The 60,948-nt window shown below is 26.7% G+C and overlaps 2 protein-coding genes across 2 annotated transcripts in view; both read right to left on the minus strand.

Annotated features, from left to right (window-relative positions):
- Positions 1–1,060, minus strand: part of LOC136975504 (hematopoietically-expressed homeobox protein hhex-like) — a 4,867-nt gene extending 3,807 nt beyond the window's left edge. The window contains exons 1-2 of the mRNA XM_067270566.1: positions 939–1,060; positions 85–511 (exon numbers count right to left, since the gene is read on the minus strand). Coding sequence (XP_067126667.1) covers positions 85–499 — 415 coding nt within the window. The 5' untranslated portion in view covers positions 500–511; positions 939–1,060. The remainder of the gene's footprint in view (positions 1–84; positions 512–938) is intronic.
- A 26,687-nt stretch (positions 1,061–27,747) lies between these two features.
- Positions 27,748–58,445, minus strand: LOC136975505 (homeobox protein MSH-D-like). The gene is made up of 3 exons (XM_067270567.1): positions 57,977–58,445; positions 30,576–31,054; positions 27,748–27,811 (listed from the first exon to the last, which is right to left on the minus strand). The coding sequence occupies exons 1-2, from the start codon at positions 58,263–58,265 to the stop codon at positions 30,606–30,608; spliced, it is 738 nt and encodes a 245-aa protein (XP_067126668.1). The 5' UTR covers positions 58,266–58,445; the 3' UTR covers positions 27,748–27,811; positions 30,576–30,605.
- Between the last annotated feature and the right edge of the window lie 2,503 nt (positions 58,446–60,948).

Below are 60,948 nucleotides of genomic sequence, written 5' to 3' on the forward strand. Positions count from 1 at the left end.
AGATCTAAGAGTAAAAATTCATTTTTAACTAATAATTTAATATTTAAATTAGTAAATATTCGTAAGTTTAGTGGAAATACTCACGCCTTAGCTTTTCTTCACTAACTTGAACGGAGAGCTCGCAATCACGTGATTTTATGGGAAACACAAATGCGGATGTCCCAGTTGGAGTATTGCTTGGACTCATCATACACAAATGATTTGAATCTAAAGAATAAGGCGATCTTACAGGAGAATATGGGAAAGCTGTCTCCGAAGAAGTAAAGTTAAATTTGGCAAAACTGGAACAAAGTGGAGATAAGAGAATAGGCATTGGCCTATGTAAGGATTTGACGGGTGAATGCTGATCCACAGATACGCTCTTTTTCGTTGTTACGTCATCCGGTTTCAGTATATCGTCGATCATAAATGACGTTTGGCCCACGGGTTTCATTGGTTTCGATAAATCTTTAGCTTTACAGTATATCCTGCAAGGTTCAACCATAATGATGTCTTTCATAGATAATCAAATCTGCAATTAAAAGTACATTATATACACATTTTAAATAAAATAATAGCTATAAATTATACATAAAATGGTATTATTTATAATTTCATGAAATAATTTTAATTATTAAGATAAGAAATCCATTCGTTTAGATTAGTTGGATTAGCGCACGGATTTCTTTCCTTGTAAAATAAAAAATAACCTTTAAAATATTAATTTTTTTGTTTAAATTTTAATTTTAAACATAGACAGAACCTAATTCGGATTTGGCTTTCTATTATCCACATTATAATAAATATAAAGGCGTGAGGCATTGAGCTAGACTCATAAACCTGAGGACTTCAGCTTTAGCTCGTGTAAATTAAGCCTTGAGCCAATACAAAATTATATACTTAAACTTAAATAATACAGAATATTTGAAAATAGTAAGAAAAAAATATTTTAAACTTACTTTTCCATAACACGAATACAACAAGGGAAAAAAAAACAAAAAAGTCAAATTTTATGAGAAACGAATTATGATGATGTTTTACACAGTTAATATCTCGTCTGAATGTTATCTTTTCAGTTATTTCCTTTTACTAAGGGTTTTGAGGGTGGATAAAACGGAAGTTAGCACACTTCGTACGTAACGGGACTTCTCCGAATCACGTGCTCGATTACATCCAATAGCGTGTTCCTAATTTAAAACTAGAAAAACTTTTAAAAATCTGGCGCACTTTTTACAACTTTTTAGTATTTAAATAATTTATTTTTATAATCTTTAAATCAATAGTAATTCATTGAGTGTATTTCATATTTTTAATAAAAAGTTGAAAGAAATTACTTGGCGCCATCTCTTATCAATTTTAACAAAAAAATAAATAAATAAATTTTCATTATGAACTATTAGAATTTATCTTATACTTTAATTAATAATATAATTTTATATTATATTATATTTATTTTTATGATTAAAAACATATATTTTTGTTAATCCTAATGGGAAATTTTTATTTAATTTAGTTAAATTTTCTAAATTGGTTTTAAAAGCAGCTGTTATTGCCTTTATTCTTTAAGAATAAATTATTTTTTAAAGTACTTTTATTCTAAATTAACACGCAACTTTGTTATATATCATCAGGTGTTCTTTGTGTCAATTTTGCAATGAAACAAGTTCCGTGACTTTTTTTTATTATTTATTTTCATCAATTTTAAAAACATTAACCTAGGACACTTTCTGAATATACAGTATTTTATTATTTTATTCGTTCACTTTCTTACATAAATTTAAATATTCTAGTAACAAATCTCATAAGTTTGCTGTACTTGAAATTACACAAATTTATTTTAAGATTTTATTATATGGATTATAAAGGGCCTATATAGAATCTTTCTCCCTCTCTATGAACTGTATACGGGTCCTAGGCCCGTTATACAGGTACCGCCGCGATTTTCTCTCCCTATTGTCGATCCTGTTCATAAATATACAAAACAAAATACGATTAAATGAATTTTGGGCCTCCCTTAAAGCTTAAAACGGTTAAAGTATCGATTTTCGAATATATTTTTTTTTTTACATAATAAACTTAAATAAGATATTAAAATTGTTTTCGATTACATATTCAAATGAGAGATTTATCGGCGAATAATTTTATTTCCGTTTATTAGGGTTTGAAATCAATTATGAATGTCAACAGGATGAAGTCGTTGAATGACAAACAGGACGAATTGGTGGCGATTTTTGATAATGTTCAGTATATTATGCGATAGGAGAATTCTAACAATCGTTGTCATCGATTTTTAATAATATAATTATGAATATAATTAATTTCAGCTTTGTAATTACAATATTATTTTCGTTATAAATAAATATAGAGAAACTATATTTTATAATACAATTTTATATCCTAAATTAAGTAATAAAATAATTGTAGCCTTGTTCGGAATATCGTTTTATGTTAAATGCATAGATGTTAAAAAAACAATACGCAGATCTGTTTAGCTTATTTTGTAAACAACTTTAATTTGGTTATAAAGTAAAATATTTATTAAATAAATAAAATAGATAATGGAAAGTTTTTTCAGTTATAATATTTATCGAACTTATCTGATGGCGAGCTCCAAAGGAGAATTTAAGAATTACATAAGCATTTTATAGGAAGATGCTACAAGGTACAGTACTTTTAGCACCAATCCGAAGATTGGTTCTACAAACAAATCTGAAAATTGGTTTTTGTAGCACCAATCCAGCTTTTAGAACCAATTGGTACTTTTGATAACGTATACAACTCCTGGACAAAAAATTAGAATATTCACCTAACTAAAAGTTTAGTGTACATTTTCTCATGAACAACACAGAGTACAAAACTTTTTCGACACTACATAAACAATGGGAATATGTATATTAATTTGTCTGATTAACGGGTATAATAAACTCAAAAGTGGAAATGAAACGATCAAAAAATAGAATAACACTTTTACCGTGACAAAAAATTAGAATATTAGCAAAAACAGCCAGACAAACAGCCATAGAAAACTAGATTGTAATGCAAATTTGCATATTGCTGAGCAGAGCAGTATAACAGTACAACGTGGGGTGTAAGTGCAACATCAGTGACAAAATTAAAGATACTATCATAGCCTTGCACAAAGCAGGAAGAAAACAAAAAAAAATTGTGGATTGTGTAAAGTGCTCGAAGCAAACAGTCTCTAGAATACTGAAACACCAAAACTGTGTTTAAGTTTTAACTAACAAACGGCAGAAATGTAAACGTAAATGAGCAACAACTGCGAGGGATGAGATAAACTTTAGAAGGATTGTCGTGCGAAACCGCTTTAAGAGCGTTAAACACTTGCATGCACAATGGAGAGCAACTGGAGTGAACGTTAGTAGCCGAACCACATGCCGAAGGTTGCACGACTTGCACTTCAACTTCCTTGTTCCCGAGACGAAGCCATCTAACGAAAAAGCAACGATAAACGAGTGTCAAATGTTGAAGAGAGGCTCATGTGGGGACAAGACGACTGGAATAACGTTCTCTTCAGTTACGAATCCCTGTTTTGTCTCTTCTGTGGTGACTAAGGCCCACGTGTATGGATAACAACCAAAGAGGCCTCTGAAAAGGACTGTATGAAGAGATCCGTAAAGTTTCATCGTCTGTCATGATCTGGGGATGCATGAGTGCGAACGGCGTAGGTCAACTGTGCATTCTTCGGGAACGTGTCAATGCACAGACAATTATGATACCATCGGCAAAGGATTTAATTGAGAAAACATTTCTATTTCAACGAGATGGAGCATCCTCTCATACTGCGAAGTCAACGATACGTTGGATACAAGAACGACAGATTGCAATCCTGCCTTGGCCAAACAGTTCCCCAGACTTAAACCCCATTGAAAATTTGTGGGGCCATGAAACGACGACGACTTAATGAACGGTGCCCAACTTCTTCAGAGGAACTAGTGACGTTCATTCGACACATTTGGAATTGCATCACCAGAAACGAGTGTGAAGCATTAATCCGCACCATACCCGACAGATTGCGAGCAGTAATTATGGCAAACGGCGGTGCCACAAAATATTAAGTTTATTTTATTGTATTTCCTATATTTAACCCACATTTAGCTAATAATCTAATTTTTTGTCACAGTCAAAGTGTTAGTCTATTTTTTTGTCATTTCATTTCCACTCATAAAAAAAAAACTTTTGAGTTAATTTGTCCGATTAATGGGTATAATAAATATACATATACATTGTTTGTTTATGTAGTGTCGAAAAAGTTTTGTACTCTGTGTTGTTCATGAGAAAATGAACACTAAACTTTCAGCTAGGTGAATATTCTAATTTTTTGTCTAGGAGTTGTAGAATAGTACAAGTGTCACGTTTCCAGTTAAAAATAAGTGTGAAATAAGTTTCTATATTATTTATTACAGTCGTCTCGCCTTAAAGCGAACATCGATAAAGCGAATTTTGCCGTTGCCCTGGCAAAACGCCGTTGTCGCAACATTCATTTTCACGCGAGAAAGTGAATTTTACCAAGAATTCGTTAAACCCGAACTGTAAATTAACTCCAGAACCCTTAAGAAATAACTCTACTTTCAGTTATGGTTGCTTTTTACAGTTTTTTTTTTTTTTTGTTTAATGTGAACAATAAAAATAATACTGTAATAAATGTTCTATTTTAAGTAGAATAGATTTTTTCCTTGTGGTAAACAAATATGGATTCGACCTCCGATTGTAAAACAATTTAAATATCTGGTTTTAGTGACCATTCTACTGTACTCAGAAAATAGTGTTAAAGTTTGAGAATGTCTACCCCTTTAAATGGATGCGGTTCCATACAAAAACATGCTAGTTTGAATATCAGGGATTGCATACAATGATGCCAGGTTTGGCTGCTTTTTTTATTGCTTCGTGGTTCTCTGCTTAATAGTCACATAGATTTCTTAAATCATACAGTATTAATCATAAGGAACTTGATAAAAAGACCCTCTTAGTGACCATAGGATGGAAAGAATAATATATAATACTGTACAGTACACACACACAATTAAGATAAAATATACCGTAGTGTCTTTTTCATAATTAATTTTTAAACAGGGTAATTAATTTTTTAGATACCATTAATGAAATGAAAAATATGGATAGTATTTTTGAGTATCTGCTGTACTAAATTTATAACAAAATTTGAATGTGTGCAAAAGAAGTTCAAAAGAATCTTATGTAAATATTGAATCCACCATTCTCTCTCCAATGTAAGCAGTTGTACGGCTTTCTTCCCTTCTCTAACGCTTATCTAATGCTTAAATGTCCTCGTTCAGTACGTTCGAGAAGGTTACTTAGACATTTAGTATTCCCAGTTAAAGTCTGATTATAATAGATAGAAGCTGCTTCTGTATACTTCGGACGCAAGGAGCCAAATAATCAGTGTTTATGTAAAAAAAACAATGCTAAAGTTTCTTTTGAGAAGTGGTAAAAAGTCTACTCTTATTTATGCAATGTTATGGCTTTCAGGGATGTGGTACTCATATTTGTGACTAGCTCAAACCCATATCATCTCTCATTTATACAGATACAAAAGTTTCCAGTTTTTATTTTACGTTTATGCTTATAATATGTTACCTTCTAACAAAATCAAGTACAATAGAGCAATTAGGTTAATAAATTGTACTTTTTTCCTGTTGTACCTGTTTTAATGTCAATTTGAATTGTCTATTATTGATTAACAATTAAAATTGAAATCCTATAAAAGTTAATTTATTACAACAAAATGATAAACATGTTCCTCTACAACTTTTTACAATTCTCTAATGGAAATATTATTTATTAAATACATTTAATTTAAGAGTCTAATTAATTAAATGAAAAATATGTTAGTGAAGAGTTTATGATACAGCAATCATTTTAAATATACGTCAGCGTCGTTATTACAGGCTTCTAGCGTGTTGTAAGATACCTTGATAGTCAATAATTTATTTAACATTTGGGTAGCCTATTAGGTAGGTATCACACACAGAGTAAGTAGGGTGCTCAAGGTTGAAAACCAAGAGAGATACATGTCATAATGCTTAAATAAAAAAAAGAAATCAAATTAAGATAGAGGGCTCCATTATGGCCCAACAAGTTTGGGCTATTACATTATTTTCACCAATTCAATTTTTTTCTCCAAGAAATGAGTAAGCTATTACTTAGTCTGGTCAAAGTAATAGTCAAAACTTGATGGGCTATAATAGGCTTCCTCAACTTAATATATAAACAATGCTTAGAATAAGATAGAAAATAAGAAAAAATAAATTACTGGTGCACGGCCTATTACCGTATAATAATAAATTTTAAGATTCTTACCCTGTTAAGGCATTTATATTGGTTAAAACAATTTAATTCACTTGGAAAGTTCTTTCATTTCGTGCATAAAAAGTCAACAATGCGCTGATCAAAACAGAATATCGCATTCCTACACATATTGTTCAGAAAGCGAGGCCGTTTCCTTCTCTTTCACACGTTATTTTCCTTCTCATTTTATTTATTCAGTCTTCCCAATGAAACTTATTTCCAATAGAAAAATAAAACACGTCAGGTTTTAGCAATCGTGTGCGATTGCTAAAACCTGACGTGTTTTCTTTTAAAAAATTAAAACGCACGTGGATTTCTATTATTCAAACTAAATCCATTTAAAACGAATAAGTTAACGATTCCAATTTTGCTATTTTTTATTTGATTTTGTCTATGTTGGAAGATAAAAAGTAACTTTCAATTTTATATAAAATTTATAAAGTATAGCGTCGAGTTTTGTTTATTTTTTTCACATTTTCATACTTTCTATACACTTAAATTGAATTTCTGTAACCTGTATGTAAAATCTGCTTTATCACCGCTGTACTTCTCATACATCCATTTCTCATATTATATCAGCCATTGTTTGAGCATCTCTAAACCATATCTGGATACTTCTAAATCAGTGATTACGTGACATCGATTTTTAGTGTCAGTCATATTAAATGCTTCATATTTCGTTTGATACCAAACAGGTGTGTAGTTAGTAATAAAATAGATAAAAATTGGATAATGCACGAAACGATTTTTTAGTAATGATTACAATTTGTTTTTTTTTAGACTTTAAGTTTGGATGAATTTGAAGCATTTCTTTCTTCTGTTATAACAAAGGCTGCACTTCCTCATAACTATTTCAACCACGAGTCGTCTTATTTAACCTGTCATTTTTTTTAAAATTTCGTTTGATAAAATCGTTTTTTTTTCGATATCACATCATCTTACATAGTTTTTATTAGAATTATAAATCTTATTGAAAAGTGCCCCCTAGTGACCGAGTGGATAAAATCACTGAACACAAATCATGGATTTGCGCCTCACCAACAAGCTGACATCGTGAAATTTTCCGGGTTTTCTTCACGTGTATAACACCTAAACAGTAATCAAGTTTCCCATAGAAACTCCTCGTGGAGACATAATCCTTGGCCAGTCTCATCGAACCACACCAAATATAGTACAGTACTCAACGAAAGCCGTCAAAACACATCAATAAAACAGATTTTCCATATCTTATCAAGAGAAAATGTAATTTTTTTATCGTTGTTTTTGTATATAAGATTGAATTTTGGAAAGGTTTCGTGATCGGAGCTTGGCCAAGTGATTCTGTTGGTTCCCCTCTATCCTGAATGTGTATCGTATATTATATGTAATTACCAAAACTCAATTTATGCATTTATATTATTTCATTTTATTTTTAAATATATAAATTAAAATTACTTCAAAAAGGACTTTTTATTTAATATTTTTTCTAGTTTATTTTATATATAACATCACGATACGTTTATAAATCATTAATTACAATTTAAAAGTTACGTTTCATATTTAATCTAATTTTAATCGAATTATATAAAGGCCAAATGTATTTACTTTTGACAACAGATGGCGCTATTAGGTAAACTTTTCAAGTGTGGATATAATAATTTTGAGTAATTAATTAAAATTTTGTTGTAAGAGAAAAAATTTAAATAATTTAGAATTAAGATGTTAATTTTTAAACAAATTTAAATATATATATTTATAAAGTTAATTTAATTAATAAAATTTAATAGACTTTTTATAGTATTTTGCTGAAATGTGTCTTAATAAATAAACACGGTCAAACCTCTGATGGGAATATAAAAAAGTTGCCGTTATTTCGAAATTTCCCTTGTTTAAAAGTTATTAATTAACACTAATTAATTAATTAATATTAGAAATTTATATAATTAATAAGGATGTTTCTTGCAGAATGGAGGATAGAAAAGGTAACAGTAATTTTATTAATTAATATTGTTTTTATCTTGATTTAAAGCATGAAGAATTAAAACTGCTATTAATTTAATCCATTTATTTTTTTCCCAGTTCCTATGTAGTACTTACTTTAGTAAAGGTCCATGTAGAAATCATTTTTTTATTTAAAATAATAGAATGAAAACATAAACATTTTGCTAAAATTATAAAATTATAGTAGATTAAAAACAGAATAAAATAGTTTTCTCACCTAAATCATTTAAAAAGAAAATTAAAATCTATTCATTTCTTTATTTTTACAGTCTTAAGGCAATGCCAATAGGCATGTATAGCCTACCTCAATTGAAATCTAAGGAAAACAGAATTTTATTCGTTGTAGTTACTAAAATAAGTAAATAGTTTATTTTCTTAATTATAATAATGCTCATAAAGAAGATAATACTGTATTTTTATAATTTATCGCCTTTTGATTAAATATACATCAATCACAGAATTGTTTGTATATCATTTCTTCTGAGAATTTCTATAAATTTTATAAATATTTTGGTTCTTTGGATGTTTTAGTAGCTAATAAAAACCGGAATAAGCTTCTATAATAGGATTGAAATTAAAAGTGATGCAAATGATGCACGAAAACTTTGTTATTACATCTAGGAATATTGCACTTAATTTATAAATCGGTTAAATTTAATATAGAAGAAAGTTTGATTTTAGACGTTAAGATCAAAGTCGGAGCAAAAGCAATGAAACTTTTCAGGGACCATCCTCTCGTTTAGAGGGAGGTCAACGACTATTTTTGTTCGATTTAAGTTCAACCCCCCGCCCGCAACAGGCCCCCTTTCTATCTGACCAGCGGGATGGTGACATTCGAACAAGAAAGTTGATTGATACGAGTGAGCACAAAATATGTTTTTTTTACGGTTTTCGAGAGTTTTGTGTTTAATTATTCGGTTCATTTTTTGAGAAATTTGATTGATAAGATGATTACTATTTCATTTTCGGCTATGAATGGTACTGTATGTATTAGAATTAACATTAGAAAATAAATGGAAGTCGAATTATCTTCTCGTGAAGATAGAAGTCAATGACTATATTCCGTTTAAAAACTTCGATTCCTATCCTGTCTACCACGATCTCGAAATTTGAAAAACGTCAATTCCTAGCAATTTCATTGATCATACACCAATGAAATTGCACCATTTCCTACCATCCGAGTATCGTATTCTTAACAAGCACAAAACATGTAGGCTACTCGGGGGTGCCAAGCGTGAATCTTTGGTCCGTTTGTCTCGAAATCTAATCGTTCATTTGTTGTTGTCGTCATTATATGAATTTAAATAAGATCGATTCGTATTTTCCTTCATCAAAGTAGGTTTTTGTCGTTTTTATTTTTTGCATTTTCCTTTTTTTTCTTATAATTTAACAGTTGATAAGCATGACAATGATAGGCTAAAATAACTAAAATCTTAATATGGTTTCATTTTAATGTTTGTTGTTTTACTTTTGCTCGGGCAGCCGGGCCTACCTGCTAGTAGACTAATAAAATATGAAAATAAAGGATTGTTATTGGTTATTTTTAACTGATTTCGACTCTTGATATAAAACTGGACAGTCTTAAATCAAGGGCCGAAATGATATGATACACTGCTGTATCATATGATTCAAACCGTAATACCGTAAATTTTATTTATTTATATTTTTAATTAAATAAATTTTAAAAATTAAAAGAAAAAAGGATGATCGTATTGAAAATTTTACTATGTCTCGATTTGATAACAATTTAATAATATATTTTTATAATTTTAAGATAAAAGTGCCTTCTCTCTCACTCTCACTCTCACTCTCACTCTAAAATTCTTCTGTGCCCTATTGTTTGTTTTTAAATAATGGCGTATAAAGCATATATTTTTAAATTTTCGTAATTTATAATATAAATTTAACAATTTTAAATATTTTTATTTATAAGAAAATAATATATTATTATAAATAAAATTAAATTATTTGTTTATCTCATGCTCATTACTACTATTGTTCTATATTTGCATCTGTAATACTTCTAAAGAAATTAGGCCAGGGCCTAAAACATGCTTAAAATGGTCCTGTATATACCCCTTTTTAATGCTTAATTATTTTAATTTATGACGATAATGAAGTTAAGAATTCAATGACAATATAAAAATCTAAAATAAACTAATTTTATGATGTTTGTGCTAAACTTGTTTATTTTAAATTCTCTTGAAATTCTGAAATTAAAAGTAGAACGATTTTTCGTTTTCTATTTTTATTATGTTTATTCTTAATATTTTTTATAAAAATAAACAATAATTAATTTATATGTTCTCTTCTTCTGTATTTAACACATCGTGTTTAGCATCAGTTTAGATGACCTCCAGAGTTTTATGTACTACAGTCAAACCTCTGAATAATGGCCACTGAAAGGAACATAAAAATTGACTATTCGGAAGTGACCATTGTTGGAAGGTCGACTGTATAACGCAGTGGTTCCCAACCTTTTCTAGGATGCGGAACACTTTTGTGAGCAATTTTCTTTAGCTGAACACTTACTTAAGTTAATATGAAATATATAAGCTTGTCATTAGTTATTTTATTAGAATTGAGCAGTTATAATTCAAAATCTCTACTCATATTATTAACGCCAATTCTAAGACAGGAAAAAATATATCTAAATAACTTTAATGGGAAACTTGTGCCTGATGTTTTTTACATATTTCATTCAGTTTTTATCGTTGCCTTTATCTTATTTGAAACAGTAGTACACTCCATAAGTACGAGTCGTACATATATATTTAAGTTTATGAAAATTTTATGATTTTAATTTTTTGATATTCGGTGGCTCGAATACGATTGTACACTTTCCGATTTGCGACTAAATCTGCGGAACACTTGGGAGATGCTTACGGAACACCAGTGTTCCGCGGAACACCGGTTGGGAACCACTGGTATAACGTATACAGAACTGCATTCATTATTGAATGAATTTAGTAATATGTGAACATAAAGGAATTTCTGGTAAAATCAAGTTTTTATAAGAATACTTTAATCTTTTTACAAAAAATTGATTATTTATACTCTACAAAAATACTATATAATATAGACTATATATATTTTAATGTTTTAAATTCCCTTCTGTGACCTATATTGTTTGTTCTTAAATTCCGCTAAATGGTCTATTCATTTTTACGAACAAACAGAACACGCAAAATAAAAGGTAAAATTTATTAAAAAATTTGGGGTATGCTAGTGTTGACAACAATTTGATTTTATTTGCATGCAAGCCTCTGTTGTATTTTCTACTATTTTATTAAACTGCTCGTAACAATTGTTGTTATCTATATCAGCTTTCACTCGCGTACCACCCGAGCATTCTGTGTATGGAGTTTGTAGCATTAACCAAGATCCTTCTTGAGAATCCTTGGGTATGTGTACCATTTGGTGAAAACTGCTAAAATGTATATTGTTCAGTATGTTTTTCAAATTGCTTCTACCCTTTTCTTACTCGATTAGGATTTTTAAAACAATAAAATTCATGTAAGCAAAATTACTAGATATTTAATAGGGTTTCTCAAACGGGATTCCGGGATCCCGGTCGTTTTTTTTAACCCGGGAAATATCCCGGGAAATTTTTCTTATCCCGGGAAATTCCGCAAATTTTTTAAAAATTCACTTTTTTCTTATTTTATGTTAAGTTTGAAGAAATTTTGCAAATAAAAAGTATCATTAACTCATAAACTGTCAGAATACATTTGTATTTATTAATTTTAAACCTACTTATTAGTTTTTTTTAACTTTTGTTCGTTATGGTAGGTCACAAATGGTCAATAATCAATACGTAGCTTATTTGTGGCAGAACTCTCAAAATTCTTTACCAGTAATATCTGGAATAAGTGTGCTTATGCTGTCTTAATTTTTAACCATGCTTAGTAGCTTCAATAACTGCGTAACGCCAAGTTGTGCAAATTGGGCAAGGATACAAACGAGTACGAAGTCTTCAAGTATGAAGTTTTTCTTCATAACCTAAGACAAACGAACTGCCGAATTATTGGGCTATGATCTTTCTATTAATGCAGCCGAGGTAGACAAATGAAGAATACTAGAGAACAAAAGTACTACAATCTCGAAAACGAACTAGAAATCTTTCAGGATACAGATGAAAACAAATAATATTTGTCTTCTCTTAAATGCATTAGACACGATTTCAATCACATTAATTGAATCGGTAAAGGCATTCTCGGTAGCAAGACTTTTCATTACTAAAATAAGAATCAGATTGAGTGATCGGAGTATTGACCATCTTTGCTTTTTAAAATCTTATAAAAATTTACAATATTTTGTATATATTTTATTTAAAAAACAAAAATTACCTTCTAAGTTAGAAGTTTGATCTAAGTTCATTTTTTTTTAAATTTTCAACTCAATTCAAAGGCATTTTTGTCGTTGCTGTATGCAGTTTCCAGCAAACTTTAATAAATTTTTTCTATTTGTGAACATTTCTACGTAATTCAAAGGTAATTTTTAATACATATCTTATACAGCATTATTAATATGATTTTGAAGGATGCAGAACGTATTAAATTACTTTAAAAAGCGAAAAATAATTAAATCATTTGATTTCATGACATTTTGTATATCTTAAAAATAATTAATTTTGTCTCGGGATTTCCCGAATTGAAAGTAATATAAATTAAAATTACTTTTGTTGAGTGGTAGAAAAAAAACTCTGTTTTTATTTGTTTTACTGATTCGTTAATATATTTTTAAAGTTTTTGGAAAGGGATAGAGTCCATATTTATGCCTTTTCTGGCCCAATCTCACTGTGGCCGCTCCCGATCACCACTTAATAATTCAACAATTTAAATTTAGTTTTAAAAATTATTTTTAAAAATATATTTTAATTTAATCATAATAATTCAAATATAATATTAATTGTATTAAACTTATCATTCCAAAACATCAAATTTAGAAAATGAGCGAGAACATGCTGGAGTTTTTACATTACATATTTCCAAGCATTTGACCTCGTGTAACCAATAGCTTAATTAATTCATTTTAGCCTACGAATCTATTATGTTCTAAATTTTAAAAAAAGGCTTAATAAAGATAAAAACGCTTTCATTACGCTAATTATTTCGTCTCATTGACTAATGGAAGAAGCACTGTCTAAATTGATAAATGAACGGCGCTTCTCTCAATTTGCATATGATTTATACAGGAGAAGAATTTTAACGAGATTACCATTGTGTCGGTCAATCTGTTGAAAAGTGCTCTAATTATCTTCGAAATCAATCTGTGTTTCATACTTTCACTCGTAATGATGATAATAGGTGATTATCATTAAATCTGTGCACGTTTTTCCTTATGTTAAACGAATCGCTACCGTTACTTACTCGAGTGGAAAAAGAGAGAGAGAATGGCATCATGCCCAGCATTTAGTGAGGTTAAATGCTTTGCTTCTATAATTGTCACGATTATAGAATTACTCGATGGCTTATTTAAGTTTTATTTTATTATTATTATGAGAAATTACTTTATCGCCAATTACTCGGTTCATAACGCTTAACTCTGAGCATCCTTATCTATTTTTATTGTAATGTTTAATATAAATTGATAATTTGTAGTGATTCGTTAAAATTGTTAAAATTAATTCAGATGATGATGATAAGCAAACTTTCCAATTTATAAACTGAGTTATTACAAATACTTTGTTTCAAGCAGTGGTCCAAAAGTAAGTTAAAACGTTGTAAAAACTAAATTGTTGTCTTATTCAAACAGCGTATAGAAACAAGAAAAAATTTATGCAGTGTCTTGAATAAAATATTTGTATCTATCGTCCTTAAATAACATGAGCTTAATAAATATTTTCTAAAAACACATCAAATAACGTGTAAATAAATATATAAATAATTATATAGCAATTATCCATATTTCTAAGCTTAGTGTTCAAAATTACAATGTTTTATGAATTATTTTGTATTATTATTTTATACAATATATCTATTATTTTGCTTAAAGGATATTAAATACTACAGGCCTAAACAGATGATTATTCATCTTTTTATTACGATTTTTATCTAAAATATTTTAAATTTAATCTATTAAAACCTTGCCCAATATAAAAAAAATTAATTAAAAATCAATTAAACACCTCCCATTTAATTATTTCTTAATGAATTATGTAAAAGATTTATTTATTTACATTATATTATATATTTATTTGTTTACATAAGTGTCATCCATATATAATAATTTTTCTTAACTTAAATTAGTTTTTAAATTCTTTTTTAACGATGTTTATTTTTTCTCTTACATTAACGATAGGAATATTTTTTCATATTAATTTACACGTCTTACATAAACATTCCTTTGAAAAAGTGTTGATTTTGGATTTTAGCCAGGATTTACCATTCTTACAACTCATTAGAAGAATTAAATAAGTTATCTATTTGTTTCCTCTTGATAATTCATTAAAATATATATATATATATTTGCTGCCTCATCACTCTTAATTAAGCAACACATATAGAAGTAAACATACTTCCTTAAACATTACAGATATTTTCAAATATATCTATTCAATATTCAATTAAATATATTTTAAATAATTAAATGAATATATATATTCTTTTTTGGTGGTCCGAGTTTCAAGTTTAAAATGGCCCGAAGATAATCGGAAGAACAGAATCGTGAGAAATTATTTCTAAGTACCGATTGAAAATATACCTGAGAGCGATTAATTAAATAGTTTAAATAGGAAATAAAATACTTAGTTGAGATAATAAATCTCTTAATAATTCAAGCTGTAATCCGGTATTTAAGCATTGGCATAGCTTCTAGAATAGCCGACTCAATTAAGAGATTACAAAGAGCGGGAGGAAAAAAAAGTAGAGGGGCGGCTGGCCTTTATCTGCCATAGATAACCCCATTTAACTCTCTCTTATATCTCTTACCACCGTCGTCGGCAGTATAAATTGCTATAATGTTTCCCAAACGAACTTGCATTTAACCCATAATATTTTTTGTTCTTTTATCTCTTTCTAACCTAACGGCGTGATCCGACTAATAAATAAATCGCTGGCCGACTTTAAGACGTCGACGAGGCGCCACCAATCGCCGATTTGTGGAAACCAATTACAGAGTTGTCCGCCATTTGCCTGGACATGGACCAAACAACTTTTTTTTTTCTTTTTTTTAAATTTTTTGATTGATCGATAAAAACATTTTTTTCTTTTCTCTGTAATTGTTAACAACGGATATTTTATTTAATTATAAGCATTATTTTTGTAATTAATAAAACTGTTATAATTATTTTATTTCGTAATTCTCAGTTCAATGACTCTGTATGCAAATGGCTATTAGTTGTTATGCAAATGAACGTATTTTGTTTCCATCCAGTGTTTCGTCACGAAAGATCGTAAAAAAACACACACACAGAAAAACAATTAAGTCTCAAGTTTAGCTACCGCACTTGGGGTTATTTATGTTAAAACTATCGATAACTTATTTCCTTATTTTAATTGCTTATAAATAAAAACATGCACTCAAATTTTAATTAATTAGTATGTAAAATTATTATTTAATTTTAAAATTCTAAAATAATCGTTGTGTTGTTTTATAATTAATCCATAAAACTTGACGGAAATATTATTTATAATCCCTAAAAGGTATAGAAAAGCGAAGGATTATCCTCTTTTGGGAAGCTACCCACTCCTAACTACGCTAGAGCCATCAAAATATCTTTTCTGTTTAAAATAATATAAAATATAGTCTATATAGTTGTTCAGAACCATATATAGGCTTATATAAATATTCCTATCTTAATATAATTTATCTATTTTTAAAGCTGTTCTATGTTTAAATCATCATAATAGTATGAAATGAGATGATGTGTTATGCATAGTAAACTGTAATTCAAAATGAATGCATGAAAGACTTTTCAAATAGTCTTTCAAAGTATCATTTTGAATATCTTTAGATTTAAGTTCGACAATAAACTCTTTGAAAAGGTTTCTAAAGATATTAAAACCATTCTGAATTTCAAATTCCTTCTAGAATTCTATTTATGACAACAATTTTTTAATATCGTACAATATCTAATTACTTTTTTCATCGAAACAACTATTTAATAGAAAACTATTTTATTTATTCTTCTTATTATTGAAAGCTTGAAATATTACCGCTAACCGGAGACACCTTTCATATGCTTTGTTTACAATTACATTATTTTATTTTAAATGCCATACAAAGTCCACAGGTCTGGCGAGTAATTGGAAATTCGGAGTTATTTATGTCTGTACGAGTTTTCTACTTTGGGTAACTGAATAGCCTTTTTCTCTCTCTCTCTCTCTTTTTTCCATCATCTTTTCTCCAATCTTCTAAATTACATCCTGGCAATTGTACCTTTCTTGGGCGGGGTTTCTTTCCGTGACATCATCTGTAGTGGGCGTGACTGAAAACAGCCGTTCCCCATTGGCAGAAAATATTTGGTATTTATGTCGAAAAGATATCGACTTTCAACGATATTGTATCATAATAAATTTTAAGGGGCCGCCCGATTTTTATTTTTCTTTTGAGAGAGATTGAATATACGGAATTACGCCGATGAGAGAAAAGTAAAAATTTCTTTAAATTATCAAAATATCCTTTATGTAGGATGTGATAATTAATGATGTGACTATTTTCGATTCAAATTCTTCTAATTATCTGCTTCTTAAAATATGACGACTTAGAAATGATTAATTAAAAAGTAAATAAATATTTAGTTTAACGTGGCTTTTAACTTATGATCGAAAAATATTTTAAAGGTTAAATAGCACTTTTTAAATAAAATTAAGAAGTAAGAATAACTTCTTAATACTTTTTTTTAATTAATAAAGAGCAATTGATAGCATCGACTTAGTTTTGTCGCATCGATGCGTGAATTAAGGTATATGCCTTGAACATAAAATAATAGATCCTTTCTTACATCACTCAATAGCCTGTGTTATTGATCTTACATCTTGTTTTGACGATATTATTAAAATTATTAAATTATTTTTTTATTAATAGGGAAGCTAGGCTATTTCTAAGTTTTAGTTGGGGTGAAGATTGTCGACAAGTTCAAATGCTACAGGCTAATGGCCTTCTAGTTTTATTTTCTTCTTTAACTTGGCAATAAATCGGTTACTTCAATTCATCTAAATATCATTAAGTTACTGAATTATCTTTACAGAATAAAATTTTATATAACATTTTAATTTTTCTACTTGTTTTTGTTTGTGAATAGAATAGTAAATAAAATACAGCTTTAAATATGGAGTTAGTCAAAATAACATCGACAACTTTAACATTTTATTTGAAATTAATTACATAGTTTTTGTGACAAAATGTTATCAAAGCATAAATATCAGTTTTTAACGGGTTTCGCGTGTAATCGTGCATAGATAGACGAAAATATTCTGGAGAAAGTATGGCATGAATTCACATTGGCGTGTGTAGGGTTACAATGGAATCCCGTATTAAAGGATTGTAATATACTGTTAAATTCTTTGATATTTATACTTTGATAACATTTTCTGTCACGAAAACTATGTAGTTAATTTTAAATAAAATGTCAAATTTGTCGACATCATTTTGGCTAACTTTGAGCTCAGAAGTTCATTCATAACGGTGAATTTTTGTTCATTCTACTGATAAACTTATGATTACAATATATTTATGAATAAAAAATAAAACAAAATATCTTAAAATCTAAAATATTTTAATTTACTACATTAAAATTAAAATTTTACTTGAAGTTTTTCATAAAATTTAATTAAAATGTCTGTTTTAACATTGAAAAATGTGTTCACACGAATAGTACGTTTAAATGTATAAGAGAAGAGAATTTATTTCTAAAGAGTGACTGTTTGCGTTGCATCTGGTAGCAATACAATCAGTCAGTGAAGGAGGATGACAAGTTGACACCCTGTTAGATTCTGTCACGCTAAACCCTCTGAGCTATTAGCACGATCATTAGGCTTAACACAGTGCATCCGTTTTTGCTTTCGTAACAAGGTTATTTTATCACTTCCCCTCTAACCTGCAAATAGATAACGAAGATCAACTACTCTGACTTTTATCTAAACAAACACGAAAATGCAATAATAATCTAAATAGGTATATCTGTTTTTACTTGGCTTTAGAATCTAAACTTGGTATTGAACGTCTGCATATCCCTCGCTCAAAAATACATAAATATTTCTTTTATGAGTGCAGTGTTTTAAGTATTTAAATTTAAATAAAATATTAAGATCGAGTTGTATATCATTGAAAGAATTCTATATTTATTTTAGATATTTTCACATAATTATATTGATTTAGATATTTAAAATACTTCTAATATTCTATATGAAAAAAAATTCTAACTGATATGTTATAAAACCTATAGTAATGTTGAATTTAATAATAATTCGACATTAAAATAAATTAATTTAAAAATAATTGATTAGTTAATTCACTGTTTGTAAATCGTTGTATTTTTTGCTAAGACTAGAAAGCTTCTACCCACAAGCAATTAATGTAATTTGTTCTACACTTTGTATAAAAAAATTACAATAAAATATTATTATTATTATATGTATTTTTGGCATTTAACTTCAATAATTTTTAAATTTATTAAATTAAAAAATTAATAAAATTAAATACAAAATAAATTTCAAATTCTTCAAATTATACAGACTTACTTTGCATTTAATTACTGAAATTAATTTCTTAGTAAAGATTTAATAAATATTTTTAAAAATTTATGAAGATAATTTTGAAATTTAAAATAAAATAGTCTTTAGAACGAATTAAAATGGAAGAGTTTTTAGAATGGATTGAATGTTCAGATAATTGTTGATAGAATATTCTATTAACAATGATGTAATCTCTATAAAGTGTATATTGTCGGACCTGTCCTTTAATTTATAGATCCTGTTTTCTATTAAATGTTTTCCAATTAGTCGTTATTGGACAACTTTTTTTTCTTTTTAAATTATATCTTTTATTATAATAAGAGACATGTCACTTTTTATTAATTATTTTAAAAAACACTCATTGTAAATGAAGATATTTACAGTTTCTCAATTAAAAAATTGCAGAAAAAACATTAAAAATAGTTTTAAAAATGTAAAGACTTAATTAAAAATGGTAAATTTAAAAAAATAATTAAAAATAAAAAATTCAATAGGTTGATAGAAATAATAATTTCTATATTTTACGAATGAACAGCCTAATATTAGGCTAAATTAATGGTCAGTTAGGAAATATTAAGCTGAATTAGTTTAATATTACATTTTAAAATTATTATTTAATGGAAATATGAGATAATTTAACAAAGTTCTGAAATTATCCGTTATTTAGATAAGATAAGATCAATTTAGAACAATATAGATACTGTATATATTTGGCATACATAGAAATAGGCTATATTAGGTGCGAGTTTGTGTATCATATTTAAGTCTGTGTAGAGATTACTGATTGGTTTGTTCATAGATGACATGTCGAGTTATTTGAGAAGGTCTGCCGAGTGACTGCGGTATTTTCCCGCTCATTACTGTGATTAATCAGCGGAAACTCAGTTGACACAAATGTCACCAAATAGCGTCTCGCCTGTCAGACTCCCACACTCCCCAGTTAGGAGGTTAGATAAGAGAAAGGTCGATGTGATTGTTCGATATTTACGACTGATCTTGTTTTCAAAAACATATCTGATATAATATTACCTGATTAATTAATTAATTATTACTTTTTTCTGAAATCGCGATCGATAAGAGCCTTTGGATACAGGTCTAGACTTAATATAAGTTCTTATACTTATCTGGCTGCGTAAACGAGAACTAATTTAATCTGTTGCTTAATAAAAGCACCAAATTAGAAAATAAAATTTTTTATTGATGCTGATGAAATATAAACAAACAACTCGACATTAATTTAAATTGGTTCGTAACCCGAATGACCGTATCAATGATTAGCAAAATTTAAAGTGTAACATGTAAATAAATAAACAAGACTTTAGAGTTTTTTTTAAATATAAGCACTAGATTAAATAATATATTTATTTACAAGATTAGGCAATATTTTGATAAAGCTTCTTAAATAAATTTTAATTATAAATTATATATGAAGGATAAGAATGATAATATTGGCGTATAAAAAATATCTATTAATATCATAGAATTTAATAAAATAAATTTAGTATTTTTAAATAATTCTTTGCGTAAATATCTTACCTTTTAACAAATTAAAAAAATATCAATAAAGATTAAAAGTTAATACACATTGCATCAACCTACTGACCTATGTCTTCATCCATAACTCTGCTTAAACTGATGAAGTAATCCTCTTCATTCACGAAATATTTTGAAAATATAAAGTTAACTTCTTGCAAATATTCTTTAAATGTTAAAATGAATAATTAAATTAAATAAGCCAGTTTTAGAGTCACAGCAATCTACTGGAGTATGCAATCCAGTAATAGGAACAATCATTTTAAATATATTTCCAGACTCGTATAATTTCGAGATAATTATATTAATTTTAATAATTTAGATAAGAATATTTCTTGAATAATAGAAACATATTTAAGTTTTTATTCACAATTCTTTTTAATAACGACATTGATTAAATTATCATTTTAATGTTTATAAATGGGTATTATGCACATTATAAGAAATTAAAGATATCAAGCATAATTTTATTCAAATTAATTTAAAGCTTGTACTTTGCAATTCTGCTTCAGGCTCATTCAGAAAGCTTCTAATAAGTTCGAAGAAGTTTTATTTATATTCACTTAAATAAGAACTTTACCCGTAATTCTATATATGTAGGATATATTTAATAAAAATGAAACTCGGTAAATTATTTATTACATTGTTCATAAATTCTTCAAGTAAAGCTTTTAAAATATATTAATTAACATTTAAAATTGCATCCGTCCATTAATTATCATAAATACTAAATTATAATATTAAATACAATTTATTATTCACTAGCTTATGTAAGGAAGTACAAATCTGTACAAATTTTAAAAGTTCTCATTCTAATTTAATTTAGATAAAGATTCGTATAATAATAATAAAAGGTCGAGTTAAATTTTAATTTAAAAGAATATAAATCATAATATTCAAATTCTTTATTTTTATAAAGAAAACTATTAAAGTATCAAGCCAATTAAAAAGACAGAAGCGAATCTTTTTTCTTGATTAGCTTCTTTCGGCTACTGTTAAATGCCCCGGGCATTAGAAGGTCCTCCTAAGTTACAGGATTTTAGTAAAGAGATAATTCACTCTTTAATGTCTCTGTTCTCTACTACCAATTATGACCTGGTGGTGGGCCTAATAGCTACATTAAAATAAACCAGATTTTTGCTTGAATTAAAGTTGAAACGATATCTTTTGAACGGTAATAAAATTTTATTCTAACTGCTTTTGTTGAAAATTTATGACCTTAACATCTTTACTTATATAAAATAATTTCTTTCCTTGTATTAATAAAGCCGTAAAGGAACTAACGAATAAAAATCAATCAAGGTAATGAAATTATCTAAAAGTGCCTTTTATTTAAGAGCGTGTTCAACTTTAATGAATGTCAGTATTGTTCTTTGAAGTTCATAGCGATCCTGATATTAAGTAATTCTATGTTAAAACTTCCTTAAATCACGATGCATATAACAAATTTAAAGATGTAATAAGACAAAAAAAAACTTTGACGTAAAATTTCAGACCCGGAATGATAGATTTATTTAGCTTCAGGTAAGGCCATTATTAGAACCGTCTAAGTAAGAGATAAAGTGACGATTTGTAGATCCTGCCCCCAACATTGGCCTGTTAATGTATACCCCTTCGGGTCAGACCAGTTGCGTGTGTGGTCCGAGCTCGATACCTATCGCTTCCAATGGAAGTTTCCGCCGATACCTCATCTGGACCATTCCACTCTTGGGTTGGGCTAATGATGCTTCTTATTACATCCTAATGGAGTTCAAATGGCTTTACTGCCATATATGCCAGCATATTAAACACTCTTCTAACTTGCCTATAGACAAGTTTATCTCTTCAGGTTTTATTTCTTAGCCAACTAACTTTAATTTTATATTTTTAAAATGCAGTCTAAGCTCTCAAATGATAAATTTATATGAAAATATCATTTATATTATTTTATTTCTGTTAATTCTTCAGCTATATATTTTAGAAATCTTGTAAAAAATTCGATTTAATTTAATAATAGTGTTTAATTAAACTCATAAATACATTTTTTAATTAAAAAATGGAGATGTTTAATGTCACTTTTTTGTTCGTAAATACTTTATCACGTTTGATGATACACTGGTTCTTTGGAATGCTATCAAAAATTGTGTTTCATTAGCTCAAAAACCTTGAAAACCATTGAGTATTATTTTCAATTAACTGAATAAAAGAATATTCTATAAATCACTTTTAAAAACATAAAATGAATATTTGAAAACCGAAATTATTTGTAGGCTCTGTTCTACAGTAGGAAATCTTTCAATTTTTTAATAATAAGTTCTAAAGAATGACGACAAATTTACTCAATTAAACGAAAAACCGTTAAATAATACGAAATTAATTAACTAAATTCACATTTTTTTAAAAGTTAAGTCTCAGTAATAATTTACATAATACACTTTAAATATTTATCATTTCTTCCCGAAAATAAACTAGACCATACTCAGAAACTTTCAATAAACCTAAATACTTCATAATTATTGAAATTCCAACATATTTCGTGTTATAAAATATCGTTTTCACTTTAGCAAAACGTCAGCATTGAGTATACCGATTCACTCGATGCGTTAAGTGTAATTAGGCTTGACATGTTCCCTCACAAGAAAGCCGACCTTTGTAAGTTCCCTCATCTGGTTTGATGCTTCATTGTTTGCGAATAAGGAAAAGAAAAAAGAAAGAAAAAAAAAAAAAAGAGGAACTTTTCCGACTTCGTGAGTGGCCACAATTATTTTAGATCCGGTAGTCCAGAAACAAAAGTAGAATGAATCTTAATTACTTCGTTTGTTTAAAAAAACGATCAACAATTGAATAGTTTAGTCGCGTGTCCTTCTACTCAATATAAATAGTGGCAATTTGACGAAAATCTAACGTTTTGAAAAAGGTGTGCTTCGTGTTTGCGTGTTCTTTCGAACTTGTTAAGCCACTTTGTCAAAATTTGACACTAGAAATAGAGAGGTTGGCTTTTTAATAATAAATATAGAAACAATTACATTATAAAAATTAGTTTGCTTATTTCGAAATTAACGATCATTTAATTCGAAATTTAACTTGAGTTACGTAACAAAATTTAGTGCTTTAAGATGCTATTCATAAACTCTCCAAAAATAAGTTCTAAAAGTGTACATTTGGAGTGTAGACTTTAAATTTTTATTATGTAACTTTGTCAATATAATAATCAGAATCATAATTGACAATTGCATTACAATTTACAGAAATCGATACTGAATATTCAAATCTTTTGTGGAGCGGAATAAAACCAATTTTTTTTAAATAAGAGTTGATCATGTAATTATTCGATTAGTTAAATAATCATATTATTATTTAAAATTAATGAATTAATATAATTTTAATTTATAGCGATTTAATTTTATGAGATATTCATTAAAATTTTATTGTGTTATTAACAAAGAAATGTAAAAAATATTTGTTTCTAATGTATTTATTTGAATTTTTCTACCACCAATTTATTTATTTTTTTACTTAAAATACTTATTTTCTTCTCAAGAATTATTCTTCATTATGTACAATTTATTGAGAAATTTAAATAACTTTCTATACAATCACGTTTATATATAGGTTTACTATCAGAGGTTGAAATTATATTTAATTATATACATTATTGTTTCTATGATATCACGATTTAAACAACATTGACCAATATAATTTTTTAGTATAAAAAATTACAATATTTCAAATAAATTCCTGGAAGTTGATTTTAAAAAAATGATGAGAAAAAAAATGTTGGGGGATTGAGTTGTAAAGACAAAAGAAAAGCGTCCGGACAAATTAGTTTCGACACAATGTAGTGCCAAATAGACACACGCTATAGCCTTAAGCCCGAAGGCGCAACTTGTTAAAATGCAACGAGATTAAACATTGCGTGATAAAACCCTAAAACAATGACCAATAACTCTAAATAGATTTAACTAGGCACTGAGACTTAAAAAAGCTCGTTTCTTCGGGTCAAGGCTCGTATACGTTCAGTTCCATCTTCCTCACTTTACGTGTAAAGTTTAATTTAAATTAAATTGTTACTCATTCCTGTATTCAAATAAATAAACATATATATATGTGTATGTATATATATTTAAATCGAACCATTGGCAATTTATCTTTACTTCCAGTAGTAGAAGTTCTATTAAGTAGGTAGGCCTATATAAAATAATGGCCATATTAGAATATTATACACTGTTGTTTTCTGTTATTATATTTCTCAGAATCATTTTTTAAAGTAATTTAACCGTTAGATTTTTCTAGGAATTAAATTATACCTGAAACACGCTATTTATTAAGAAAAAAATTTTAATTTCCTAAAAACTTAAAAATGTTTCTCGTATCTTACAATTTTCTAATAAAATACATTTAAATATTTCAGTAAATATAAGCACATTTTTTACTTATAATAAATTTTGATATTTGATCTTAAATTTAAAAAAAACAAATTATAAATATAAAAAAATTATCCCTTAGATAATAGCTTGATATATCAAGGCATAATTTAAAATTGAACCAAGCTTATTTTAGGTAGATTTGTTTTATATATAAATTTTTTAAAAAATCATTATTTTAAATGTTAAATATAATGGTTTATATGACGTGAATAACTTCAAATACTTTTTAAAAATTAAACTATATTATAATATTTAAATTTATCAATCCTGGAGTTTTCTCATTGAAGCATGTCTTTATTTCATGCCAATAACTCTATTCGAATAACGTTCGTCAACGTAAAATAGAGGCATTTTAGAAGGTGAAACCACGTTACAAAAATTCCAAATTTGACTCCAGTCGAAGGACCCACACGTCGCTTTTTTGGCACTTTGATTTATGCTATCGCCTATAGGCTGTCAGTAAGAGGTCTCGACAGTTAGTAGCGAGTGATTTTATCTGTAAAACGTTTGGGGTGCGATATCGTCAATAATGTTATATCTAGAACAATCCACTTCTAAGTCCATCGTAAATCAGTTTGCATTTGTCGACCCATGGGCTGGAAATCACGCCAACCTCTAGTCGCTCAGGGCATCCGTTTTCTAATAAGCGGTAGAGAGAAAGAACTGGACTAAAAAGACGCATTCCATCTGCTTTGCGTGCTTCACGGTGATAAATCATAGGCAAAGTAAGAGTAGGGGTTCCTTTGTGTCACCGCTGCAATGCCTGCAACTGCTCGTTGTGGTCATTATCAACAATTCTACAACAGCTTGAATATTTTATAAGCCCTGAAAAATCCAATCTTAAATATTATTCTTTTGGAATCGTCGAATATTAAGATCTTATATATAGGCATATAAAATATTATATTAGAAGTAGTAAATATGCAATCCTAGATCTTATAATTTGGTTATTTAATATTTCGCTTTGGTTCGTAAAGAGTTTGTCTTAAAATGAATAAATTTGGCTATACATCATTACATTTAACGTATTTTCGGCTATTTTCCACTGTAAAATAGTATCTTGATATAGTGACAACCCGATATAGTGAATAATCACTATAATACGTATTTTATTTGTATTGTTTTTATAACCAACAATGTCATTTAAGTACAAGTTATATTAAGAAGTAAAAATAAAATTTAAAATTAAGATATAACTAAAGAAATGAATTCAGAAAAGTGAAAATTGTTTAATTTATTTACATAATCTTGTATATTTATCTACATAGAGAATATATATATATATACAAAAGAAATGAGCCACAGCTATACATTTAAAAGGCACTTTGTAAGGAGTAGTCTACATAAAAGACTAATTATTATTATTAAAATGTAAGTCTTTTGACAGGAGACTCCACAATATTTTCAGACTAGATTCTCTTTACAACGTATAGAAAATCGATCATTCTCTTTCCAATAATAAAGATAGAATGATATTTTTCCAGGCAGTTTGATTTTCAAGATAAGCGAATAAATTTAAATCATTAAATTGACTCAAAAATGGCCTCAGAAAAATCAATATTTTGTCTTCAAATTTAACGAAAATTGCATTAAGCAACGAAAATTCTCGTAGACATAAATTATTTTCATTAAATCAGCTTGTTTATTTAATAAAATTAGAAAAATTAGAGTAAAATCAAATACTTAAAAACAATCAAAATATTTTTTATTTAACCTAATTAAATTTTATTTTATATAATTTAATATCGATTTATGAAATCTGTTATAAAAAAATTAAGATTGGACTTAATTTTTTCGCAAGATTTTCGAAACGTTACGGGCGAAAAACCTTTTTGTAAGTTAATTTTCGCCCTCGTTTTGCTCGTTAAAGAATGACTGACGTAAGATGAGGGGTGGACAATGCAATACTGCCTCAAATTATGAAAAATTACGAGGATCCGAACAGATTCTAACTTAGATTGGCGAGCGATAAGGGATCAATCTATCGACGTAAGATCCTGGTGATTTTACCGCTAATTTTACAGGGTACAGCACACAAGATAATCGTTTCTGTCGCTTATTTGTGTTATCAGGCTCCATTTAGATCGATTGTATTAACCTACTGTTTACTAATTTCTCTAGTCAAATCAATCGGTCCTTTTCTCGCTATCAGACACGTTAGAATAAATTTAAAGTTTTATATCCTTAGAATAAAAGATTTTCTGAAAAAAATTAAATGTAATTTATATTAATGTATTTTTAAGTGAGCATAATGTTGGTTAAACACTTAAAGTAAAAACAAAAGGTAAGAATGTAAGGGAGTGTAAATTGCATGAATCATAAAGAAGTTTAAATAAATTAATCACGGATTTATATTAATATTTCAGAAGAAAAGCAACTAAATTGAGGAGTCCCTTGTCATTTAGACTTTAAATTCCCAATAATATCATCATCATCATCATTTTCATATCATATTCAATAGTAACACTTGCCATATTAGAAACTGATCGAATTAATACATTAAACTATATTATTATATCATAAATATTAAACGTTAACATTTCTAAACAGTATTTGCGGTCTCGTCAATAGATTATGCTTCAAACAAATTAATGCATATTTTAAATTGGAATAATTACAAATATTTACAATCGAGGACTTTGCACGTTTGTATAGTTACAGTTATACAAAACAAAAGGTAACTAATTTCGTTTCAACTAGACCGAATTAACGTTCAGGATTTCCACAAATTTGCATGAGATTCTTAACTTCCAAAGCTACCTTAGGCTTGTACCTCGGATATATTGAAGAAAAATTCCATTTTCGCTCGAGATAATTCGTTTCCTGGAAACAGCAATCGTAGAAAAAAATCTTCTATCACTCAGACATTACTCATCTCTCCACTCAGCAGACGTCACATATATTTCATTTCTAGAGAAAAAAAATCTACACTTATAAATATTAGAAAGTCTGTATAATAATACTTTATGCATAATTCATTAATTATACAAGCGCACATAGATTAAATGTATTTTAAATCTTAGTTTTAATGTTTGGATTTGCTTCTGGCGTGGGAAATTCAGGAAATTTAATATAATTCTATTAAACTAATTGAGATCTGGCCAGATACAAGTTGAAATCTTCTATTCAGAGCATTTTTAATTGCCTTTTGTCGAAGTAATTCAAGAGTCTTTAGTTACAAAGTTCGAGATTTCTTTGTACAATTTGTTGGTATAGAGTGAATAATTTGTAAGGTTTGCTTCTTACCGAAAGAATTCGATTCGAAAGTGAATATCTCATTTAAAAAATATTAATATGCATTAAATATTATTTTTAAAATGTTAATTATCTATATTCAATTTTATTTTTCATCATAAAAAGCTAAAATATTTTTTAAAAAACATATTTTTCCTTATTTAAACTTATTTTCCATTATCAGAAATAATGTAATTTAAAATTATTATTATTTTTTTTTTCTTGTTTTTGTATAATATTTAATTATGCTTATATTATTTTAAACTCTTATTTTGCTGTTATATAAGCTTCGTTTAATATACATTTTACACTTAATCTTATCACATTTTATACACAGTTTCTTTTGTTTCATGAACTTAAATTGTATGAACCAAAGCAAATTTTTTTTTTAGAAATTTTTATTAAAATCGCAAGATACTTTATGTAATTTAGAACGTAATTCTAAATTTAAATTATTTTAACTCACAATAATTAATTCATTGTTATAAGCGTGACAAAAAGAACAAAAGCGTACACTGTCTCGACAAAAGAATACGTTTTGTCAAGATAATATACATTTTCACGTCAATTTGATGTCATTATTACACTTTCTCGTTGTAAATATGACATCAAATTGACGTTAAAAGTGTAAACTATCCCCACGAAAATGTTATAAGATATGAAACTTTACAAGTCCCACATTCTATAGACAAAAGGAGAAAAGAGGTCTTCGCGTGATGACTTAACATCCAAACGGAATACTTCGTAATTTTATATATTAAATAGTTTCCCTACAGGCATTTTGAATTATTCATAAATTGCAGAAATTAATGTAAAATCTGACTTTATAACAGGACTATTTTTCTACGAGTGAGGGTGCAAATGATTAAGCGGAAACATTTGAGTGTCACTTCTCAAAGACTCGTTGATTTTAGGTCTATTTGTGGTACTTTTTTACTAGAAGACTAATGAGACTTTGCATTGTTTTTGTGTGTCCTTTTGTTAGTCCCGCTTCGGTCTTTAGAATAATGACCCACCTCGGGGCTACTACATTGCGTGAGGCTCTTCTTAATTAACAATCACTTGTTCTTTGCTTGATGTCGAATCTTTTCCGTGTTAGCAAAAGTTCCTACTTGTTATCGATATTTAAATTTAAATTTTTATTCTTTTTTTTCATCTCAAATATAAAGAAAAGAATTCTAAAGAATGTATGTTTTTTTTACTTATTCTAAATTCTAAAAATTAATGAAAAAATGTCTTTTTGTATCTATAAAACTCAAACTTCTATAGAAAAAACTAACTTAATTCATAAATATTTTAATATAAACTAATTTATAATTGAGATTGAATTGCAATTCATATTTAATGTGCTTTATGTAGATACTTAAAGACTGTAGAAACTCAATTACATCGAATTAAAATCTCTGTATATGTATTAAATTTATATAACTTCAAATTTTCAATGTAAAGTTTCACTAAAATCCAAATGAGAATAATAAATTAATCAAAATGTTATTTACGATCTCAGTCACGAAATTTGGTAATTAACTTTAATGTCAATACAATTAACAATTGAAATTAATAATATAATTTTTTTTGTTTTTTGCTTAGAATAAGAATTTCCTCACAATAATTTTTTTCCTCATTCATTCTTTACGCTGAATTTTTTAAGAGAAAATTTAATTGACTTTTTTTTTCTCAATGAATAATGCTTGTGTATCGATTTAAATGATTCTGGAAGGTATACGAAACATTTAAATTTGTATTTTAACGTTTAGGGTGAGCCAAAAGTCACTGTAAATACTAAATTTGCCATTTGATTTGATTTTTAAACCACCAATTTGTGAAGAAGAAACACATGTTATTCTAAATTCAGGTTACTTACGTCAAGCTATCTAGAGTGGTCCAAAACAGTGTTTTACAAAAGCAAAACACCGTTAACTAAGCTTGATTATGGAATTTGAAGATTTGAAGAGTAATTTTAATCCTCAAACTGATTCACTAAGAAGATTTAAATTACTTCTAAAATCTTCAAATTCCATAATACTTGAAACATTAAGAGAGTTCATTTTATTCAATTTCAGCACTAAATTTATAAGAATGAATTATATAATGTACTAAAATCAATTAAAAAAAAAAAATAATTAAGTTAGCTTATAAGGCCAACAAGAATATAAAATTTATAAAAATAAAAATTTTGTTTCTGGTTTAATAAAAGATATGTTTTAATCTTTTAAAGAAAATATAGACTTAATTTAAATTACAATAATTTTAAAAGTATATAATTCTTAACGAGAATTGGGCGGGCCTTCAGACCTTAAATGATTCCGATATTCGATTTTTATTTTGGGTGTGATCTTTTAAGAAATTAATAACTTTCTGACCAATCAGAACGCTCTATCAGTTAAACAATAGAATATATATTGACGGTAATTGCTTGAAGATATTTTCAACATCTTACCTGGAAAGAAATTGATTAAAGAGAAGGCCGTCACCTCGGACAGACTGTTAGACCCGAAGGCAGGCAATAGGGAGGCAATAGAGGACCAACTAAGGGTGGTAGAGTTGCGTAAGGTCCAAAAGGCACTCCTTGATGTGATGGTAAGTAGACGGCTGGACGTCCGGCAGCTAAGTTAAAACTGACGGGAGTGTGTAAATATTGCCTAGCACCCATTTGTAATTTTTCTAGTTCGGCTTCTTTAAGTCGTTTCTCTTTGGCTCTTCGATTTTGGAACCAAATTTTTACTTGAGTTTCGGTCAAACTCAGAGAACTGGAAAATTCTGCTCTTTCTGCTATCGATAAATATTGCTTATTACGAAATTTTCTTTCCAAAGCCAACAGTTGCTGAGTGGTGAAAGGAGTTCTGGGTTTCCTATTGCTCTTGTGTCGTCGGAGGTGGCATGTCAGAGGTGCTGGTTTAGGCGAAGAACTGTCTGATCCTAAGCAAAAATGTTAATTCGTATTAATATATAATTTCTCACTTAAAATTTTGATTCTGTAAATCTCTATTTACTTTGTTTTCAATTTTATTATAATCTAAGACATTAAAGAGTATTTTCTGTATTTATCTCTTGAACTATATCCACTTAAAAAGAATTGATTCCAGTGATTAAATATGGAAGAGATTTTATTAAATCATCAACTATTTTAATCAAATAACATAAAAACGCATTAGTTTTTGCACACATTTTTAATATAAATGAATGAATACAAATAAAATCCTCTGTTAAAATTGATGCTTCTAAATTTTTTGGCTCAATAAATGTTGATATCAGTCCTTAATATATATTATTTCATTACATCTACTTCTAATTAAACCCTTATTTAAATTTTATATTTTACGTAAAACAATAAAAAATCTACATATTTTCGATAATTTAAACGAATTAACAAGACGGTAATTAAGTCCCGTTAATTCGTTTTAATGATTTAATTGTGTTAATTGTTCTGCTTGTTTTACATGTCTTAATGCTTTAGAATATGTAAAATATTTAATGCGTCAGCTGTGATCAATTTAATGTTTTATATTGAATTTTAACATGTAAAACACTAAAAAATTATAGGCCTTATATAATATTTATAAGTTTAAAATGATAAAAAATAAAGTATTGTTTAAACAAATTTTAAAATCTTCTACTTGTCTGAATTCCTGAAATCTTTAGAAGAATAAAAATTCAAATATATTTTAATTAAAAAATACAATGAATGGTTAAGGAATATTGAAAAAACGCTTGATCATGCATATACTTTTTAAACTTGAGGACAATATCATTATCCTTTATATTTTATGAATAAGAAAATGATAAAATCGATTTAATATCAACACGCTATATAGAGTTGTTTAAACTTTGTAAAATAGGTTATCCAATTAAAATCCCGATTAAACGCGAGAATAATAATGCTATATAAAATGTTAACGTTTAAAAACGAAATTGCAAGACATTCGAGAAGTGGAAACCACAGCAGCAACAATTCATTGTTGAGAACCCATTGGATTCGAACTATTTGATACGATAATGGATTCGTGCATCCGCATCCTAATAGTTTATATTACGGCTGGATGGAAGGATTACATGTTTAGAACTAAAACTAAATGGATAAACGAAGCTTTTTTAAATCACTCGGAATATTTATTCACAAATAATTGTTATACAATAGGATTCCGTGGTAAATTCAACTAGTATTCATACTTCTTCCTGTTCTCCTTGACTTAAATTACATTGTTTCTACCAGTTTTAAGCCTGTTATCTACTGAAGTGGTTAGATATTGTGATGTAAAAATATAATTGAAATAAAGAAAACGCTTCTAATTTTTTTACAATTCCGAAATTTTAAACCTTTAACAGGTTTTAAAAATAGGAAATGAACTCGAATCGACCAATTCAATTAGAAATTTTAGATTTTCTTTGTTTTTAAATTGATGTTATTTTTGGTTCATTAATAGTAAATAATGAATATTTATCCAATAACGATCAATTCAATTGTAATTTATTTTGAATAATAAGAAAAAAACTTTACAAGACCATCAACTGAAATCATTTATTTAATGAGCTTTACATTTCACGTCTAAGAATTGATAATGATTAGCAATTATTTTAACGATAAGTAGAGCGGTGAATTCTATAGAAAATTTTATAAATTATAAGAAGTAATAAAAATCAATAATCTTATATTTTATTATTAAACGCTTTTGTTTAACTTTGTATTATGCCCTTAAATCTTGCAACTCACATTTCATCCACTTCTAATTAAGATAGAAGGTTGAAATTTTGAGGACACTTAACTCCGGTAACAAAGCATTTTTAATAATGTTTCAGATGATCCACTTCCATCTCCCTCACTCCGATACCAAATAAACATCTATGCCTCTATGTCCTTATTTTCTGTTTGTTACATATTTTGTCTACGAGTACTTAGCCTATTAATAGGACGTATTGTATTAATAGGCTAAGTCTTCGTAGACAAAATATATAACAAATGTAGGATTTAATCATGGTGTATATGTATAAATGCACTATAATGATGATAGTGATTATTCATTTAAGAACTTAATATATTTTATTTATTATAATTTATAATTATATCTGTAATTTACATTAAGCTCGATGATATTGCTGAAGATCTGGGTTCGAATCTGATCAGGGATCAAAATTAATCATGAGTAATTTGATCGGGCGTCGTTCTCTATCCTTCATTTTATGTGCTAGTCGACCTCATTACCATTCTAGCCCACCCAGAATGGGTTATAATCGGTTCCAGTTATATTTTCCCTAATGAGCGCTGGATACTGCCCGTCTAACAATAACGGTAACAGCAAAATTCGGATGATCAAACGTATATTGAAATAAACTTTTAAAATATTTTCTTTGCTGATAGAATTTTATTTATTTATTTACATTTTGAAAAATTTAATGGGAAATTTGAAACAGAAAAAAAGGCAAAAGAAAAATAAAATTTCATTTGGTTTTCAAGAAAATTATAGGCTATAGCCAATGTTCTCTGTATTAAATAGCTTATAATTATATAGCAGAATATTTTATGAGGTGATTAAACCTCTCAAAAATGAGTTTTATTATATATTCATTTTACTATTAAACTTTAGATTTATTATGCTAGAATTACGGTATATTTTTTCCGATTGTGCTGTTATAAATTGAATCATGACGTAAAGTGAAAAAAAATCCATTTAGTGAGTTCTCTTTTAACTAAATTAGTAATATAATCTAAGATTATGTAAAAATAATGCTTCAAAAATGACAAAAAGATTAACTTTGCTTAGTTTTTTTTTTACATTCTTTTACGTATTATTCGCTCTAAAAGCGTATAAATTACGAATCAACTGCTCAAATCACTTCAATGGAACCTCACTTCATTACTCACCCACAGATTTCAACGCCCAACGATGAGTAATATTCGCGACAAGCCCTTGAGAATTGTTGTGTAGGCATAGGCGTGTAGAAGTTTTAAGAACCAAATTGATCTCAAAATTAGGGCCAGCTTTGGACCTTACCCTACGAAAAAAAACAGTTTAAGGCCTTACGTTTTAAAATTTTTATTACGCGACGAAAGGGCCCTTCCCTTACACTCTAAACCCAGTCCTGCTTAGAACATATTACAGTCTCATATTAAAATTTAAAAAGTATTTTTAATATATAATTAAAATTTATAAGTTTAAACTAATTTAAATTTAAATGAAAGTGTGATTAAAATAAATGATGTAAGCTTATTGTGATTTCAGATCTTCAATCTACAATTAATTAAAAGTATTGAATAGGCAATAAAAAGAAATATTATCCTGTCAAATTAGATTTAACTGATGTATTTAAATTTATAAAATTTATATACTTTCAATGATGTGAGAGATTCGTGAAAGCTGTGCATCATTCGTTTCCTGTTGGCAGTACCTTATCTAAAACACCATCAAGTCGGTGATGCATAGAAATTAATTGCTATGCCTTTGGCGCTATTTTCTTGCAATATGTTGTCTTATAATAATCTTTTACTTAACCTATTCATTTATTTAATTTCTCTTTAAAATAAATAGATAATTAATAAGATTTTAAGCTCTATTCTTTCTGCTTAGTAATATGAAATGGGAGAGAAGCGCTTTCTAATTTTTTAATTATGTTTTTAAAACTTTAATTTATTATTTAACAATTTTTGAAAAGAAATTATTATTATTTAATTATAAAATTCACTACTCGAATTAGCTCAGAAAGTGGGGAGTAGTAAGTCATTTGGTTTACGCTCCAAACACAAAGACCCCCAAAATTATATTTTTTATATAAAAATCATGATGCCAAAGTAATATAAATGAAAGTTTATTTCAATAGTTGGTATTTTTATTCGTTTTATTCATTTTATTTACATACTTTTACAGCTTTCAAAGAGAGATATTGCCTTATCTCACCCTTTCAATCCTTAAATCGAATTGTAAAATTATCATAATTTTCCTTTAAAAATTAAATAATAATAATAATTCTAAAAGCTTTAACATCTCTTATGTTGTTTTTTATATAATAAAATAAATGGTTTTTATATATCAGCGATTTAATTAATTATTTAAATCTCATATTTACATGCGGCTAATTTAAAACTTCGATAAGCACGAAAACCATTACAAAAGAACTTGTTCCTTATCTTTATAAACAATAAAAACGTATAAAAAGAACAGTTTCATCAGTATAAAAATATTCTAATACAACTTTATGGACTGTAAAATTATTTTATCTTTAGTTATTCCGCTTAAGTACATATCTATGTCGGAAACTGCCATTTATTAAATGGATTTTTATTACAATTATAAAAGACTAATTAGATCAAAGCATCAAAAAATTATGATAAATAAATTAGAACATTAAGCTTTTTTTAAAATAAAATTAGCATATTTTTACTTCTTTTGTTTGTTAGAATATTACTTTAATACTATGATTGTATTTTAATTAAAATTAAAAAATATATACATATTTTAATTTATGTATTCGGTATATTATCTTAGGTCTTCAAGCTGTAATTTAAGATTTAATTATATTAATTAAATCTTAGGATTAGATCAAAGGAATTAAACTAAAGTAATTACTTAGAGCGCATTTATGTAAAGGAAACTAATTTCAAATTTTTAAATTTTCAATTAGTTTTATTTTTTCTGCATTTAAATCATTTAATTCCGATAAAATGTATATTTTAATGATTAAAATAACTATGTATGATAAGTATTGTAGAATAATTAGTAAAATAATACATCGATCAATCTACTTTTCACCAATTAGGGCCTACTCTAAATTTAAGGAATCCTGCTAAAACCATGACAGATCCGAGTTCGTATTCTAATTTTCTCGATTTTTCGTGGTTATTTCTAGTCTGATTTCTCTATTCATTTATAAAATATGATAATTACTCTCATACCTATATAAGTAAGCAAAAGTAAACAAATTTTCTCGAATCCGGAGGCACTGAAAACGCCAAAATTTAGCTTTTTATGCATCGGAAAAACTTTATAAATAAAAAAGTCAATATGTATATATATATAAAGTCAAAAGTCTTTTATCTGTATAATTTATATAATTTTATGGCTCCCGGAGAGAGTCAGGATCATATTTGTAACCGATCCGGGCTTATTTCATCTCCTTCAAGCTATATTTGATTTACTCTAGGTAAAAGTATGGCCATGTAGTCTATAATATAGACAATGATAAAAAAAATTAAAATTTTTTGTAGATTATAATTTTTTATACATATATTTTATTAATCAATTGATCATCCAATGTTAGTCTATAGCCAAACCTCCAATAACAATCACTCTAAACTGCAACCACTTTTAAAAAAGAAAAGAAAAAAATGTTTAAAACAGTAATGCATATAAAGTAACCTCCAAACAATAGTCATTTTTATGTTCTTGTCAGTGGCTTTTATTCAGAGGTTTGACTGTATTATATAAAATTATTTTGAGGATTTCAGTATCTGGATTAACACCATTAGAAATACATAAAACTCAAGTTATAAAATCATTTGGATGTGTCAAGTAAAAAAAAAAAATACTAAATGTATATACAGTAGTGTACATTGTACGTTTAAAATAAATATTTATTTATTTTTCTTGAGTTTTTACTCATACAAAACTTCATTGATTTCTAATAGAATAATACTTTAAAAACAGTATTAAGTTTATAAATTAGAAAGCTTAAGTAAAATTTCAGTCTCATGAGGGCTGTCTAGTTTATGATTTTACTTCTAACCAACAATACATTAAATTCTACAAGCAAAAATTCCTGTAAAAATAAAAAAAACCAACTAAATTTACATTTGTAAGTATAGCGATACTACAAAATACTGTAGATAAATATGAAATTCTTAACAAATCGTGTGAAAACTTAGAAGACGAGCATTGATTTCTAAAAATATTCGTTAACTAAAAGATATTGAATTCTTCAAATTCGTTGTTTTTGCATCACAGGAACATAAATTCTCGCAGTGGAGTCGATCTTTTGTTAATTCTTCCCTGACTAAATTACGTAAGTTTGTTAAAACACAGTAAAACCTGTGTAAACTGAAATAGACGGTATCGAATTATTCTTCCGTTTAACAGGTTTTAGAGAAGTTTTACTGTACATAAAATTGTTTGAACAGTGAGTATTTAGGCAGGCAAGAACCTGAGTAAAAGTTGAGCTCCGTTGTGCGATTCTAGAGTGAAAAATTTAAATAATCTAAAACTTGTCTTTTAAATAAACTTCATTCTGGTTTTTATTGTTAGATTATTAATTTGTTGTTATTAATTTATTAAAATATGCGTAAATAATCACTAGAATTTCATTTTAAAACGAAAAACTAACTAAAATTAATAAATCAATATAATTTTTGATAAAATATTGATAATACTTAATAAACTTAAAGCTAATAATTTCGAAGTTTTAAACGTTTTGTTTTTTGGATCATAGGCTTCGGGACACTTAAAAATTATTGTTATTTTTCAGGTTCTTTTCAAGTATGTGGGATTGCGAACGAACGAGATAAAAACTTTAATGCTAATGTATCTGTCGTAAAAGTTTCGATAAATTGAATTTCTTCTTCGTCGAATTATGCAATAGTTAGTTAATTTATTCTTTAATGTATTTAGTTTACTTTTTAAAATTAATTTTCGGTTGTTTTAGCTATTATTATTATGAATACGCATTATCAAATCTATGCTGTAATAGAAGAAGAAGCACATCTTCCAGAAGTATCTTTACTACTATCTTGCTATTTTACAAGATGAAAGATAACTTTATCTAAATATAAAAAATATAAAGTAAAAATTATAGCAGAAATTGAATATTTAAATGCTATAGGCTAAATAGTGTTAAATTTAAGTAACTTATACAAGATTTGAAAAGAAATCTTGTTCTTGAATCTAGTAAATTTGCAGTTTTAAGACGGAATTCCGCAATCCAATTATTATTTTTAACATAAAAATTAATGAATTTTTATCACATGATAAAGCTTAAAATATGTTTAGTAATCAGCATGATTTATATGCAAAAAGAATGTAATAAATTATTTCATAATACAGATCAATAATTGCACAATGTTCGTATATATTGACTCGAGTCACTCTCTAGTATGAAGTCACGGTTCCTTTAAGAGAATATGTTTATATCTAGTTTACTATTAACTTGTTTACTTTGTTTTCGTGTTATCTTTTTACCAACTCGCGTTCTACTTTAACCGAACAGACTGGCATAAAAAAATCAACTAAATAAAGACTGTTATGTAAATCTATTATTACATTACGAAAGTGAAATAAAGTACAGTAAACCCTCGATTTAACGGACAAAAAATTTCTTTCCTAAAGGAAATAACTATAGAAGCTTTTCTTTATTCGCCAATAGGACACAGTAAAAGAGGTTGGGTCAATAAGTCAATAAATCAATGAGTATAAATTGCTTAATGTCCTGTACTGTACATTATTATCGTATTTTATTTGTACACATTATACAACAATATATAACACATTATGCACGGTATAAGTTCATTATTAATACACCTATACGTATTGAAATATATACGATTTAATGGATTTTCGGTAATAGTTGACACCCATTTCATTGTAGGCTCAAAAATTTAAGGTTAAATCTTAATATAAATTGTAATGGATTCGGATGTAATACGTACTTCTGCACCTCTTTTTGTTCAATTATATAAAATTATTTTCAATTTATATTAAATTTTATTATCTATATTAATAATAATTGTCTAAAAATCATTTATAATATTTTAGGTGTGATTTATTTGATTATTATTTATTAATTAATTAGGATTAAGCCTATATTGGCCTAATTAGTTATCTGTTTATGTGAATTCTATAAATCTTCCCTTCTAATTTTTTTATATTATTTTAATTTGACTTTAATTATTTATGAATACTATAATTATAACAAAATAATAATAATATTTTTACATGTATTGAAATATAGTAGCCTATATTACAAAACTAAGTGGCATATCCAGAGGGTGCGCATAGTTCTACATCCTCTTTTAGAATCGTATCAAGTATAAGTAAATGAAAAATATATACACATTAATACAGCAGTAACATTCATCATCTCAAAATCCCTAAATGTGTCCTTGCATAACTTTATCTACTCCATGTCGCGCTTACTTTATTCTCTTTCGAGATTAAAAGTTATAATTTAATAAAGTTTAAAATTTTTATTAATTTATAAAAGAATTAGGGAGCTTCACCCCCTGCTGGATTCGCGCGGGCTTAACTTATTTGTCGAATAATTTTGTGACGATTCATCGATTCCCGGTGCCTCCGTTTTCCCCCTTTTTCGTGACGGAAAAACGTTCGTGACAGTTTTAAATAAATATTTCATATATATAAAATAGATATACGGGTAAATATTCTAAATTATAGAATTATAATTAATTTTTTTCAATAAAAATTTCGTCAGAAGTTTTAACCTACAAGAAACTATGTATCAGTTTAATTATCTATTGTTGCAAAAATATTTAAGATATATTTTAAAATAATGACTAAATATATTTATACATATATAGAGTGTCTCAAAATTAGTTAACCATTCTAAAGATTAAATCGCTCTTGAAATACAGTTAAAACCGCCGGACAACGGCTGAATGCTGTCAAGAACATAAAAAATGGCCGTTGTTTGGAGATTAATTTGTATACATATTTGTTTAAGAAAGTCCTTGATAAAATGGTCACCATAATTGGAGGTTCTACTGTACTTAAATAGTAAATAATAACGTCTAAATTCATAAATATTTTAAAAGAAAAATACGCTTTAAACACAGTTTACGATTTATATTCGTAAGTATAACTAGAAGATAGAATGTATTCTAGTTATACTTTTAATATATAGAATATATAAATGAAAACACAGACCACTCGGCAAGTTAAATGCACTGTAGTATTTAAAATACAGGGTGATCCAATAGTCTGTTAATTGTATTTTTATTTTTCATTTGTTATTCTTTTAGGCCTAAATATTTAAGTATAATAGTTTAAGCCCAATTAATTATAACAATATAAAAATAAAAGAAATTTTATTTCAAATAACGTCTTTAGTTTTTATTATTATAATTAATTGCTACAATAACAATCTAGCAAAATTTAATTCTAGCGGTAGACTAAATGTGACCATAACAATTATTTAGTATGATAAAACGGTTTATAAATATAATAACTTCAATAAAAGCAAACAAAACAAATTTAAACAAGTGATCTCATAATTGAAAACACGACAAACAGAATCATAAAACATTTTCAAAACACTACGTCCTTTGTTGCGTGAGTTCATTAAGACAATATCATGGTTTTGTTACCTATTGTTTTTTTATACTCCCGCATCTCTTTATATTCAATAAGATAACATCAATAGCCATATATATTGCTATTCTTCAAAATGATTTATAGTCTGATTTTTTTTCACTTTTTTAAATCAAAGAAAATAATTTAAAAAATATATTTCTTTCGAAAATAATTTTGGAAGTTTTGTTAATAATAATCAAACTATGCTGTATGACAGGGAAAAAACATATACTAGGTGTAAGGAATTATGAAATCCGAGTTGAATTTTTTAAAATCAAATAGCATACGGGCCTAGACATTATTAATATTTCGATTAAATCGAAATTTATAAAGAAAATTTTATAACTATTCGTAGTAAGGCCTTATTACAGGAAGAACAAACAGGCCTCAAAACATTTGTTACAAACTATTCATTTTATTACATTCTTTATAAATTAAGAAAAATAACTACTCAAATTACTCAAATTTCATTTAAAAAATATAATAAATCTTTTAAACCTTGTATTTTTTTAGATCCTTATTATGTTTTTTTTTAAAAAAAATAGGTGACCGCGCCTCTCTCGCTCTCTTATTTATACAGTAAAATTATATAACAGCCGTATTTACGTCTAAGCTAAATAAGCCGTAGCTTAGGGCCTCGTTCTATTCTCAAAAACAGTTTATACACATTGTCCGTTATTATTTGGTAAAGGAGAAAAGGCCTCTTGTATATTAAAGCATAGGACACACGACTGTATTATCGTCTTTTACTTGGAAATATAATAATACTTTATCTTCTAAAGTGTAGTAAAAGTGACAGTTAATTTTTAAATAAGTATACCGGAGTGTGTTTAAAATCAATACAATTAATTTTACTCTCCAAAAATATTACTGTAGTGATTAATGAACCAATATAACTTCACATTAATTACAGTTTTATACGATTTACTGTAATTTATTATCAACAGAAATACTGTAATTATTAATCTAGATATGTGCATAAAGATTTATTAAAGAATTATAACTGATCAGTGGCTTAAAAAATATAAATCTATTCTTATTAACAAGTTATGTTGGGTGATGAATTATCCTAAGCAGATTAAGCGTTTGTTTCAAATTCCCTAGCCAAACAAAAATTGATATTAAATTCCATATAAATATTAAATGGAATATTCAAATTATTTCGAAATTAAATGCAGCTAGTCTCTAAATACTGTGTGTTAATTTACCCTAATGTTAATAGTTACCTTAAAATTTAAATTTCTATAAAATCCAATAATTTTATCCACATTCAGATGTCGAGAGAAGCCTAGGCCACTGTTTTTGAGGCTTCTCAGCTTATAAAAAAATAGCAACCAGCATTAAAAATTGTATTATACTGTATTTTTAAATAATACTGTAATAAAATCTAGTAAAAAATAAAGCTTTTTTTCTTAATACAGAGAAATACAATGGAATGAATAATTTTTGATAAATCCTCATAAATTCGAAGCCCTAACCAAATGCTAGTCCTTTGTAAGACGATTTGTCTAAAACTTTTGACTATATTCTCCTTAATATATACACGTGCTTTGTCCATCTAATTGGTGTATTAATAATTATTATATAATTATAATCGACTTTAGTCTACATATTTAACGTTTAAAATAAGATCGTTAGTAAAAATACGAAATGAACTGATGCGTAACTGAATAATTTCAAGATTACAATTAAGTTTTATTTTATAAATTAGTGAATTTAATAAAATAATCTAATTAAGTAATACGAAGTTAATTTACCAGTTTTAAGAGCTTTCACTTTGTATATACCGTATTTCACGATCCGTACATTTTCTAATTAACATGAAATTTAATACGGATTCACGAACGGTGAAAAACTACTTTATAATTCTTATAATTTTTCTTCACTTTAGTCCACTAAAACTATTACTTATAAAAAAAAACCAATGTAAATGTATCAATAATTTACTTTATCTAAATTTATGAAATTTAAAATGTTTTTTTTTTTATATAGAAATAGAAATAATAAATATAATAATAATAATAATAATAATAATAATAAATATCGTGGTTGTCCTCCGAGCTCACAATTTCTTAATTTTCATCCAAAAATCCTATTCTTTTGAACACAAACTTTAACGAATATTAATATTTTAGTCCCAAGTATGTTGATTTTATAGTTTTATTTTTTTATTTAAATTCTTTCATTCAATTCTTTAGAATATCTTATGTTTAACACCATTTTTAAATTATATAGGCTATGCAAAAAATTACCCAACATTATTTCAAAGAAATAACTATTTTCAACTCAATTGTTTTTTTTAATTTAAAATGACTATTTTAATTGTTTATATTAATGTAAATTTAGTTTAAACCGAAAATAAACAAAAATTTAATGTATAAAATGATTTAGTTATATAAATAATAAATATATAAACCTTAAAATTCATTGTTTCTCGGGGAATTACAAGTTTCAAATGGATAATTGTGAAATTTTAAATTATTATTATTATTACAGCCTTTGTTTTGAAATATGTGATAAAAAAGATGAATGCAATAATTTTTAAGAAACATTAGTTAGACATATTTCTTATTATTTGCTCCATGTATTTAAAAAGTATAAATAAATTTGGATCTACACATGGTATATGATATATTTAATGAACAATTTGTAAATCAAAGTTATAATATAACAATTTAATTACTTTATTATAAATTTAAACTTTTATATTTAATTAAAATTAAGTTTTGTATATTTAAGAAGAACTCTCAACTCGTAAAACTCATCTTTAATTATTAAAACACAAATTTCAACACTCTATCGAACAACACGTATTTTGAGGCTTCTACTGTCTTTTTTTTTTTCCAATTGTTACTATTTTTGATGATTTCAAAAAACCCCCATAAGACTAAAGAGGAACAATAGAATCTTCGAAATGCATGTTGTTACGATAGACTGTTACGGTTTGCAAGTTACTGTAACGATGGTGTTTTGCTAGTTGTGAATTGATTAATTTGGAAAGTTTCATTTCGAATTTATAATTTTCTTTTTAAAACAAACAACAACTTGGTTTCTGTAAAATAAACAAGATTTTATATACAAAATTTCGGTATCATAAACTATAAAACTATTAAATCTAGAAATTCAAGTAATTATTATTTTATGTTAGTAAATACTATTACAGTATTTTAAATATATATTTTTTAAATGCCTGTAAGCGATCTACGTGATATTTCTACAGAAGATTGATTTATGTCAATATTAAGTGTAAACTACTGTGTTTGTTGAGATAAGACTTGCCATATGTTTCAGAATACTGTCAAACCATTAATTATAAATCTAACCTTCTAAAATAAATATTGAAAACGTATTGAAGAAAAATTTATTTCTAAAAATGTATTTAAAAAGTAAAAAAGGTATAACATTTCTGTAATACAACAATATTCTTTATTCTGTATTTTAGTAGATTTTTTAACTTGGTTCGGTATCTAAATAATTTGTTTTTAGTACATTTTGTAAGCTTAAACTACTTCTTTACATAGACTATTCTCTTTATAATCTAAATAAAGTTTAGAATAATTTCCACGAAAAAGTGAAGTTGATAATCATTAAATATAGTAAAATATTAAATAAACTGTAGACAAATCTTAAAAAATTAAATAACTCAAGATAAAGTTTGTGTAAGTCTAGCTTGGAATTTTCTCTTGTCATATTAATATTCAATAAAATTCATTAATAATGGATGATGATAATTATTATTGATTACATGAACAACAAACTGTTTAAATATATATATAAAATAATAACAGTCTTATGTATGTGTATAACATTATGTCTTAAATAGAAAAGCTATATTTTGTTGTAGTCTATACATACCTACAACCTTTAATTTAGCCTGTAAGTTAAAGAATGCATAAGAACTGGGACATTAATAACAGTAGTGTGATGAAAATGAATAGATTCTATTCCTGCACGTTAGCTGCAACGAAATTTTTCTCCAATTAATTAATATGAATTCAATTATTTCTTTGAAGTAAGTTTTAATAATACAATATATTTTTATTCACTTCATTAACAGATATTTAAGAACGAAAATTCAAAGGGAATTCAACTATTAAATACGAATTCATTAAGTTCAAACGTATTTAGATTTTCTCTGATCAAATATTTTGAAATTATTTTCAACAGGATAAAACACTCAAAATTCTATACATATATTATATTGAAAATATAAATTATAGTTTAACATTATAATTTATATGTAGAAATTTTTTGTATATTATGTCTTGGAAAACAGAAGGAAAGCAAAACAGAGAATTAAAGGTCTATCCTTTAATTCTCTGTTTAATACTCTATGTATTAAAAAATATGATTAAAGTTCAATGGACAGAAAACAGTGAGGGGAACCTAAAGAACGTTTTCAGTTAAAGAAATCCTAAGCTTAAATGTATTTAAATGTTGCTTGTTTAAATTTAATAATTCTAATAAAAATACTTTTCTTAAAATCATACACAAAAGTTGCAAGAAAATGCTTTAAAACAGCTAAAAAAAAATTAGTCATAGATTAACTCAAATTTTGCACTAAATTAACTTTAATAAATAAATAAAATTAATTAAATTATATGAAAATAAAGAAACACGAAATTAATCGGAAGATAAGACACAATAAATATCGCAGGAAATATTTCTATGAAGCAAATAGAGATAATAAATTTAACTTGTTTAAATTATCTGTAACCAATGAACAGACATCGACACGCCTACAAATGACAACAAAAGTCATGTTATGTTGTGTAAACGAATTAAAATGATTAATCTGCCTCAAAATAAATCTTCGATAACCAATCTGGTTCAAAGAGAGGTGTAAATTAAATAAATCACTTTGTACGCTGTTTATTCTGAATTTATTTCATACATTTTTATATTTTAAAGTATTTCATTTAAATTTTTATATTTAGAAAATTAAAGTCTTTTATGGAGATTTTTTTTTATGATTTAAAATAAGTTTTTAATTATTTACAGACAACAAATTAATTTTTACAAACCAAACTACTTTTCTTAATGCGGAAATTTGCTAAATTGATTTCTATTTACACGGTAGAGTTGTTTACTATTAAATCGAGTATTAGATTTGATGGGACAAGAAGAATGATTGCTTGCAATTACAATTGAAATAGTCAATTATTGGAATTAAATTAACCGTATTATTAGCTGGATTAAGGACTTGTGTGGTACTCAATCCAACATGGATGATTGAAAAATTTTAATGTTTACCGATAATTCTGGAATAGAATTTATTTAACTTCTCCAATGACAGCTCGGACACGAATAACGATCAATAGAACATATGTTAAATATTAAATAAAACATATATTAAATATTTTAGAACGAAATCTTTTTTTGTGGTAAGACAGTTTTTTAACTCACTAAAACTAATTTTTGATACTACAGTTGTTAACTGTAAAAAAAGAGGTAGGCCTATAATTATTATGTGACTTAGGTCTACTCTATATATGTTGATAAATTTATTTAAATCAGGTGTTCTTGGCCTTTCCTTTTTTGTACTAGTCTATAGATCTCTCTGGCAGTCTGCCAGTCTGCCAAAAGCGAGTGCAGCAGAATCTATGGTGAAGTCTTAAGAACCTCAGAATAATGCTTTTAAATAAATAAAAAAAAAAAAACTAAATAGGCTTGCAAAGAAAACTAATTATAATAAAATACAATTATCAAAATACACCAGTTAAAAATAAATTTGTGATATACCAACTGTAATAGGGGAAAAAATATTTGGGGCTTTCAATCTGAATGTAGGCAACAAGCCTAAATTAGGATTGAGTTTCTGGTAGAGGTTAATAAAAATTTATTATTATTTTAATCTATTAACCTTTTGGTGGTGCTTAGATTCCAAATTGAAAACCCACTGATAAATCGTTATATTTATTATTTGTTAATAATGTTTACGAATAAATTGAAGCTTAAAAAGTTTTAATTTAATTCTATATTTTCTGTAAATACATTCAAAAAGAATAATTTCTTATTATTTTATTTACAATTTAAGCTTTGATCTCATTTAAATTAAAATATTATTTTAAAAACTTAAATTAAAATTATTATTACATAAGACTTTACTGTACTCGGTTCCTAAATATTCTTACTTGGTGGTCCTTTATACAGGAAAATATTCAGGAAATCGGCCGCGTGTTGAGAATAATTAGTTAAAAAAAATTCATAATTCGAAAATTCTGATATCTACAAATCTCGACTGGATGTAAAAAAAAAAACAATTAGGCAAAACCTGAAGTTAATTCTTCCAAATGAAAATTGCTGGTTGCTTTTTTCACTAAGTAACAGTCTGTATATCCGGCACAGTTTCATTGATTGTTGGCCCGTTGATACCTTTAATATAGTTAGTTATTATAAGATAAGAAATAGGAAATGAAGCCCCCAATTCGATCTACTGACGGATAATGACCTATAGGCAAATCTTATCGCTAGTCATTACAAATATGAAAACTAGTTAGTAATTATATGCTTTTGCGGACTTATAAACTCGTTTCTTTGTATAAATAATCGAATTTATACTTAATATACTAAAAAATCAAGTTATATTGTTATCTTGCTTCTTACTCAATGCTGATAAAACCTTGATTAAGAGATTGTGAATGCCAACACATGCTTATCTATGTAGTCAATCTCCAATTTTTCTCATTGTGAAAGAACTTGACCATCAATAGACTTGACATAGATGAGAAATGGGGAAAGACAAAATACCATATTGAAGTATGTGAAAAATCAGGAAGAGTTTAGCTTAAATTTCGATCTTAATAAAGACAATAATTTCATTAAAAGTCGTTTAAATTCAGGCTATTTGTAATTATAGAATGACATATTATTTCAGAACCTCATAATTTCTAGATTTGCCTAAGTCATATATCATCGATTTTCATTTTTTTTTTTTTTTTTAAGTTAATCTTTCGTGAAATAATCTCTTTAAGAATATATTTTAGCTTATGTTTGATAAAATGGATTAAAAGATTTCGTTTAAAATCGTATATTATAGCATTTATACCAGTTTTTATATTTAAATTAGCTATTAATGAATTTAAAAATGTACCTAAACTATTTAAATGTTATAAACTATAAAACTTTCATACGAAATTCTTTCCATAAAATTTAAAAATAAATTAAATTTATTAAAAAATATTAATAAAATTTAAATTGATAAATTATTTATTCGATTAAAACACTTATTTATTAGCGATATTTACATTCAATTTATAAACTAAAGAGAAATAAAGGTTGTATATTATATATATCATCGAACAATAGCTACAATTAATAGTCATATTAATTAATGTCTTTAAAATACAAGATATTCTGAAAAACAAAGCATTGTTTAAATCATTAAATCATTTCGAATATAAATAAAATAAGGAAAATCAAAAGTTAAATTATGCATTTAATTGCTTAAGGCTTAATAACTAGTTTATGTAAAAGAAAAATACATTTTAAAAGAGTGATTTATGATTAGATTTTTTTTAAATCTAATTATGTTAATTGAAAATTATTGATTTTTGCATGTAAATCAGTGTTAATTTTTAATTATTCAATTATATGAATGAATTATAACCAATTAATATTAATTACTGTGATTTTATACTAATAATATAAAAACCACAGTAATTTAATCTCAGAAAGTAGAGAATTTAAATTTTCGTGTAAAAGTTATATAAAATTACTATAAAATATCCATAGATTACAAATAAATGTCTAAATTTCTATTTTTTAAATAAGTAATACATTTATGTTTATTAATAGCAATATAATAAATTAATAAACTGCAAATATAGTTAATAAGATTTTAATTTTCTTAATTTACTAATTTAAAAATCATTTCTATGTGGCCTAAAATTTATTCATTAAAAATTTTCAATCATTTTTGTAATAAATGTTTACTTTATAAAGAATTTTGCAGTCTTTACATTATACAATAGGATGCAGCCTATATATAAATAGATTGTGGATGAGAATTGCCTGAGTGAATTATTTAAATAATTCATTTATATTTTTTAAAAAAGAAAGAAATTTTATTCATATTATAGCGCATATTCACATTTTTATTCATATTTTATATTATGACTCAAATTGTTACTGTTGGATATTTATACGGAATTAAATTAGCAAATTAAAAAGTAGTTTCTAAAATATAAAAGAATTTTAATATGATTAAATGTATTTCAGTCTTATTCAATTAATGGCCAAGTGGATAAAACCATTGAACAGTGGTAATTGGGCGCAGGTTTGCAACTCTCCAAGTTGGCCACGTGGAATTATTCACATATCTAACACCTAAATAAGAACCAGGATACGTGGAGTTTTCCAAGTTTTCTTCGTGTATCTAACGCTTTAAGTGTTAGATACACGAAGAAAACTCGTGTATAAATCCAATTAAAACTGCATTTTATTTATATTCTATTAATTAATTTAATTAATTTAAATAATTAAGTTTTAGTATTTAAAGCCTAAATTCGAAAAGCAAACATAAAATACTTATAAGCAATAAGAATGGCAAAAATAAAAAATATATTAGCAATAAAAAATAAGATTTTTTTAAGGAAAATAGATTAAGAAAAATATATTTAAAAATCTAAACTATAAAAAAGCATAACTCAAATTTTGATTGAAGGCCTATGCATAGAAACTGCAAGTAATTTTTATTTATTCGGTATAAATTATTTAAAGTTTAATATTAGGCCTACATGATATATTTAAGGCATTATTAGGCCTATTTATTTGAATATATTTCAAAATATTTAATTTAGAGTGATTAATTCATTCATAAAAATGAAAATAAAATAATTAATTAGCTTAAACAAAATAAATTAATGCTTTCTAAAAAAAGGAAAATATGTTTAAATATGCTAAACTAGAAACTTGGAAACATTCAAATTATTTATAAAAAATAAAAGTAGGCCCTACTTATTTAACTCCAGTTTTACTAATCTCTCCATACAAATTTATCTTAGTAATTAAAGCTTAGTTTAAAAAGAAAAAAATGATCAGGAAATCGAGACAAGTTTAAGATAGACAGCGATAATGTATTTGTTCGACCTTTATATGTAAAAAAAACAAATAAATAAATATATAAATCATAGCTAACGAGACGGATACTATAAAGTATGATTTATCAAACATCTGAACAAAAAAAAAGAGCATTTTTCAAAATACTTAAGGTAAATGATTATCTTCTTAAACATGGCTGCTAACTAGAAACATTCAATAAATATAAAAAATGTAAATTACACGTAATTATAAAAGGAACATAGTAATTTCGATAATCTTCGTGCAATATTAATAAAAAATCTAAACGATAATCTTAGTTTTTATTACTATAGGACAATAATTATCGTGATTATCATACCGCGAATATGCTGACAGATTCAATTTATAAGCTATATAAAAGACTATGATTTTTTAATAACATATGATAATACTTTAATCCTCTTCCGCCATGTAATATATAAACCCAAAGCATAAACAGAAAAATCTTACTGTCCTGTAATAATATAAGTTAATATAAAGCATGACCAGATTTAAACTTGTTGTGGCCCTAAGCTGAAGCCATATAAGAGGCTTTCCCCTGTACCAAATTATAATAAGTTTTTTATTTATTTTTTAAAGTACGGGGTCCTAAAGTATCACCTTTAATCGCTAAGTCCTAAATTGCAACTTTATTTATTGATAGCTTACGTGCGAGACGATATCAAGAAACTTATGTGCTCCTGCATGGACTGTGGTTAAGAGGTCAGAGGAGGTTGATTTTTTCGAAATTTTACACAAATAAAAAAACACATACCAATTTTTTTATTTGTTGTCACTGATAATTTGTTTACCTTTTCTCTTACTCAGCGCTTTGTTGTTTGTTTTGTTCTTTCTTTATCTAAATCTGGTAGAGAAGTTGCCCTCTGCCCCCGACTCTTAGATCCATATGCTCCTGCATTATAGATACTTTTATATTAAACGAGTTAATATAAAATCGTCTCGTTATGGGACCATTTTACCATTGGGTCCTACACAATCGTGTAAGATTTAATATATCGATAAGAAGTGTTTCAATGTGACCAAAAGCGATCGTTCATTTACAAATCTTAAATTTCTTATGATGATTAATTCGCATTCAACCTACACAAAGCAATTAGAAAAAATGAAATATAATAGGTCTACGATCAGATGTGTACATGGACCAGATGTTGCATTTACTTATACAAAATCGAAAGCTACAACCGGTAGTTGCAGTGCTTATCCTGAACTGAATCAGTCTCATTGATTAGGTAAAGCTGAATAGCATTTATTCAGTCAACTAAGCGTGAAATATACTCGGCTTAAAGAAGTTTCCTCACAAACATTGCCGCTCAGACTCGGCTAATGTTCCGGTTGAAAAAGGGCAAAGTGCATCAGACTTTTCACTTCAGTAGAGTGGAAAGTTGATTTATTCTATCAGATTAGTGAAATGTTTAGATTAGTAAATATAATTTAAACAGAATATAAATAGTTCCTACGTGTCCTCTTAGTTGATTATCAGCTGCTGTACCAGAAGGAGCAAACATTATTTTTAGATCACTTAATACCTTTAAATTTATAGAAAAATGTTATGATGCATTACATTTTTTTTAATTGTAACATGGTAATGTATCTGCTACATAAATTAAAATGGTATGGAAGTAATAAAAATTTAGAAATTTTATTTAAAATTTAATTATGAAAATATATTTTTCTAGAATTTATGACTGAAAATATGTAGGATTTTTTAACAGAGTTGCTCATAAGTCCGTGCATTGTAGTTTGTGTTCTAGATATACTTGTGAATGTGAATCGTGAAATGAGTTTAGAGCAACTCAGTTTTCTTTGCACAGAATTATATCAAATAAATAGCCCAAAAGAAAAAACTTGCCGTAGATTTCTCTTATTTTATAATCGACTAAACCAAATTTGTACCTAACTTTGGTACAGTTGGTGCAAAAATAAGGCAATAGTTTAATATTTACAATGACTGATTGCAGTCTTATTTTGTAATCGACTGTACCAATTTTGGTACCGTCGATTACAAAATAAAACAGAAATTTAGCCTTTACAGTTATTTAACTGACTGTAAAGGCTAAATGTATCAACTGTTTGTGTTTTATTTTCTGTTTCAATTATTATTTTTGACATTTAATATTAATGCGATGTGACACACTATAAAACACATTTTAAGAAAAAGATTTTTAGGTAGAGTGTCAATGATTATTTAGCCCGAGGGAGAAGAGACAGAGAAACTGGTCCTAGGAAAGAATGCATAGAAGAGACTATCAATTCTGACGAACATCTCAATTTCAAAACAAGAAAATATAGGCCTACATCGGAAAACGAAAGGAAGAACAAGAATATCTAGACCTATTTGAATGATAATTTCGATCTATTGCGTGTGGAATACATAGGAAGAAATCGTAGTTAATCGGAAGACAATCTTCTTCCACTTTGTCTTCAGATAAAGATATCATCGGCAATTAAAAACAACAGATTCTTAAATAGGCTACTGTTGATAACCTGCTCACTTCGCCAGAATCTTCACTTCCTGTGACTTGCGTGATATCCTGGGGCTGGCAGGTGGATATCGTTCTAGGCAAAGCGCATGCGTTGTTCTCATGTTATTGCAGGACTTAAAAGAATTCTTTTCTAGTAAATTATATTAAGCAAATGCCATTATTAGAATGCAAACTCTTAATTATTTTTAAATTAAATTGACTACTTCTGTACCCTATATCTGTACTTTCTGAAAGTTAGGCGTGTGTCTGAAATCAGGGTCTTCAACTTCACTTAAGAAATAAGGTATTTAAACAAAAGCTTTCTTAGTGCTTGAAATTATGCATTTCATATTTTGTATTTTATCTTAAAATTACTTTTAAAAAAGACAGTCTGCAGTTCTTCATAAAGGACCAAAGAATTTTACGAAGGACTGCCAATTACGACTCTATTTTAAAGTAATTTTAAGAAACAATAATCTGTGAAGATGCTTCATAAAAGTGCTTCTGGATTATATATAGGTCTATTTTAATTTTGTATTCATTACCGGAGTTATAAAAATTGGAAGATTTCACTACTATCCATCCCTTGATATAACGTTACTTAACCTAATTCTAATCGGTTCATAAGTTGTACTAATATTTTTGGGTCTTATTATTAATAGAAATAAAATTTAGAAATTAAGAAATAGCTCTTAAAACTTCAAAAAACTAATAAATGGCATCTATTTAGCGTATCAAATAGTTTGAAAATTATATTTGTCCAGTTAACAATTTTGAAAATTGCGTGCCAATGTCTTTAAAAGCTCTCCATTGAGTAAGCTAATTATTTCCTTGCCACAAAGTAACCAACTCGAAATGCTATTGGTTGAATACTACTTGCTTTTTTAAAATGTAAATATCTCCCTGCAGGCACTAATTCTTCTTTAGCGAGAGCTCGACAGAGGGGAGAAAAACCCTTCTCTAACATTTAAAGTTGTATATTTTGGACTATTTTAAGCGAATAAAACTTACCTCAAACTTTACTTTTTAAAATTTGAGCTTCAAAGTTATAAATTAATTTATTTAATAATTTAATAAAGAGAAGATTAGGAATAAAAATTTGGATATGAAGTAATTTTTACAATTAAAAAGTTTACTATGCAACATCGATTATAATACTTAAGAGCTAAACAATTGTTTAAAATAACTTTAAACTTCGCGTTTAGACATGCGAACAGACTACATAATGTACTTATTATATAGGTTAAAGGTCTATTTTTAATATGTAATTAGTAAACTGCCAAATTAACCTACTTACATTTAATAGGCGAATTAAGTTAAATTATTATTTTTAAGACATAATTACGTCACTGAATTTGGCACCTTTGAAGCTTCAGTTCATGTTTTTATCGTTATCACGTTTCGCCATTTTTTTCTCAAAAATTTATTCTTTTTTTAGTTTTGCAAACATTAATTAATTGTTATAATTTTGTTAAGTTTAATTATTAATTATAATTAATTATAATTAATAATTAGAAGCCTGAAGAATGGTCACATAGAATACTTGAGAGTAGATATGGGCACCTAACTTTAATTTACTTTGCAAGAAATAAAATAAAATTCTGTTTAAAATAATAAATTTTAATTTAAAAATTAAATTAAAAATTAAAATGTTTCTGCATCCTTGTTAATATTTACTTATCTTTTACATAAATTAATGAATAAAAATATTTAAAATTAATCTAAAATATCAATAGAATGGCAGAAAAAAATAGTTGTATTAATTTCTTCGACTTATTTATGTAATAAATGCAACAATAACAACTTGATCGGCATCTTGAATGTTTTTTTTTTTGTTTATTTAAACAATTTGTCAAAATCGTTAAATAATTAATAATATATAAGGTTAAATACACAAGAAATTGTGTCCTCGATTAAATCAGGTGTAAAATCAAACAAATTAAGTCAAATCGAACGTGTCGATTATTAATTGCTAAAATATGCATTTTATCTATTTTTTATAATAAAAAATAATAATAAATATCAATAATAATGCAACAGGATGCTAGATTTAAACTATATTAAGATTTCAAATTAGACTACTTCATGCTTTCGCTACTAATTCTTGCGCTCTTCCTTATAGTTAAGCTTTAATTTTATACTCGGCTTAAGCTTTTTTTTACACTTTTCTTATAATTAATCCATAATTCTATACTTTCAGTAGGTTTTAGTTTGTATTTTTTTGCTCTCTTTCTTATAATTAATCTTTAATCCTACGCTTCAGTAGGTTTTAGTATCGGTAACTCAAAAGGGTAGTGATCGAAGATATCGCAATGCATAGATTATTATGCTGAGCTGTGCAATACAAAGATTTTAATATGCCTAAATAAGTAATGGCCTATTCATTTTCTTTATTATATTTGGAATATGTAGTTTATTAATTAATATTAGTGTGTAGACTTAGAAGACTTTCTGTTTTCGTTTATGCAAGCTTCCAATACATAAAAATATGTTTAAAAATAAATGACAAGAAATTACATGCTTAAAATTATTAAAATTGAGATTTATTAGGTATATATTTTATTATAAATTTATTCTGGTTTTGTAAGCTTATGTAAAATGTGGATTGAAAGGCTGCTTAGGCCTATTCTGCATAAGTTATGTGCTAATTTACTTCTAGCTTATATGTGAAAAAATATATTGTACAGTATATATAGCCTATATATACTTTTTGCCTTTACAATGTAGAAAATGCCTATGTCTATGCTATACAAATCGAAAAACTCTTTAACACGATTCATTTGTATTAAAATTTTATAATTTTGGAAGTAATTTATATCTTAAAAACAATATATCAAAATTTTAATATTTAATATTTTATGTTATTTATTGACTATTCTAGTATAAATGTTTACTTTATTAGCTAGGCCAAAAGATTATTTAGTAAAATTAAGCAATAGAAAATAAATCAAAATTTTATCTGAAATAATATTTCAAAGTAATTTCTATAAAATAAATCATTATATATAAAAGTTTAAGATAATTTAATAAATATTAAATTCTTGAATAATTTATCGACATAAATCTTTCATAAAAACTTGTAATTACATCTAATAAAGTCTGACGCTTTTAACATTATATTAATAAAATATATATACTTTTTAGTGGTAGCTTAATACAGAATTGTAGAAAAATTATTTAAAAATATAATAACGAAAATAAAAGAAAGTGAATTTCATTTCTAAATTTAAATCAAAAGATAAGGTCTTTACTAAATTTATTTATTGAGTGTTAGAGATTAATAAGCTTAGAACAAATATTAAATTAAAGCTCTCTCTAACTGTGTGGTTATGTATAAGTAAAAGTTCTTAACTTGTGAACGATACATTTAAACAAAAGCAACACATTTTCTAAAGTTTAAAGATTACTTTGAATCTGATAACTTGTAGATGAAAACTATCACAAGTTTTTAAAGCATTTATAGTGCATAATACAAGTACTTAGGCTTATTAGACTTAGTAATCTTCGATAAACTCGTATATGAATCCTATGTAAATGTATAAGTTTTATAACTTCAAATGCTAAACAATCAACGTTAGATACAAAAACAAAAGCCTAGAAATATAAATCTAATTTTATTTAAAGATAATACTTTATTTCTAATAGAATATTTAACACATTCCGAATAAAAACGATTAAAGTATTTCGAAGCAAAGTCAGTAGATCGTTAATGACTTTGCTAATCGTGTTTAAATAAAGAAAGAATGGAGTCAACGAGGCAAATAACCTTTAAGGGCATTTTCTTCTTAATTCATAATCAGCGTGAAATTTTCTTATTCTTTTGTAGTTTGCTATTGTTATAAGATACAAGTCCTTTATCTCAGTAACACGAATCGCATTTTTATTCATTCACTATACATAGGCCTAGACTGTATAACGCAGTTCTCACATCACATTAGTGTTTAAGGTAACTCTTATTATAAATAAATTTTAATAAAATAATAAATGATAAATTCAATTTAATGTAATAGTTATATTTAAAAAAGAAAACAGAAGTTATTCAATTAACGAGGCCTTTCTTCTAGGACTCCAAACATTAACTTGTGTATTAAAAGATATAATTTTAAAGTATTTAATCTTAATAAATTATTAATATTTCATTATAAATGCTGCTTTATAAATATCTTTGAATTAAAAATTGCTCTTTAATTAAGCATAGCTCCGGTTCTATCATACTCAAAGTGTTAAAATAATTCATCGAAAGTGTATATTCCCAAATAAAAGTTAATATAGTCCCGTATTATATAATTTTATTATGTACTGTATATATAACAATAATATATAGATTTACTAAAAATTTATATAATTTTCGATTCTTAGGAACTATACTTCAATTTTTCATAAGAAAAATAAAATTTTTACCGTGTTAAAAATTTTTACATTCAAAATATGAAAGCATTACAGTTTGATGACTAAGTTCAATTTAAACTTATTTATTAATCTTAAACAAATAAAAAATATTATTATTATAATTTCAACATGTTTAAAAGATTAATTCCTAAATTATGCTTCCTACATATGTCGAATTGTGTAAATAATTCAATAAAATGTAGAACTTGAAACAAATTGTTGTAATTAGAGGAAAGTGAATAAAGAAGAGATAAGATCAGATTAAGATTAGATCAACTCATTGTGATCTGCTATCTCTTTCAATAAATTGATATATAAATTCGAAATGTTTAATTAAAATCTTAAAAACATTTTAATATATTCAAAATTCTCTAATTAAATTAAGTTTATGTTCACATATCTAACGCAAATTTATATGTAAATTCATTAGATTATGAAAAACAGAAGAACTACTTCGTGTGTAAATGCCTAAATAATTTATATATCCTGTTTCACAAATTATTTTAATTTAATTGCATTTTTACTTATATTCTAGACTTTTTAATATTTAATTCTGTTTAAATTTAGTGTTAAATTAAATTAGAATTTTTAAATTCTCTGTTGATATTTTAGCATCTTCAAAGCTCTATTCCAGTAGCCTACTGTCTGTTAATACAATTTAACTTCTGTTTAGAGCTAGTTTTGCTTGAAATTATTGAGAAATTCAAAATGTTTACTTTGTATTTATGTTTTAACCATATACACATGTTAAAATTTAATATAAAAAATATAGAAAAAGATAAATTGTCTTAGAGAAAAGTTTAATAAATAAGCTTCTTTAATTGATTTTAGAAAAGAAACAATTGCTTCTGGTTTTTGTTTAATACAAATTAAAATTTAAAAATTCAAATAACCAGATTTATCTTTGTTTATCAAGGATAAATTATCAATATTGTGAGATTCACTTGAGCGTAAGATGATAACGTTACTTAAACATGTTTTTCAATATAATATTTTTTAAAAAATATATTAAAATGAAGTTAAAATTTAAAACAAAATATAACCGATAGCAGCTGCCAACTTTATTATTTTTTCTTTTTGTTTGTAATTTCATGTTTGAACAGCTGACATTACCCTTTTCATATAGTTTACCCACGCAAACTATACAGTAAAGATATATAGAAACTCGTGACGATAACAACTTAGCAGTATATAGGCCTATCTATTTACAATATTTATAATTAAATAAAACCAGTAAATTTATTATACAAATAATTAATATTCAAAATTATATATTTATTGGAGCGTGAAAGAAATTAGAGAGTTTTTGAAGGAAATTATTTAATTATTAGTAACAAAATTTCAAGGTGATGTGTACACTTAATTTTCATTAGTTTTTAAGAAAATTAAATTAAATTAAAACTTCTTTTTTCCATTTTTTCCATTAAGGAAACATAAAATAGTTCTAAAAAAGCTCTTGTTTTTCGTCGAAATAACAGAAAGTGATCAAGTTTCTTCTATTAATTAACCCAAAAGGGCAAAGAAAAATTAAAATTTACTTAGATTATATCTTAAATAATTAATTTACTAAGCTTATATTTTTATAAGTATTCTAATTAAATAATAAAAATATTAAATCTTACCGTTTGGTGACTGAAGTCTCGTTTGAGAAAGGTTACTAGATGTTTCGCCTACTGCACCACCAAAGTACCCATTAGAGGTCGACAGTTCACCCGCTCCACCCGAACTTCTGGGTACACAGTCACTTTTCTCTAATATACTGTCCATCATAAACGCTTTACCCTTATAATCGGGACTTTTATTCTTCCACGTGTTCGATAATAACGAATCCATGTAAAATTTGGCTGATGATCTAAGAGGATCTTCGGGAGAAGCACAAACAGCATCATTGGTGGTACCGTCAGGCTCCATTTTTTTTTTTAGAAATCTGCAATCATCCTACAAAATCAAAATTTAAGTCCGTCGAACTTTTGCTTTACGGGAGTTAGATGAACGGCGAATAATTAAAACATCGCTAGACCTGTTTGATAGCCTGCCACAAACTGAATTGCTTTAGCGACAACGAATCGCCGTTAAGGGGAGTGACAATCCGCTATTGGTTAGTTAAATTATGACGTCAGGCAAGTTACATCGAATTTTATTTTTACGTATATCGTTCCAGGTTTTACGATAAAACTTTCTAAAGGCGGCGACCGTTAATAAATTCGTTTGAGAATTTCGATTTTAAACGGGAATTAAAATAAATGGGAAAGACAGTTAAATAAAACTTTTTGCTCGAGCGGGGTACCTGTTTTTGTATGTTTTTGTACCTCACGTTCCCCCGTGACAGGCAATCAATTAGTGATTCTTACAAGCTAGTTACCAGGATGGTTTCTGCTATCAAGATTTGTCACTCGCAGACCGGTGGCGCCACTGTTCCAGGCGGCACGATGTCGCCACCGAAGTAGTGATTTGCTAGGGAACCGAGCAATGACATTGACCCTGTGTTGTCTTTCGATTAGCAGCCGAAACTTATTTGTACGTACAGAAAGTGGATGCTGCACATGGCTACTACAATTCGCCAAAGAACCAGATTAGAAATTATAAAATCACTTGTCGTTAGATGACATTTTAAACTTTTTTTTAAAAAAAAAGATATTTGTTAATGGGCATTGATCTATATTTATGAAGTTCAGAGGTTAAAGTGAAAGTACTTGATTTTTTAGACTGTATCATAGCCTGAACAAATCGTAAATTTGCGTGAGAAGTAAATGGTGGTGTTGATTGCGTGACTGTATATCGCTGACTTATAAATAATAACTAAATGCTTTGAAATATCTTTAAAATTATTTCAAAAACGACATAATTTAATGCCGTTTTTGTAAATAATTTTATAAATAGTTTATATAATTTTAATGTATAATGGAAAATATAATATAAGCCCTGTATTTTTTAAGTAAATTTTAAAAATCAAATTTAAATTCAATTGTAGGATTGATTTTAGTCTCATTTTATAATTACAAGTTATAATTTTTTAAAATGTCAACATGAATTGGGTTCGTAAGCGTCTAAACTCATTATATGTGCTCTACAATCGATGGTCAGATCCATAACAATAAATACGGATCAGGATTTTAATCCCTATTCGCAAAAATTAAGACTATTCGGATTCGAACCCGGATTCCTCACAGCTCTAGGTTGATGTCTTACTACGAGACCATCCTGCCGATAAGACAATTAATTAATTCTTAATTTATTTATAAAAGAGAGAATTCATAAAAGTAAAAACTGTTCCAAAAATTGGAAATGATAAACAGTTACTGAAATAATGGAGCTTACCCCAAAGAGAAAGGTGTAGTCGCAATTTTTGTACTCCGATTAGACATTTTATACTTATGTATAATTCTAGATCCATTATTATTTTTAAAATCTCTTGTATTTTATATTAATATTCTTATTTTAAAATTTTGATAAGAAGTCTTCAAACGATTAAAAAAAAATGTAGACCTATTTACTTAATTTCTTGATCTATTTATTCAGTATATAGGGTATATATTACAGTAAGTAATTATCTGTATTGATATGTCATAAACCATACACTATTATTTACAACTGAGCAGAAATATTTTTAAAATAATAAAATATTTTTCCACATTTAAGTGCTAATATTGTTCGAATATAACCTATGGTTTTTTTGCATTGAATTACGCTAATCATCAGTATATTCTAATAAATCTTTGATTAATGTATATGAATTTTACATAGAATCCTGCATCAATCTATGTTGCCATCGAAACGATAATCTAAGAATAGAAAAGTTATGTCCCCTAATAAAAATTAAGTAATAACTTTATATGAGTAAAATTAAATAAAATATAAAATTTAAACATTTAGAAAAAGAATAATTAACAAATTTTGAATCTAAACCGCGAAATATTTGCGTAAAACCACGACATTACATATCAAATTCGAACAAGGATCCCTCAAAAAATTGACCGTGTGATTCTCACATTGAGTTTATGTTTCGTTAATTAAAGATTTCAAAATTAAAAATTTAAGTTTTATATAATTTTTATATAGGCTAAATAACGACATTATAGTCAATTATTATTAAATTCATTTTACCATAGTTTATATTTAGAAGATTTTAAATAAAATAAGTCTACGTAAATTAATAAAATTATTATTATCTCTGCGTATAAGCATAAATATTAAGATTTACTTGCAAAACTTTCGTTATTATTTTTTCTTTAAAAATTTTTGAGATTTGTCTATAAATATTTTAATTTTGTCTTAGATCTCATTGAGTCACAAAATTATACTTTAGGTTTAAGTAATGTAGACGTATTGGTTATAACAGTGATAAGATTTTGATCTTAATAGATCTAATATTTAAAGTTATTACGAGTAATACAACATCGAATTCTGTAATAATTACTGCAGAAGGTTTATTTAATTTACGCACCAGTTTCAAGTGATAAAATTTGGCATAAAATCCGAGAAAAAAACATTCAAAAGTTTAGATATTTTCTAAACTTTAGAACGACGAACAAAGCAGAAGCTGAAAAGAGGATGCTACCGAAGAAGTTAGAGAAACATCGAGTTGGACAATGAT

The sequence above is a fragment of the Centruroides vittatus genome, unplaced genomic scaffold (genome assembly GCF_030686945.1).
Source record: "Centruroides vittatus isolate TY-2023 unplaced genomic scaffold, ASM3068694v2 contig_371, whole genome shotgun sequence".
Taxonomy (NCBI): Eukaryota; Metazoa; Arthropoda; class Arachnida; order Scorpiones; family Buthidae; genus Centruroides; species Centruroides vittatus.

Excerpts from the sequence above, each read along its gene's own strand:
- LOC136975505 (XM_067270567.1), bottom strand. The coding sequence starts at position 58,265 with ATGGAGCCTGACGGTACCACCAATGATGCTGTTTGTGCTTCTCCCGAA. Across the intron at positions 31,055-57,976 it reads GAGACTTCAGTCACCAAACG|GATCAGACAGTTCTTCGCCT; the intron begins GTAAGATTTAAT and ends ATTTTTGCTTAG.